Below are 72089 nucleotides of genomic sequence, written 5' to 3' on the forward strand. Positions count from 1 at the left end.
CCATCCCTGGCACCATGGCCACTTTGTTCATGACTCCATTGGGCAATGACAGGGGTGGCTAGGAAAAGAGACTGATTAATATCTATAGGGCAGGTCATCCTATCCACCTGACTTTTAAATCCTCCTCTGCTGATGTCATCCTTTGATGAGCATTCACATGGGGCACATCTTCATTTTTTTGCCCTTCCTGAGAAGTCTCTCATTTTCCCTAAATTTTCTTGTTACCAATTTTCTCATTATGTTCCTTCCAAGTCCCTGACTATCCAGCCAAACCATTGGCCACAGCCCATGAGTCAGTATATAATTGTGCCTCTGGCCATTTCTCCTTCCAAGCAAAAGAAAACAACCGTCTGTGCTGATCAAAGTTCTGCCCACAGAGGGATTTTTCTTCAGCACTTTCCTTTAGGGATGGCCCAGAAAGGGATTATAGGATGCAGCATCCATTTTTGGGTGGTACCTGTATATTGTACAGAACCTGCTATAAACTAGGTCCAAGTCTTAGGTTCCTCTGTAAACTGATCCTAGGGGACTCCTCATGAGGTCATAGCTGTAAGTATGGAGAAAGTGTAGCAAGAGTGCAGACAGTGGGCATTGGGGCCACTTCATGTAACTTGTGCCTTCGGGACCTGCTTGGGTCTGATCACATGTGTACCACTTCTCTTTGATGGAGTCCTGCTGTTCAAGCTCCACTTAATGGCTTGGTGAGTCAGATAAAACCCAGGTTAGGAAGGGAAGCTCCAATCACATGGTCACTTGATGGCCCATGCTCAAGCATTCAGCCTCTACTAAGGCCCAGTAGTAGGCCAAGAGGTATTTCTCAAGTGGAGAGTAGTAATCCACAAAAGATGTCAGGGCTTTACTCCAAAATCCTAAGTCCCTCTACTGCAATTCATCTATAGGTGCCTGCCAAAGGCTCCAATCAGCATGCCTATCTGCCTCTGATACTTCAAGCATCATTGGATCCTATGGCCCAGGTGGCAAGGGAGCTTGTTCAGCAGCCTGAGACTGCTGCAGATTCTATTGCCAGGCCCCAGTCAAAACTAGAAGCTTTGAGCATCACTCAGTAAGTGGGCTGGAGTAACACACCCAAATGAGGAATATGTTGCCTCTTAAACCCCCCAAAGAAGGCCACTAGGCATTGTGGTTTTTTTTTTTTTGGTTTTATAAGAGGCCAGATGCACCAACTTATCCTTCACCTTAGAAGGGATATCTCAACATGCTTCACACCACTGGACCCATAGAAGTTTTTTTTAATTCATTTTATTCAAGTGTAGTTGATTTACAATGTTGTGTTAATTTCTGCTGTACAGCAAAGTGATCCAGGTACATATATATGTGTATATATATACATATATATACATGTATGTATATATATTATTTTTCATGTTCTTTTCCATTATGTTTTATTACAGGATATTGAGTATAGTTCCCTGCGCTATACAGTAGGACCTCCCTGTTTATCCATCTATGTATAATATTGTGCATCACCTAATCCCAGACTCCCACTCAATCCCTCCTCAATTTACCCTCCCTCTTGGCAACCTCAAGTCTGTTCTCTATATCTGTGAGTCTGTTTCTGTTTTGTAGATAAGTTCATTTGTGCCATATTTTAGATACCACATATAAGTGATATCATATGGTATTTATCTTTCTCTTTGTGACTTACCTCAGTATGATAATCTCTAGGTTCACCCATGTTGCTGCAAATGACATTATTTCAGTCTTTTTTATGGCTGAGTAGTATTCCATTATATATATATGTGTATATATATATATCAATGAACATTTAGATTGCTTCCATGTCTTGGCTATTGTGAATAGTGCTGCTATGAACATTGTGGTGCACATGTTTCTTTTTGAATAGAGTACTGTCCAGATAGATGTCCAGGAGTGGGAGTGCTAGATCATATGGCAACTCTACTTTTAGTTTTTTGAGGAACCTCCATACAATTTTCCATAGTGGCTGCACCAATTTATAGTCCCACCAATAGTGTAGGAGGGTTCCCTACTCTCCACACCCTCTCCAGTGTTTGGTATTTGTAGACTTTTTAATGACAGCCATTCTGACTGGTGTGAGGTGGTACCTCACTGCAGTTTTGATTTGCATTTCTCTAGTGATTAGTGATGATGAGCATATTTTCATGTGCTTATTGGCCATGGCTGTGTCTTCTTTGGAGGATGTCTATTTTTTGACTGGGTTGGTATTTTTTTGTTATTGAGTTGTATGATCTGTTTGTATATTTTGGAAATTGAGCCCTCGTTGATTGCATTATTTGCAAATATTTTCTCCCAGTCTGTAGGTTATCTTTTCATTTTGTTTATGGTTTCCTTTGCTTGCAAAAGCTTATAAGTTTGATTAGGTCCCATTTGTTTATTTTTGCTTTTATTTTTATTGCCTTGGGAGACTAACTTAAGAAAATATTGCTATGATTTGTGTCAGAGAATGTTTTCCGTATGTTCTCTTCTAGGAGTTTTATGGTGTCGGGTCTTATATTTAAGTCTTTAAGCCATTTTGAGTTTATATTTGGGTGAGATGATGGAGTGTTCTAACTTGATTGATTTACATGTGGCTGTGCAGCTTTCCCAGCACCACTTATTGAAGAGACTGTCTTTTCCCCATTGTATATTCTTGCCTCCTTTTTTGAAGATTAGTTGACCGTTGGGGTGTGGGTTTATTTCTGGGCTCTCTATACTGTTCCATTGATCCATATGTCTGTTTTGGTGCCATTGCCACACTGTTTTGATTACTCTAGCTTGTAATATTGTCTGAAGTCTGGGAGGGTTATGCCTCCTGCTTTGTTCTTTTTCCTCAGGATTGCTTTGGCAATTCTGGGTCTTTTATGGTTCCATATATATATTTTAAGATTACTAGTTGTAGTTCTGTGAAAAATGTCATGGGTAATTTGATAAGGATCAGATTAAATCTGTAGATTGCTTTGTGGACTCATAGAAGTTTTATTGAAGTAGAAGGCCCTTGAATGTAATACATACTTTATATTTTAGAGCAGTTTTAGGTTCATAGCAAAAATGAGCAGAGGGTACAAACTTCCTATATATTCCCCATCCCCACACATGCATAGTTGCCTTCATCACCAATATCTCCCAAGAGAGCAGTACATTTGTTACAAGTGGACCACATAGATGCAAACTACACCCAAAGTCCATGGTTTACTTCAGGGTTCTCTTGGTGTTGTATGGGTTTGGACAAATATATAATGACATGCATCCACTGTTGGTATCATACAGGATATTTTCACTGCCCTAACATCACTTTGTGCTACCTACTCATCTTTCCCTATGCTAACCCCTGCAACCACTGATCTTTTAATTGTCTCAGTAGTTTGGAGATTACTGTAAAGGGCGGAGATGGATCTGAACCAGTAACTTTCAGACTGTGTATGTGTTGCACAATCTAAGCTTCAGTATCCTCTTTTTGAAAATGGAAGTAATGATAGTAACTCCTCATGGGTTAGTTATAAGGATATAATGAGATAATGAATCTAAAATTCCTGCATACTCACTGGCACATAAAAAAACAATTTGCCTTTTAATAACCATATTTTATCATTCACTGAAAGGCCTATGGGAGGATCAGGCATAAAGAATAACTGCAGAAAGTTCCTTGGGAAAGCCAAAGAATGTCTGCAGTTGTGCCTCACTCATAAATGTACCAGCCTCAGCTTTAGAAAACACTCTCTGTCCTCTGCTTCTCTGTAGAAAATCATATCAACAGAGCCAGCTTTCCTCTGTTCTCCTTGGCTGCCCAGTACCCACCCCTGTAAATCTGAGGCTTTTTAACTAGTGACACCCACCTAATTATAGTCTTGTGATGGTAAAAGTCTAAATACCTCTAAATATTTCCTTGTATAACAAGTAAAAAAATTATAATCATAGACTCAGTTGTGCAAAATGTCATTTACTTCATTCTTTCTCTTTCTGCATTATTTATGCACAATGGGGGTTAGAATAATAATAAAATGAAACTGAGTTGTAGAAGATAGCACTTCCAAGCAAATTCAATCAACTTTGGATTTCTTAGTCAATTCCAATTTATAATTTAGTCTGATACCGGATTAACTCCCCCCCGCCCCCGCTCCCCCCCAACCACCACCACAGGAGTTTTTATATCACCGTCTTCCTTGTGCTAGATTTAAAACTGCAGTAGGGGATGGGTGGGTTCTCACATGATTGCCACCTTGGTACTCATATGGGAGAGGACTGTCTCCTGCTTCCTTGGCTGGCCTCAACTCCAGATACATCTTATGCTGTAATTATGGTATTTCTTCACACCGTGGCCTCTGGTACATGACCTCCTTCTACTAGACTCTCTAATACTGTTGATCCACTGAGATTGCAGTCACAGCCCCATAGTACCCTGGCAGAGACTATCTACTCTATCTTTCCGTTACTCATCCCTTTGTCCCAGCTGCTGAACCCTCTGCAAACTGACCTGACGGATCACTCTTACTCTCTCTCAGCCAACTTATTTATTTTACTCATGCCCCAGGAATGCTTAGGATCCACTTCCACACCACTTGGAGCCTTGGGAGCCTAAGTTTAAGGAGTGGGAGGCATGGTCCCAACTAATGTTCTTCCATCTGCCAGGCACAGAGGATCTTTGTGCCTAACCTAATCTGAAACCAGGAAAATAAACCTATTCTGCCATATCAGATGCGCTTATACATCTTTTGTCATCTTTTTTTTATTTGTCTTTCTCTTTCTGACTTACCTCAGTATGATAATCTCTAGTTGCAACCATGTTGCTGCAAATGGCATTATTTTGTTCTCTTTTTATGGCTGAGTAGTATTGCATTGTGTATATATTGACCTGGGTTTGAAACCTCGATCTACCATTGTGTCTACAAAGACACAATGTTTTCACTGTCATGCTATCACTGTGCTACTACTCCCTCTGTTGGGACATCCTTCATTGAGGTGGACCAATAATGAAGAGAGAGAATTGTTCAACAGACTTGTTTTGTTTAACCAGAGGTCCTGCTGGCTCCTAGAGTTTAGGACAGGTACCTCATAGTAGATCAGGCTCACTTACTCTCATCTGTTTCAAGAAAGTTCAGCTCTGTATAATTCTATTTTGAACCATGAATCAATGAGAAAAATAATACTTCTGTTTCTGTATTATCTCTGGGAAGAACTTCTGCGAAGATTAAATGACCAAAATTTATAAGCGTTAGTTTGTTTTAAGGCTTATAGGCCCAAACCAGGAAATTCCTGGTTCAGATAGCTTTCTTAGCTTGACACACCCTCTGTTGAGTGCCTCCTTATCTTTCAAGGCTCTTTCTGAGCTAACAATATAGTCTTATATAAGAGAGAGATCTTGACTGGTAGGCTTCCCCAGGATGAATCTTCCCAAGCCTCCCTGAATGTCGAGGTTTCTGAATTAAAATTTTTTGTGTAAAAATAAATACTTATCTATAAAAATCAAGCTATGAGATTTTATGACTATATTTAAAAAAAAACAGTAATTCATTTGTACTCAACTATATATGACCTTGAATGAGAGATTTACCTACTAATTTTGGGACTTCAATGGCATCTGTAAAATGAGATTTTAGCAGATCACCCCAAGCTCCTTTTTAAGTTCTAAATTAAAAAGAAATAGTGGGTCTCACCAAGGGAAGAGAGGGGTGGACCCTTTTACATGCCTATGAGGACCAGATATAGAAGCAATATTCCATTAAGGATCTTTCAGCAGGCTCAGCTTCTGAGGATTTTTATCCCTCATTGAATGATTATGGAAACTGCTGTTTCTGATCATGATACAGGATCTAGAAGTTTTCCTTCCATTCTTGTCTTTCATTCTTATATCTTTCTTGTGGGTGATACTGCTGGTAATGGCAGAAACTTGGAACTATAGAATAGTATAGACTGTAGCCAGAGTCAGAAGATGGGAAGAAGCAAGATGTCAGTCATTAAATAGATTGCAGTTAGACTCACAGCTAACTCTTAGGCAAAACTTTGAAGCAGCCATCAGAAAACCAAGCACTTACCAAGCTGGAATAGGGCAGAGAATCAGGGCAGAGTAGGCTTTTAGGAATGGGTGCTGAGAGAGACCATGGATGAAAGGTTCTAACTTTAGCATTCAAGTCTCTTTGATGCTGGTCTCTCACACTTGGTCTCCTGTCACATTGCCCTATAGCTCTGATCCTGTAATTCATGAGTACAAGAATACCACCTGTAACATTAAGGGCTCAATAAATGTTTGGATATATGGATGGATGAATGAAAAAATTTCTCTAAGTTCAGATTGATGAGATGATCAAATTGTGTATGACTCAGGGGTTTTACAAAGTAATGTAATTAAGATGTTACTGTCTTGAGGCTTCAGAAAAAACTTAGAGTCATAGGTGGTTATTGGTTCCACCAATAGCCCAAGCCAAGTGCTGACAGTGGACTTGGCGATCATTATTAAGGATCAAATCGGTACTTATGTTATCTATAAGTTGACACTGCACTATGCACATAATATTAGTTTCTTGATTAGTGCTTAACCTCATGAGGGATTAAGATAGGTAAAACCACTCTAAAGTCCTACAGTGGAAGCCAAGTTGTTTGATCTGCATTTCTATATTGAAGATAGGTCCATCCAAATCCTGCCCATTCTGGAAGTTTCAGATCAAACACCAGGGTCTGCATATGTGCTTTAGAGAATAGATTCTCCAACTTTTTGCAAGTGAACTCCTTAAATGCATGAGGACAAATGCAATTTTTCAAAATCAAGTTTACATCTAGAATCTTTATCATCCCATTAAATAATTCCAAATATATAATTCCTGGGTTATACTTAATATGGTCATTTAAAAATAAAACTGCTACATTAAAATTTTAAATATATTCAATGTTATAAAAAATAATTGATACCTACCATTACCTGTTTAAATTAAGAACAAACTCTTAACAGTCAGAAAATTTATATCATCTTTTTCTTCTTAAAATTGTAGCATTTGTCTTGAAAAAGAAGTGACGTTACAGCCTCAGTGTCACAAAAGTTTCAGAAGTAAGGAGGGAAGCAAAGCTAGGACCAACCAACCATTCTCAGAGGGAGGTCTCAGCATTATAGGAACTCACCTACCAAAAATGAAACTAGACATCTCCCAACCTGAGATCACACCTAAGGAAGACCTTCTCTCAGACTCCTAGGCTCTAGTCGTGTGGTTTACTGAGGGTAGCAGCAAGGGTCACTCTTCAGTCCACTCCTAGTTTTACTCACTGAGCTTCTCAAACACAATTGTGCACGAAACTCCGCTTCTAAGAATGACTATAGAAATACTTAGGATTCAACTCTACTTGGTATCACAACCACTTAAAAAATACACCAAATGCCATCCCTGGGTAAAGGCGGGGGGACTTAACCCTTGGACTAGAGCAGAAATCAGAACATGCTTTCCCAAGAAGAGGTAAGAATAGCTGAAGTAGACTTAAAAAATTCAAGTCAGTATACTGTAGATTTGATCATTCACGTGTTTATGTGTATGTATGTATGTATCAAAGACCGTAGCCAGATTCTGGCATTTCTACCTTCACGGAATACAACAAAAATCAAGAATGACATCAACGTAGAAGTAGTCATTGGAAAATGAGGAAATGTGGAGTTGGTAAAGGATTGAAGAAATCATGAAGTGATAGACTATCCATAAACTGTAGAAGCAGAAATCTGAATTTAAACTATTGAAGGTGTGTGTATGTATATATGTGTATATATGTATACATATATGTATATATACACATTGATTACTGTATTATGTAAACAAACAATATGTACTTTATCCCATGGCATTATATTAGTATTTTATATTATAAAACATACAATAATGTAAATATTAAAAGGCTTAAGAAAATAGGAACAAAAGGAAACTTTAAGATTCTTCCTTTACCTGAGTAGACCATTTTGTGCCCCTGTTTTGCAGACCAACCTTTTTAGACAATTGGGGACTTTGGAATCTATGAGAATATATGCACCACTTTGACATCTTTAGTAGTTTAAATTCAGATTTCTGCTTCTACAGTATATGAACAGTCTATCACTTCATGATTTCTCCAACTCTTTACCCAATTCCACATTTTCTTAGGTTCTGATGACTACTCCTGCTTTGATGTCATTCTTGATTTTTGTTCTATTCATAGAAAGCCAGGATCTGGCCATGGCCTTTGATTCTTTCTATACTATCTGATTAAGTGATCACATACACTTTAAAAAATCTGACTTCCAATTTTATGCATGTGGTACCCCCCAAAATACATCAAACATATACATCCACGGGAGCTAGGGTTCATAGGGCAGAGTACCAGAGAGGAGAGAGCTGCAGAGAGAGAGAGAAGGCATTGGAGATCTTCAGTCTTCATCTGAGTACTGTTCAGTGCTTACATGGGAGGAAAATTACCTGAAACTAGGGAAAGCCCACTCAAAATCAGAGGAAAATATCTCCAATACTCATACAAGGCTGGGAATAGTTTCTGTTCCCACAAGCCAGAGTGGAAAGCCTCATAACTTACAAGTCACCATAGATTTTTCAAAAATGTTTTTATTCGGTAGTGGTAACAAATAAAGCCTGAACTAAAAGCTTCTCTAGTCCTGACTAATAAAACCTAAAAGCAAAACCTGAATGGAATCAAACTGTTTTCAACAACTTAACCATGTCCCAGAACAAAGCTCAAGAATATATATAAGAATACAGGAATAAAGATGCAGACATAGAGAATGGACTTGAGGACACAGGGAGGGGGAAGGGTAAGCTGAGATGAAGTGAGAGAGTGGCATGGACATATATACACTGCCAAATGTAAAATAGATAGCTAGTGGGAAGCAGCTGCACAGCACAAGGAGATCAGCTCAGTGCTTTGTGACCACCTAGAGGGGTGGGATAGGGTGGGAGGGAGGGGATATGGGAATATATGTATATGTAGAGCTGATTCACTTTGTTATACAGCAGCAACTAACACAACAATGTAAAGCAATTATACCTCAATAAAGATGTTTTAAAAAAAGAAAGAATACAGGAGTATCCAGTACCCCAAAATTCAACACATCTGGCATTCAATAAAGAAATTACCAGGAAAATATACATAATAAAAATCAATCAGTCAAAACCAATAAAATAGGTACCTATGATAAAGTTAGCATATAAAGATATTAAACAATTATAAAGATATTTTGTATATTCAAGATGCTAGAGAAAATATTGAGCATGTCAGATACAGGCCTCAGAAGATGTAAAAAATAACCAAATCAAATTTTGAGAGATGAAAACCACAATATCTGAGATGAAAGAAAAACACATTTATCTATGAAAATTACAATATCTGAGATGAAAAATACAATAGAGGGAGGTAACAAGCACAATAGTGATGCAGAAGTATTCCAAGCAAAACACATGAAATGATATTCAAGTACTTTGGTTACTTCTAATGTGTTTGCTAAAATGTAGACTGAAGCTTGACTTCCTTGTTTTGTTAGTCGATATTCTAAGTCTGTCATTTGGTCATTTCCAAGCTATCAATGGGCTGGGGCTGTCATAGCTAACATGGATGTCTGGATCACTCAATGATTCATGTAGAGGCATTGTCTGGGCAACTTACTGACAGTTACTCAGGGTCCAGGAAATCCAGAGCTAGGGTGCATGAATGATTGGAGGTGTTGTAATTAAGTTAGAATTCGTTCAAATGCATTTTCTGTATCCTCTTGTATTTGTGTAATGGTAAACCTTCAAGTCTAAAAATAGCTTGCCTGTACTGTTCTCATGAGGGCTGTGCTCCGTCTAAGCACACAGTGTTGATATAAGATAGGAAATAACTATTTGTGAATAAAGCTAACAGTGCATACTGTTGTTTATTACATGGTAATGGAGTTCATATACTATTAGACTTCTTTGTGGGGCAAAAATCACTCTCTGTGGGAGGGTATGCGTGTCACTTAAAAGGCAAGGTCGTTCCTGTACCAAACATAGGGACAAATCAGATCTTATATCCTGGGAATACTTAATCAATTATATTCAATTTACTAAATAATAATGACAGAAACAGTTATTTTCCAGAATGTACTGTGGAACAAATACCCACAAAAATCTCAGTGGCATACAACATAAAATGTATGTTGTACATACATAAAAATGTATCTCTCATACATCTGGAGATTGGCTGCTGATCTCAACTGGATTTGCTTATGCATCTGAAGGTCAGCAGAGGATCTGATGATCCAAGCTGGACTTGGCTGTGAGGCTCTGCTTCAAGCTGCAAGTTGATCAGGCAGCTCTGCTCCACTTTTCCCTCATCCTCCTTGGACCAGTGTGCTAACCAGGGCACATTCTCATGGTGCAGCAGAGTCAGAAGACAACAAGCCCGACTGTATAAGCAAATTTCAAGCCTCTGCTTGTACCACATCTGCTTATACCCCATTGATCAAAGTGATGCAGATGGCTATCCTCATGGTCAATATGTGGGGAAGTATACTCTGGGAGAGTGAATATTCTTGAACAATTTGTCACATAGAATGCTTCATCTCTACTGAGAAAAACCAAACTAGAGTTTGGGAAGTCTTAGGGGACAGAGTCAGAGGCCTTTGTTTCATACTGCTTCTTTCCTTGCTGTCCAATTACCCCACCTCAACATCTGGATGACTGAGACACTGGGAACTGGCCAGAGACCCATTGAAACCACCAACCTTCATGTGTGCCTAAGAGGCAAGCCGTGACACAACATGGGCCTGGAGGGTCAGGAGATGCTTTTTCAGAGACTGTCAGGTTTCTGTGTTCTTTTCTTAGAATCGAAGAAACTTCTTTTAATTATTACTGAAGAAAGAAAAGGGTCACAAAATGAAAAACAGAACATGGTTGTATAAGCAGGCCTTCATGAAAAGTGTGTATGAGAGATTCTTTTACAAAGAACTGACTAAAGGAGTGTTCAATTATTAGAGTTTGCATAAGAAGACAAAAGCAGAAAGATAAGTGAAATCCAGTATCATTTTTAAGATATACTAGAAGAAGAAATAGTGCATTTTCTTTTCTTTAAATACTTGGTCTTGAACTGTCATGAGTTGGAGTGCAAGAAAGAGCTCACAACTCCAACGATCAGCTTTCCCTGGCTTATTCGATGAAACAACTTCCAAATCTCAGTGGTTTACTACAAAAAAATAAACCCAACAAAATCATCCTTGCTCATGTTATATGAACACTGTGGGTCATCTGTGGCTATATTCCAGGCTGTGAGTCAGATTCACATCTGCTCCATGTATCTTTTCTATCACTGGTCTAGATTGAAGGAAGAACTCTGGGGACATGATCATTGTCGTAAGCAGAGGAGAAAATTGAGCGCTACTGAGCCAAGCTACACAACACATTTTAACATTTCTGATTATTGTGGCACATTTCAAGACCACTCAAATTCCACTGGTCAAAGAAAGTCAATATTTAACATTCCTTGAGTGAGGAAAACCCCCTCCCATGGTAGAGGGACAAGAGAATAAATATCCTAACAGTAATTCAGCCTATCGCAATTATGTATTGTAACTATTTTCTTCTTTAGCTTCAGCAGTCTCAACTTTAAGCTGGAAAGGTATTAATTACTGTTTCTACATTCCATAGCTCAAGGATCGTGTTCAGCTCTTCTATTCATTCATTCAATAAATATTACTAAGTTTTTTTGGAGACAGAAGGCATATACATGTGAAAAGTTAGTTACATGATGATATAAGTTAATATAAATGGATGTCAGGAGACTCTCCTGCTAAGTGTTCAATAAAAGAATTGGTCATTAGTATGAGTCAGAAGTCAGAAAGGAACTGACTTAATGGAAGGAATAAGTCTCATTAGAAGTGGAGCTGTCCAACTGTAGAGCTAATAACATTGAGTGGTAGTAGGCTAAAAAAGAGTGGCAGAGGCTGGAGGCCACTTACCAGAAGGATTTTGTGGCAATTTCAGTACTAGTTGTGGTGTTGGCATTTTAGTCATAAAATTTGTGGTTCAATTCCTCAGTCTGGATGAAGAGTTCACCAAGACCTCAGTTTCTTGTGCCAATCTCAGGCAGTATTTCGACTGTCTTTCACTTAGATGACAATAATGCTTTGAGAGGTTCTTTATGTTTTCCTTTATCATGTGATGAACCTATAAGAATAGGAAGGTCAAACCTCTGCTATCAGACTATAGCGACACACCCAGTTTGATCTGACTGGTAGATCTGTGAGGAGTGGGACCTTGTCATACTGGAGAATTGCCAAACTCTGAAATTTTCTTACTGAGATTTTCCCTCTCCATCTCAATTCAGTATCCACTGGACTGATAGGTCCTGGACTAGTGGTTAAGGAAGAAAGTATGTATCTGTACATTCTTTCTCTGGAATAGACTGAGCACACGATCACAAATCTGCTTGGTCTTGACACCATAGATGGGCTTGACCATGGGTGAGAAAAGAAGATAAAAGATAGCAAGGAATATGTGGACATGAGGGGCATCCCAGCGAGCCACACGGTGTATCACTGAGCAGATGACCACAGGTGTGTAGGTGGACAAGATAGCACCTATGTGGGACACACATGCCCCAAAGGCCTTGTAGTGGGCCTCCTGAGAGGCAAGCTGTAGAACTGCCCGAAGGATGAAGATATAAGACAGGACAAAAAAGAGCAGGTCCAACACCACTATGAACATGGCCACAGCAATGCCATGGATATTGTTGAAGCGAATGTCCCCACAGGCCAGCCTTACCACACCCACGTACCCATAGTAACAGTGGGCAATCACTGGACCTCAGCAGTAATGGAAGCATCTAAGCAGAAAGGGGAGTGGAGTCATTAGTGTCACAGCCTGAGTCACAGCAGCCAAGCCAGTCTTGGTGATAAGTGGCCCAGTAAGCATGGTGATATAGTGCAGTGGCTTGCAGATGGCCACATAGTGGTCAAAGGCCATGGCCAGCAGCACTGCTGACTCCATGATAGAGAAGGAGTGGAGAAAGAACATCTGGACTAGATTGGCATAGAAGTTGATCTCCTGATCTCTGAACCAAAAAATAGCCAGCATTTTGGGAAGTGTTATAGAAGAGAAGACCAGATCAGTGGCTGCCAACACGGCCAAAAAGAGGCACATGGGCTCGTGGAGGGCTGTATCACCTCGAATGACGAAGAGGAGGGTGCAGGTTACCAAGCAGGGCCAGAGTATAGGCGAAGCAGAAGGGAATGGAGATCCAGACATGCAGTTGCTCCAAACCTGGAATTCCTACCAACAGGAAGGCAGCTGGATGGATTGAGGTAATATTAGAGGCTAGCAAGGCTCCTAAAGATTCTCCTTGTCAGTTTTTACAGGGTCCCTTCTCCCATGTATAACTTCTTGGGAGGATTAGCCCTTATTCTCATTGCTGGACCTTAAACAAAATTAGTAGTCCTGATAGACTAGAGAAGACATAGCCATAGACATGGAGAAGCATAACCCATATTTTCTACCCTTAAGGAACTTTGAATCTCATTTAGTAGATAGAACATTAAACATCATTAAAATGGATATCACAAGACAATTTTATAAAGGAACGGAGAAAAGGTAGTGTTTTCTATGTTCATGGTGATGTCAGAAATACCCTGATAAAAAGAAGTAAAAATACATTTAAACCAATTTCCTTAGAATATACATTGGTACCTTTCTAAATGATAATCAAGCTAAACTCACAATCACAAAAGCCAATGATCTGTTCAGAAATCTCAGGCTTGGGTGCCTCGATAAGTCAATTAATAGGGGCATGCAATTTCCAATGCCCATATTAATTACACAATCTGTATATTTTCTCTAACACTACTACATCTGATGTGGTTGCCACTAGCCACACATGGCTATTTAAATTTGTTGAAATTAAATTAAAATTCAATACCTCAGTCACACAAAACACTTTTTAAGTGCTCAGTAACACACGTAACTAGTGGCTACAATATTGGACCATTCAGATACAGAATATTTCCATCACTGCAGAAAGTTCTACTTGAGAGAACTGTTCTAGAATATATCTCCCAAGTCCCTTCCACAACCACAAACCTCTGTAAATACAGCTCTGCCTCCAGCTTGCTGAAAAATGAACCACCTCTTTTGATTCTCCGTCATCTCAATTCAAATTAACTTCCATATTCATGTGGCTCTCCCTCCACCCATCTTCCAGCTCCTTCATTTTCATCACAGGAGACTTCTCATCTTCAGTAAGACTGATATCTGGCTTCCATTTTAAAAAAAGCCCTTTATTCCTAACACTATTTAATCTTTCCCTCTTCTCTTATTTTTCTCTTTTCTTTCGAATCCTTAAACATTGGAGTGGCCCAGTTTTTACACAGCTACTCTTCTCTCTTCTAGGTCCAGGTAATGTGTTTTGTTTATGAGCATTAACAAGATAATGAATTTAAAACATTTACCATAACACTGAATAAAGTAAGTACTGAAAGAACTTGCTCTCTTGTCAATATTAGAAGATTTTTGGAAACTTAAAATCTCTAAAATATCATAGTAGTGTTAGGCAGCTGGTTCTAGCTTTCTCCAATTCCAGTGTCCTAAATAACAAGGCTTTATTGCTTCCATTAAAATGCTTTATATGCAATACAAGTTCAGCATATCCAAATTGAAAACAACCTAATTTCTTTCCATGCGGTACAGAAAAAATTTAGAATCTGAAGGTCTTGTATCAAATCATGACTGCCACTTATACTAGCTGCATGACCTTGCACATATCCCTTATCTCCAAGCCTGTTTCTTTGTAAATGGGGAATTGCAATGCTCTACCTCACTTAGTGAAGGCTGTAGGGAGTGTAAGTGGGATTATGTATAAGATCTTTTCGTATAATTCTTTAGTGTTTGCAGAGCTTTATTTGCCATTTACATCTCTCCTCCTCCATAGAACTACACTTTTCTTTAAAAAATTATATTGATTAATATTCTCCCTCCCTTGTTTTTATGTTCTCCTCCTTCTATTACCTCAAATCTCTGCTGCTTTTCACGGAAAACATCTAGAAATGCTTATATTCAGTCTCAACTGATTCAAATAGCATTTGGTAATAAAACATTTCATTCCCATTACTTCCCTGGAACTGCTCTCATTCACCACCAATGACCCCCATGATGATGGTGCCATTGTAACTTACCTTCTTTCATGCAACTCAGCCTCTCAGCAACTTTTATCTGAATTACAACTCTCTCCTTTTTAAAACCCTCTTTTCTCTTTGGTACGATGATATTACCATTTCCTACCTTCTTAGATTCTCATTTCACTCCTTTTTCTGCCTTACCTCTAAATATTGAATTCCTGAAGGGCTCAGTATTGAGCTGTGGTCAATTTTATATTCACAGAACATTCAGTAAATATATTCAGTAAATTTCTGGAAAAATATTTTTACTGAATAGGTTAGGGATAAATCCAAGAACAAAGCAGACTAATACCTTTAGTAGAACGTTTGTTCTAATAAAAGAACATAATAATTGAATTACATAGTATGATTGAAGGTATTATTATAGTGAAAAAAAACAGGGTGATGAGGATAGTAAATCCTGAAGTTGGAGGAGTGGTAAGGTAGCAATTTTAAATAAAGAGATCAAGAAGGGAACTTACACAAAGATTGAGGTGAGAAAATAAATTAGCTTGGTTTCTGGCTTCTTTAAAAGAACTTGGGGTTCCATGCAGGTGGTTTATATGGAGAAAATAATAGGAAGCAAGAGTGGGATGACATGGTAAAACGGGAAAGCAGAGAAGCATGTCCAAAAGTGCAGTACTGAGCTGGATAATGCTATCAACTGTGTCCAGTCCCCCATGAAGAACCATGTAGAAGGCACCTCAGAATTATCTACTCAAGACACAAAAGAGGGGTATATTTATCCACTGGTTTCCACCCCACCACCAGGTCAAGGGTTAATTTCTTCACACTTCCAGGTTCACATAGGCTCCAGAACAGCTGAGCAGTCTCCTTCAGGTACACCACACCATGGAGCAGAGAAACACAGGGGCAGGAAACAGCTGAGTAAGGTGCAGTCAGGTTCTAACTGCACTCAAGTGGTTGCCACAGCAATGGCTTGAGCAAAAAGGTGGATGAGAGGACATGAGACAGGCATAAAAGATGGAGAATATAGGGAATTACCCTTGTGTGAAGGACTCTAAGCAAAGGGAACAGTCAGAACAAATGCTCTAAGACAGAATACACTGAGGGCTCAAAGATCAGCTAGAGGTCCATGTAGTTAGATGATGTGAATGAGTGGGAGATTTCTAGAGGTCATATATTTAGATCCAGATCACACAGGGCCCTATAGGTCTTCATAGAACTTTGCAAATGCTGCTTATTTCTCTCACTGACACTTTTTTTTGAGAAGAAAAGTGATAGACTTGAAAAATATATTTTTAAAGTTTTTTTGCATCTTCTGTAATGAGAATAGCATGAAATGGTAAGGGCAAAAACAGAAGGAAAAAAAGACTCTAGAGGCTGGCTGTAATCAGGGAAGGAGAATGTTGGCTAAGAACCAAGGTGGCAGCATATGTGGTAAGAAGTGATTCAGATTTGGGATATATTTGAGAAAAGAGCCATGGGATTTTTTGACAGATTAAATACAGGTCATGAGAGAAAAGGGAGTCAAAGATGACACCAAGATATTTGGCTTGAGCAACTGAAAAAAGAAGTTGCTCTCAGTTGAGATGGGGGAGGCTATGAAGGGGAAGATCAACATTTTAATTTTGGATATGTTTTATTTAGGAAGTCAATCAGAAATCCAAGTGAACCTGTTGATATATTTAGATATACAAGTCTGGAGTTCAAGACAGATCTTGGCTGCTGATATAAACTTATGATCACTGGAAATAGATAATATTAATAGCTATGAAGCTGAGATCACCAAGGCACTGAGTGTTCATAAAGAGCAGAGAACCAAGAACTAAATCCCAATATTAAGAACTGGAGTAAAGTAGAAATTGAGGCGAATGGAGGAAGAGTCAGCAAAAGAGACTGAGAATGGGCAACCTATCAGAGACTTTTTAAAGATGATGTACTGTCTTGATAGGCTGTTGAATGTAGTGTATTAAGGAGGAGGGAACTATTAGCATACTAAGTGCTACTGATGAGTCAAATAATTCCAGTACAGAGAATTGGCCTTGTGTTTAGAAATGAGGTAAACTGGATACCGTGGTAAGAAAAATTTTGAATAGAGGGAGGAAAAACCTGGTTTGACTGAGTTAGATAAGAAAAATAGGAAGAATTGAAATTGGTTCACATGGCTCACTCTTTTGAGGAGGTTTGCTGCAAAGACCATCAGTAAAAGGGACACTGGCTGCAAAGGAAAGTGGAGTAAAGGCAAGGTTTTGTGTGTGTGTGTGTGTGTGTGTGTGTGTGTGCGTGCATGGATGTGTGTGTGCGTGGAAGTGTGGGGGTGTTCATTTGTTTTTAAGAAGGAAGAGAAAATGGCATGTTTTTAAGCTGAGGAGAATTATCCAGTAGCAACGGAAAACTTAAAACACAGGAGAGGAAGGAGAATATTGCTTCTGAAAAGTCTTTGAACATTGTTCTCTTTCTAGGTGTTGTACTTGTTTACCATGGATTTTGTTCTCAGACGCTAAAACTTCACAAATAAATTTCCATGTCTTACCTTCCCTCTGAGCCACAGACTAGTATATCCAACTGTCTACTTAATAACCCCATGTAGCAGTCTTGCAGATATCTCAGCCTATAATGCTTAAGGCAGAAATATTGATTTCTGCCCTCTGTGTGAATTTCATACATCAACATGCAATATCCTCTTCAATCAGCTGCTCCACCTAAAATCAAGTCAACCTTTGTTCCACCCTTTACTTTCTGCACCACATCAGCAGGTCCAATTGGGTCCACCTCCACAGTAAGTCACAAAGTTGCCTACTCTGATTTAATTACCTCCACTCTATTCAAACCACCATCATCTGTCAATTACTTAAAGTAGATAGCTAGTGGGAAGCAGCCGCATAGCACAGGGAGATCAGCTTAGTGCTTGTGACCACCTAGAGGGGTGGGATAGGGAGAGTGGGAGGGAGACGCAAGAGGGAGGGTATATGGGGATATATGTATATGTATAGCTGATTCACTGTTATACAGCAGAAACTAACACACCATTGTAAAGCAATTATACTCCAATAAAGATGTTAAAATAAAATAGAGAAAAAAAAAGACTCCTAAAATTTTTTAAACATTTCTGCTTTTGTTCTCCAATTTCTATCCTTCCACAGTTACCTGCCATATTCTGAAGTGAAGGATAGAGCAAAGGGACTGTACCTTAATTCACTTCTATGACCCCCAACCTCTGGCATACATACTGTGTTGAATATTTCACCAAATGAAGCATGAACAACCAGACTAATGGAAAATGTCTCCTCACTTTGTTAGAAGACCTCCCTATCTGATCCAATCCTAGAATAGTTGCTTCTCATCTAATTTTTCATCCATGATAGAAGTTCTAAGGAACCCCCCACTAGCCTTGGTTGCATGTATCAGCATAACATCCTCTTCTCATTGGAAAGTAGTTTTGCATGTCTTACTAATATTCTCTGGAACCAAGGACTTAGCTTTGTAGGAAACAAAATTATGACAGCAGGAACTTCTTTTGTTTTTCACTGGTTTATCTTCAGTGCCCCATACAGTGCCAGGTACATATCAAGCACTCTATAAATGACTGTTAATGATCCCATATACCTGTTGCAACTTTACCTTCAGTAAATATGCATTTCCACAAAACCAAACATATTTAACTTTACCTCTGAGTCTCTACATTTCCCTGGCTTACTCTGTACATTTTCAGAACATAACTGACTACTCTGTGTAGTAGTCAGTACAGAGAGTGAGAGTACAGTCAGTGTGAGAAAGTACTCCTTTCTCACACAAAGAAAAATGTAATCCTGGTAAAGAAATTGGATTGCTCAGATACATTTTTCTAACCTCTTCTCTGAGGGTTGACACTAGGGTTCCCCTATCCCAGGGCTCCACCCCTGGGGTTTTCTGCAGCCCATGTCCTGTCCATATTTAGTGGTGCCAATTCATGCCTCCCAAAGGTCATTTCTTGCTCTCCAGAGGCTGTGAGCACTTCAGGTACAGCCTGCTTGTACCTTGGTCTTTCATGTGCCTCTCCTTATTCCTACCCTACATATACAGTGTCTTCTAAGAAAGAGAGCCCCATTAGAACATGTAAACTGCAACCAAGTCCTATCTGATAGGACCTGTAAGGGCAGGAGTTCTAGCTGAACCAGGCTAAGGCCAAGATCATCTCTTAGGTATTTGTTTTGCATACATGTTACATATTGGCACTGATTTCCAGCTTATAACTTTGGAATGGCACTTTCTCTGGTTTTACTCTGTTTCTTATATCTAAAATGGAGATAATATTCTCAATTTTTCCTAATTCACAGGATGAAGGGAGGATATAAGTATATATTTGAGAAGGTACTATTATTATAATTATCAATAAATAATTACCAACCATCTATAAATAATAAAGGTTGATCTTTCTACCTACAACTGACTTTAATATCTGCTATTTTGCAAAGTCCAGAGTCAGAAGCCAGTTTTTATCAGGGTCCCCCATGAACTTTACCTGCCCTAATTCCCCATGATACTTTAAGAAAAGTAATTTCAGATCTAGGTACCTCAATCACACCCACTCCCTTCCTACAGAGATACCTGGACCTAACTTTATCTTCCCTTATTGTTAGCCTCCAGGGGTAGTTGATTCAGTGAACTCAATCCCCCAGAGCCCACGACCTCCAGCTCCAAAGATAGGCCTGATACCCTGAGATGTTAAGATAAAGTGGAATTCCTGCATAATACCTTTAAAGTTGGAGCCTAAATTAACCAAGCATAGATAGTCCAAAAGTTGGCATCAGGACCAAAGCAAGCAAGATGGAGAAAAAACAGGCTTGCGTTGAGAGGAAGCTAATCATGGAACAGAGGACACACTGTTAAGTTAGAAATAGCACACTCATAGGAAATGGGGATCTAGGCCATGGCCAGGAAGGCTGAGGTGATACAGACTTAATTGAGCAACTATAGCTTTTAGTCGGAATCTCCAGACAAGAGCCAGATAAAGCAGGCAGGGCTTGAGGGGACAAAATACCTTATTTTGCCCCCTGACTCCATTCTGGGGGCCTAAAGCCTGATGTCATGGGGAAAGGATGAAAAAGACATGGAGTGGGGAGTGACCATAGGCTAGATAACTGTGTTGGAGATAGCAGATAGAATACTGGAACATCTCTGCTCAATTCCATGTGTGTTTTCCTGACTTTTGTGCATCAATATTAATTTACATTTATCCACATATTTAACTTTTCTGGTATTCTTCATTCTCTCTGCAATTCTATGTTTCTATTTGATTCACTTTTCTTCTGCCTGAAGAACTTTTAGTTTTGCTTTTAGTGTAGGCCTAGTAGTGATGCTCTCCATCAATAATTGTTTATAAAACTCTTTCAATCATCTTCAATCTCAAAAGATATTTTCACTGGGAATAGAATTCTGGATAAGCTATTCTCTTCTTTTACCCATTTAAAGCTATTATTCAATTTTATTCTGCTTTCTCTTTTTTTATTTTTGGTCCCATGAATTTAATTAATTTTTAATGTGTCTTTCACACCCACTCTGGCACTTTTTTTTTTTTTAGCTTGTTTGTTCCTTTGCTTGTTTGTTTGTCTTTGGCTAGCTGAGTTTTGTGATCACACAGAAACTTAGACCAGGTAAGGACTTAGCAAAGGTTCTTAATTTTTCTCAGGGTAAAAGCCAGAGTTTTGAGCAGAGAATTGGCATGACTTGACATATGTTTTTCAAAGCTTGCTTCTGAATTCTGTGATAAGAACAGAGGAAGGAGGTGAGGGTAGAAGCAGGGAGAGGTCCTACAGTAATCCAGAGAACATGATGTTTCATAACCAAAGTGGTAACAATGCATGAGGTGAGAAGTCATCAGATTTTGTATTATTTCTAAAATGTGCCAATGGGATTTCTTAAAAGATTAGATATAGAATTTAAGAGAAAAGAGATTTAAAGATAACAGCAAGACTTTTGACTCAAGTAACAGAAGGAAGGAGTTGTGTGATCGCTGAGCAGAACTAAGTCCTACCCTCAGGCACTGTTCCTGCTACTTCATAGGTGATATGCAGCTCTGCACCCTCATTTGGGATGTTGGGAAGTCTAGTTATTAGGTGATTAGAAATATCATCACTAGGCCCAAACTAATGCATCAGGCTTCTTTTTCATAATCTCATATTCCTGCGTGACAGTAAAATTTTATGTACCTATAGGCTGCTCCCATTTCTTGTTCATGCTTTGTTTGTATGCCACACTCAGATGAGCAAATACAGAAGGTAATTTCCTTTTACTGTTTGTGACTAATCACGGTTGCTCTGGTGTTAGAGGTATCACCTGACTATGGGAGGCTTGTGATATTGAACTTGTACTGGAAACAAAGCCATTCCTTCTTCATTGGGAATGGATATGACCTACAGGCTGGTGATATTCCTTGCATAAGTCCTCGAGGGGATAAGCAGACCTCTGTTTTGAAAATTGTTTCTTTTAAGGCATGTTACTCTCTATGTGTTGTTAGAATTTACTGTCATTTTTAAGCTTTCCAACTGTCCCCACTATGCTAAAAAAACAAACAAACAAAAAACAAGAAAGAAGTTTTGACCACATAGGAACTAAAGGTAGAATCTTATTTTCTTGGGGATTTACATGTATGTGTGTGTGTGTGTGTGTGTGTGTCAGAGGGAATTATGAGAGTAAAGATAGAAACAGCATAAGTAGGTCTCTGGGTTCTTTCTGTACCCTTCCCTCTTTGACAACTTCCAACCTTTCATATCCCATTTGACACAGGCTTGGAGATTCTCTGTCAAAGATAAAAAATAAAGATAGGAATATGTAGAGATAGATGTACATAATTCATAAACAGTAGTCTCTGAAGAAACAAAGGGATCATTGGATAAAAGTGCAAAAATACATCTGTGAAAGATGTTGTATGATGGTGTACAAGTTTGCTGAGCTCTCGTAATAAAGCACCATACACTGGGTGGCTTAAATAAGAGAAATTTACTTTTTCACAATCTTGGAGGCCAGAAGTCCAAGTTAAGGTGCTGGCAGGGTTGGTTTCTTCTGAGGCTTTTCTCCTTAGCTTGTACCTGGCATTTGTCTCCCGGTACCTTCACAGGGTCTTCCCTCTGTGTGTGTCCATGTCCAAATTTCCTCTTCTTATAAGGACATATATTAGAACTCCTTTATGGTTTTTTTAAATTGTGGCAAAAGACACATCACCAAAAATTTAGCCTCTTAACCATTTTGAAGTGTATAGTTAAGTAGTATTACATACATTCGTACTGTTGTGCAATCATCACCATCCATCTCCAGAACTCTTTTCATCTTGAAAAATTGAAACTCTGTACACACTAAACAGTAAAAGCTTATTCCTCCTTCCCCTCTGTCCTGGGATACCACCATTCTATTTTCTATCTCTATGAATTTGACGATTTAGGAACCTCATATAAGTGGAGTCACGTAGTATATGTCTTTTGTGACCAGCTTATTTCTTTTAGCATAATGTCCTCGAGGTCCATCCATGTGGCAGCATGTGTCAGAATATCCATTCCTTTTAAGGTTAAATAATATTCTATTATTTGTATACATCACATTTTGTTTATCCTTTTATCCATACTTAGACACTTGGGTTGCTTCCACCTTATACATATTATGAATAACATTACTAAAGGAATGGGTGTACAAACATCCCTTTGAAATCCTGCTTTCAGTTCTTTTGGGTATATATACAGATTTGGAATTGCTGGATCATATGGTTTTTGAGAAACTGCCATACTGTTATACCTTTTTATATTCCCATCAACAGTGTATAAGGGGTTCCAATTTCCCCACATCCTCATCAGCAATTTTCTGGGTTTTTTTTTGAAGTATAGTTGATTTACAACATTATATTAGTTTCAGGTGTACAACATAGTGAATGAATATTTTTATAGATTATTTCACATCCCAAATATGAATGAAAACATATAGTATTTATGTCTATCTGATTTCCTTCACTAAGTATAATATCGTCCAAGTCCATCTGTGTTGTTGCAAATGGCAAAATTTCATTCTTACTTATGGCATTCTTATTCGGGCTGATTTATATATATAATATGTATATTATATATATAATATGTATACTATTAAATACCATCACATCTTCTTTATCTATTAACCTGTAGTTGGATACCTAGCTTGTTTCCATATCTTGGCTGCTGTAAATAATGCTGCTATGAACATTAGAGTACATGTTTTTTTGAATTAGTGTTCACATTTTCTTCAGATATATACCCAGAATTGGAATTGCTGGATCATATTGTATTTCTACTTTTAATTTTTTGAGTAATCTCCATACTGTTTTCCATAATGGCTTTCCCAATTTACATTCCCACCAATAGTGACTAGGGTTCCCTTTTCTCACATCCTCACCAACACTTATTTGTTGTCTTTTTGATGACAGTCATTCTAACAGTTGTGAGGTGATATCTCATTGTGGTTTTGATTTGCATTTCCCTGATAATTAGTGATGTTGATCATATTTTCATGTGCTTCTTGGCCATCTGTATGCCTTCTTTGAACAAAAAGTCTTCTGCCCATTTTTAAATTGGATTGTTGCTTTTTTTGATACTGAGTTGTATGAGCTCTTTATAGATTTTGGACATTAATGCCTTATTTGTCATATCACTTGCAAATATCTTCTCCCATTCAGTAGGTTGTCGTTTCGTTGATGGTTTCCTTCACTGTGCAAAAAGCCTTTACATTTAATTAGATCCTATTTGTTTATTTTTACTTTGGTTTTACTTACCTAAGGATACAGATTGAAAAGAATATATTGCTAAGTCTTATGTCAAAAAGTGTACTGCCTATGTTTTCTTCTAGGAGTTTTGGGATTTACAGTCTTACATTTAAATCTTTAATCCCTTTTGAGTTTATTTTTGTATATGGTGTGAAGAATGTTCTAATTTCATTCATCTACATGTAGCTCTCTAGTTTTCTCATAATTGTTTATTAAAGAGACTGTCTCTATTGTATATTTTTGCCACCCTTGTCATAAATTAATTGACCATATGTGCGTGGGTTTATTTGTGGCTCTCTGTTCTGTTGCATTGATCTATGTGTCTATTTTTATACCAGTGCCGTAGTGTTCTGATTATTGTAGCTTTGTAGTATAGTCTGAAGACAGGGAGGGTAATACTTGCACTTTGTTCATTTTTCTCAAGTTTGCTTTGGCAATTTGGGGTCTCTTGTTTCATAAAAATTTTAGGATTATTTAAGTTCTATGAAAAATATGGGTATTTTGAGAGGGATTACTAAATCTGTAGATTGCTTTGAGTAGTATGGACATTTTAACAATATTAATTCTTCCAATCCATGAAAATAAGATATCTTTCCCTTTACATGTATCATCTTCAGTTTCCTTCATCAATGTCATAATTTTTAGAGTATAGGTCTTTCACCTCCTTGAAGTTTATTCCTAGATATTTTGTATTTCTTGATGCAATTGTAAATGAGATTGTTTTCTTGATTTCTATTTCTGATAGTTTATTACTAGTGTATAGAAAAGCAACAGATTTCTGTATGTTAATTCGTATCCTGCAACTTTACTGAATTCATTTATTCTAATAGTTTTTTGGTAGAGACTTAAGCGTTTTTTATATATACTGTCATGTTATCTGCAAATAGTGACAGTTTTACTTCTCTTCCAATTTGGATGCCTTTTACTTCTTGTCTGATTGCTGAAGCTAGGACTTCCAATACTATGTTAAATAGAAATGGTGAGAGTGGCCATCCTTGTCTTCCTGATTTTAGATGAACACTTATCAGTTTTTCACCATTGAGTATGATGTTAGCTGTGCGTTTGCATAAATGGTCTTTATCATGTTGAAATATGGTCTCTCTATACCCACTTTGTTGAGAGTTTTTATCATGAATCGGTGTTGAATTTTGACAGATGCTTTTCTTGCATCTATTGAGATGATCATGTGATTTATATGTGTTTTGTTAATGTGTATTACATTGATTTTTTGTGGATATTGAACCATTCTCGCATCCCTGGAATAAATTCCACTTGATCATGGTGTATGATCCTTTTTATATATTGTTGAATTTGGCTTGCTAATATTTTCTTAAGGATATTTGCATCTATATTCATCAGAGATAGTACCCTACAATTTTCTTTCTCCCCTCCTCTCCCTCCTCCCCCTCCTTCTCCTCCTTCCCCTCCTCCCCCTCCCCCTCCTTCTCCTCTCCCTCCTCCCCCTCCCCTTTATCCTCCTCCTCCTTCTTCTTCTTTTTTGGTAGTGTCTTTGTGTGGTTTGGTATCAGGGTAATGGTGGCCTGATATAATGGATTTGGGAGTGATCCCTCCTCTTCAATTTTTTTGAATAGTTTGAGAATGATAGGTATTAAAAACTCTTCTTTATATGTTTGGCAGAATTCCCCTGTAAAGATGTCTGGTCCTGGACTTTTGTTTTTTTGGGAGGTTTTTGACTACTGATCCAATTTCAATACTAGTAATTGGTCTGTTCACATTACATATTTTTTTCCTAATTCAGTCTTAAAAGATTGTATGTTTGTAGCAATGCATCCATTTCTTCTAAGTTGTCCATTTTGGGGGAATATAACTGTTCATAGTATTCTTATGATTGTATTTCTGTGATATTGGTTGTAATTTCTCCTCTTTCATTTCTTATTTTGTTTATTTGGGTACTCTTTTTTCTTAATGAGGCAGGCTAAAGGCTTATCAATCTTATCTTTTCAAAAAAACAGTTCTTGGTTTCATTGATATTTTCTATTGATTTTTGGTTTCTATTTTACTTATTTCCTCTCTGATCTTATTTCCTTCCTTCTGGCATTCATCTTTGTTCTTCTTTCTATAAATCTTTTAGATAGTAGGTTAGGTTGTTTAAGATGTTTCTTTGGTAGGCCTGTATTATTAGAAAATTCCATCTTAGAACTGCTTTTGCTGCATCCCATGGGAAAAGGGTGTTTTTATTTTCATTGGTCTCAAAGTATTTACTGATTTCCTCCTTGATTTCTTCATTGATGTATTGGTTTTTTAGTAGCATGTTATTAGGCTCCACAAAAGGGTCCTCCACAGGTCTTTGCACATAAATCTACTTCTATCCCTGGTTTCTGCTGAAATGGCTATTTGGATCAACAAGTCACAAACCTAATCTTTTTTAGAAAATGGTTTCCCAAGCATGCCCTAGATGTTTTCTCCTCAATACATTCTAATTTTTTGCATATAAATAGGCTGAGAGTTTTCCAGATATTCAAGTTCTGGTTCCTTTTTGCTTAACAAATCTTTCTTCAGTTTCTCTCTTTCCACTCTCATTTTACTGTAAGAAGCAAGGTAAAATCAGGACATATCTTCAAGACTTTGTTTAGAAATATCAGCTAAATATCCAAGTTCATCACTTACAAGTTCTGTATTGCACAAAATTTAAAAACAAAGTGGCAAAAAACATGGTCAAACTGTAATTAGGATCACCTTTCCTCCAGTTTCCAATAACACATCCCACCTTTCTGTCTGAGACAGTACCAGAAACACTTTATTGTTCATATTCTACCAAAGTTCTGTTCATGATGATGTATAATATCTGTTCTATCTTCTAAGAAGATAGAAATTTTCTCTACAGTTCTTTTTCTGAGCCCTAACCAGAATTGCCTTTATTTAAGTGTCATAATTTATTTTTAAGTTGTTATAACAATAACACAATTGCAGAAGATAAATTTTTTTAAAGAGACTATATGTCAATCCTAATCTCCCAATTCGTCCCACCCTCCATGCATTAAATAGATAGCTGGCAGGAACATGCTATAAAGCACAGGAAGCTCAGCTCGGTGCTCTGTGATGACCTAGATGGGTGGGATGTGGGAGGTGGGAGGGAGGTCCAAGAAGGAGGGGATATAGGTATACATATAGCTGATTAATTTCATTGTAGAGCAGAAACTAACACAACATTGTAAAGCAATTATACGCCAATAAAAATTAAAAAACGAGACTATAGACCTAACAAGGTTATAACTAGAGACCTTAGCAATGATAATAAAAACGCTCCCATTGTATATATATATATACCATATCTTCTTTATCCATTCCTCTGTTAATGGACATTTAGGTTGCTTCCATGTCCTGGCTATTGTAAATAGTGCTGCAATGAATATTGAGGTGCATGTATCTTTTGGAATTATGGTTTTCTCTGGGTATACGCCCAGGAGTGGGATTGCTGGGTCATATGGTAGTTCTATTTTTAGTTTTGTAAGTAACGTCCATACTGTTCTCCATAGTGGCTGTATCAATTTACATTCCCACCAACAGTGTAAGAGGGTTCCATTTTCTCCACACTCTCTCCAGCATTTATTGTTTGTAGATTTTTTGGTGATGACCATTCTGACCAGTGTGAGGTGATACCTCATTGTAGTTTTGATTTGCATTTCTCTAATAATTAGTGACGTTGAGCTTTTTTTCATGTGCCTCTTGGCCATCTGTATGTCTGCTTTGGAGAAATGTCTATTTAGGTCTTCTGCCCATTTTTTGACTGGGCTGTTTGTTTTTTTGATACTGAGCTGCATGAGATGTTATATATTTTGGAGATTAATCCCTTGTCAGTCACTTCATCATATTTTCTCCCATTCTATGTGTTGTGGTTTTGCTTTGTTTATGTTTTCTTTACTGTGCAAAAGCTTTTAAGTTTAATTAGGTCTACTTGTTTATGTTTGGTTTTATTTTCATTACTCTGGGAGATGGATCAAAAAAGATATTGCTGAAATTTATGTCGAACAATGTTCTGTTTATTTTTTTTTAACATCTTCATTGGGGTATAATTGCTTTACAATGGTGTGTTAGTTTCTGCTTTATAACAAAGTGAATCAGTTATACATATGTTCCCATATGGCTTTGCTCTTGCATCTCCCTCCCTCCCACCCTCCATATCCCACCCCTCCAGGCCGTCACAAAGCACCGAGCCGATATCCCTGTGCCATGCGGCTGCTTCCCACTAGCTATCTACCTTACGTTTGTTAGTGTGTGTATCTCCATGACTCTCTCTCGCCCCATCACAGCTCACCCTTCCCCCTCCCCATATCCTCAAGTCCTTTCCCCAGTAGGTCTGCATCTTTATTCCTGTCTTACCCCTAGGTTCTTCATGAGATTTTTTTTTCTTAAATTCCATATATGTTAGGATGTGGTATTTGTCTTTTTCTTTCTGACTTACTTCACTTTCTTTTTATGGCTGAGTAATATTCCATTGTATATATGTGCCACATCTTCTTTATCCATTCATCCGATGATGGGCACTTAGGTTGTTTCCATCTCTGGGCTATTGTAAATAGAGCTGCAATGAATATTTTGGTACATGACTCTTTTTGAATTTTGGTTTTCTCAGGGTATATGCCCAGTGGTGGGATTGCTGGGTTGTATGGTAGTTCTATTTGTAGTTTTTTAAGGAACCTCCATACTGTTCTCCATAGTGGCTGTACCAATTCACATTCCCACCAGCAGTGCAAGAGTGTTCCCTTTTCTCCACACCCTCTCCAGCATTTATTGTTTCTAGATTTTTTGATGATGGCCATTCTGACTGGTGTGAGATGATATCTCATTGTAGTTTTGATTTGCATTTCTCTAATGATTAATGATGTTGAGCATTCTTTCATGTGTTTGTTGGCAATCTGTATATCTTCTTTGGAGAAATGTCTATTTAGGTCTTCTGCCCATTTTTGGATTGGGTTGTTTGTTTTTTTGTTATTGAGCTGCATGGACTCGTAAATTTTGGAGATTAATCCTTTGTCAGTTGCTTCATTTGCAAATATTTTCTCCCATTCTGAGGGTTGTCTTTTGGTCTTGTTTCTGGTTTCCTTTGCTGTGCAAAAGCTTTGAAGTTTCATTAGGTCCCATTTGTTTATTTTTGTTTTCATTTCCATTTCTCTAGGAGGTGGGTCAAAAAGGATCTTGCTGTGATTTATGTCATAGAGTGTTCTGCCTATGTTTTCCTCTAAGTGTTTGATAGTTTCTGGCCTTACATTTAGGTCTTTAATCCATTTTGAGCTTATTTTTGTGTATGGTGTTAGGGAGTGATCTAATCTTATACTTTTAAATGTATCTGTCCAGTTTTCCCAGCACCACTTATTGAAGAGGCTGTCCTTTCTCCACTGTACATTCCTGCCACCTTTATCAAAGATAAGGTGTCCATATGTGCGTGGGTTTATCTCTGGGCTTTCTATCCTGTTCCATTGATCTATCTTTCTGTTTTTGTGCCAGTACCATACTGTCTTGATTACTGTAGCTTTCTAGTATAGTCTGAAGTCAGGGAGCCTGACTCCTGCAACTCCTTTTTTCGTTCTCAAGATTGCTTTGGCTATTCAGGGTCTTTTGTGTTTCCATACAAATTGCGAAATTTTTTGTTCTAGTTCTGTGAAAAATGCCAGTGGTAGTTTGATAGGGATTGCATTGAATCTATAGATTGCTTTGGGTAGTAGAGTCATTTTCACAATGTTGATTCTTCCAATCCAAGAACATGGTATATCTCTCCATCTATTTGTATCATCTTTAATTTTTTTCATCAGTGTCTTATAATTTTCTGCATACAGGTCTTTTGCCTCCTTAGGTAGGTTTATTCCTAGATATTTTATTCTTTTTGTTGCAATGGTAAATGGGAGTGTTTTCTTGATTTCACTTTCAGATATTTCATCATTAGTATATAGGAATGCCAGAGATTTCTGTGTATTAATTTTGTGTTCTGCTACTTTACCAAATTCATTGATTAGCTCTAGTAGTTTTCTGGTAGCATCTTTAGGATTCTCTATGTATAGTATCATGTCATCTGCAAACAGTGACAGCTTTACTTCTTCTTTTCCGATTTGGATTCCTTTTATTTCCTTTTCTTCTCTAATTGTTGTGGCTAAAACTTCCAAAACTATGTTGAATAAGAGTGGTGAGAGGGGGCAACCTTGTCTTGCTCCTGATCTTAGCAGAAATGCTTTCAGTTTTTCACCATTGAGGATGATGTTGGCTGTGGGCTTGTCATATATGGCCTTTATTATGTTGAGGAAAGTTCCCTCTATGCCTACTTTCTGCAGGGTTTTTATCATAAATGGGTGTTGAATTTTGTCAAAAGCTTTCTCTGCATCTAGTGAGATGATCATATGGTTTTTCTCCTTCAATTTGTTAATATGGTTTATCACATTGATAGATTTGCATATATTGAAGAATCCTTGATTCCCGGAATAAACCCCACTTGATCATGGTGTATGATCCTTTTAATGTGCTGTTGGATTCTGATTGCTAGTATTTTATTGAGGATTTTTGCATCTATGTTCATCTCTGATGTTGGCCTGTAGTTTTCTTTCTTTGTGACATACTTGTCTGGTTTTGGTATCAAGGTGATGGTGGCCTCGTAAAAGGAATTTGGGAGTGTTCCTCCCTCTGCTATATTTTGGAAGAGTTTGAGAAGCTCTTCTCTAAATGTTAGCTCTTCTCTAAATGTTTGATAGAATTCGCCTGTGAAGACTTCTGGTCCTGGGCTTTTGTTTGTTGGAAGATTTTTAATCAGTTTCAATTTCAGTGCTTGTGATTGGTCTGTTCATATTTTCTATTTCTTCCTGATTCAGTCTTGGCAGGTTGTGCATTTCTAAGAATTTGTCCATTTCTTCCAGGTTGTACATTTTATTGGCATAGAGTTGCTTGTAGTAATCTCTCATGATCTTTTGTATTTCTGCAGTGTCAGTTGTTACTTCTCCTTTTTCATTTCTAATTCTATTGATTTGAGTCTTCTCCCTTTTTTTCTTGATGAGTCTGGCTAGTGGTTTATCTATTTTGTTTATCTTCTCAAAGAACCAGCTTTTAGTTTTATTGATCTTTGCTATTGTTTCCTTCATTTCTTTTTCATTTATTTCTGATCTGATTTTTATGAGTTTTTTCCTTCTGCTAGCTTTGGAGTTTTTTTGTTCTTCTTTCTCTAATTGCTTTAGGTGCAAGGTTAGGTTGTTTATTCGAGGTGTTTCCTGCTTCTTAAGGTGGGCTTGTATTGCTATAAACTTCCCCCTTAGAACTGCTTTTGCTGTATCCCATAGGTTTTGGGTCATTGTGTCTCCATTTTCATTCGTCTAGGTATTTTTTTATTTCCTCTTTGATTTCTTCACTGATCACTTCATTATTAAGTAGTGTATTGTTTAGCCTCCATGTGTTTGTATTTTTTACAGATCTTTTCCTGTAATTGATATCTAGTCTCATGGCGTTGTGGTTGGAAAAGATACTTGATACAATTTTAATTTTCTTAAATTTACCAAGGCTTGATTTGTGACCCAAGATATGATCTATCCTGGAGAATGTTCCATGAGCACTTGAGAAAAATGTGTATTCTAATGTTTTTGGATGGAGTGTCCTACAGATATCAATTAAGTCCATCTTGTTTTATGTATCATTTAAAGCTTGTGTTTCCTTATTTATTTTCATTTTGGATGATCTGTCCATGGGTGAAAGTGGGGTGTTAAAGTCCCCTACTATGAATGTGTTACTGTCGATTTCCCCTTTTATGGCTGTTAGTATTTGCCTTATGTATTGAGGTGCTCCTATGTTGGGTCCATAAATATTTACAATTGTTATATCTTCTTCTTGGATCGATCCCTTGATCATTATGTAGTGTCCTTCTTTGTCTCTTCTAATAGTCCTTATTTTAAAGTCCATTTTGTCTGATATGAGAATTGCTACTCCAGCTTTCTTTTGGTTTCCATTTGCATGGAATATCTTTTTCCATCCCCTTACTTTCAGTCTGTATGTGTCTCTAGGTCTGAAGTGGGTCTCTTGTAGACAGCATATATAAGGGTCTTGTTTTTGTATCCATTCAGCCAATCTGTGTCTTTTGGTGTGAGCATTTACTCCATTTACATTTAAGGTAATTATTGATATGTATGTTCCTATTCCCATTGTCTAAATTGTTTTGGGTTCGTTATTATAGGTCTTTTCCTTCTCTTGTGTTTCTTGTCTAGAGAAGTTCCTTTAGCATTCGTTGTAAAGCTGGTTTGGTGGTGCTGAACTCTCTCAGCTTTTGCTTGTCTGTAAAGGTTTTAATTTCTCCATCAAATCTGAATGAGATCTTTGCGGGGTAGAGTAATCTTGGTTGCAGGTTTTTCTCCTTCATCACTTTCAGTATGTCCTGCCACTCCCTTCTGGCTTGTAGGGTTTCTGCTGAGAGATCAGCTGTTAACCTTATGGGGATTCCCTTGTGTGTTATTTGTTGTTTTTCCCTTGCTGCTTTTAATATGCTTTCTTTGTATTTAATTTTTGACAGTTTGATTAATATGTATCTTGGCGTATTTCTCCTTGGATTTATCCTGTATGGGACTCTCTGTGCTTCCTGGACTTGATTAACTATTTCCTTTCCCATATTAGGGAAGTTTTCAACTATAATCTCTTCAAATATTTTCTCAGTCCCTTTCTTTTTCTCTTCTTCTTCTGGAACCCCTATAATTTGAATGTTGGTGCATTTAATGTTGTCCCAGAGGTCTCTGAGACTGTCCTCAGTTCTTTTCATTCTTTTTTCTTTATTCTGCTCTGCAGTAGTTATTTCCACTATTTTATCTTCCAGGTCACTTATCCGTTCTTCTGCCTCAGTTAGTCTGCTATTGATCCCATCTAGAGTACTTTTAATTTCATTTATTGTGTTGTTCATCGTTGCTTGTTTTATCTTTATTTCTTCTAGGTCCTTGTTAACTGTTTCTTGCATTTTGTCCATTCTATTTCCAAGATTTCGCATCATCCTTACTATCATTATTCTGAATTCTTTTTCAGGTAGACTGCCTATTTCCTCTTCATTTGTTAGGTCTGGTGCATTTTTATCTTGCTCCTTTATCTGCTGTGTGTTTTTCTGTCTTCTCATTTTGCTTATCTTACTGTGTTTGGGGTCTCCTTTTTGCAGGCTGCAGGTTTGTAGTTCCTGCTGTTTTTGATGTCTGTCTCCAGTGGCTAAGGTTGGTTCAGTGGGTTGTGTAAGCTTCCTGGTGGAGGGGACTAGTGCCTGTGTTGTGGTGGATGAGGCTGGATCTTGTCTCTCTAGTGGGCTGGTTCATGTCTGGTGGTGTGTTTTGGGGTGTCTGTGGACTTATTATGATTTTAGGCAGCCTCTCTGCTAATGGGTGGAGTTGTGTTCCTGTTTTGCTAGTTGTTTGGCATAGGTTGTCCAGCACTGTAGCTTGCTGGTCGTTGAGTGAAGCTGGGTGCTGGTGTTAAGATGGAGGTCTCTGGGAGATTTTCGCCGTTTGATATTATGTGGAGCTGGGAGGTCTCTTGTTGACCAGTGTCCTGAAGTTGGCTCTCCCACCTCAGAGGCAGAGCCCTGACTCCTGGCTGGAGCACCAAGAGCCTTTCATCCACATGGCTCAGAATAAAAGGGAGAAAAAGTAGAGAGAATTAGTAGAAGTATGAAGAAAGAAAGAAAGAAAGAAAGGAGGGAAGGAAGGAAGAAAGAAAGAAAGAAGCAAAGAAGGAAAGAAGGCAAGAAGGAAAGAAAGGAGGGAGGGAGGGAGGAAGGAAGGAGGGAAGGAAGGAAAAAAGGCAGAAAGAGAGAAGATACAGTAAAATAAAATAAAGTATAATAAAGTTATTGAATTAAAAAATATTTAGAAAAAAAAGGGACGGATAGAACCTTAGGACAAATGTTGGAAGCAAAGCTATACAGACAAAATCTTACACAGAAACATACACATACACTCTCACAAAAAGAGGTAAAGGGGAAAAAAATCATAAATCTTGCTCTCAGAGACCACCTCCTCAATTTGGGATGATTCGTTGTCTAAAGGAGGGAAGGAAGGAAAGAAAGAAAGAAAGAAAGAAAGAAAGAAAGAAAGAAAGAAGGTAAAGTATAATAAAGTTATTAAAATTAAAATTAATTAAGAAAAAAATTTAAAAAAAAACCATGGACGGATAGAAACCTAGGACAAATGGTGGAAGCAAAACTATACAGACAAGATCTCACACAGAAGCATAAACATACACACTCACAAAAAGAGGAAAAGGGGAAAAAATCATAGATCTTGCTCTCGAAGCGCACCTCCTCAATTTGGGATGACTCGTTATCTATTCATGTATTCCACAGATGCAGGGTACATCAAGTTGATTGTGGAGCTTTAATCCGCTGTTTCTGAGGCTGCTGGTAGAGATTTCCCTTTCTCTTCTTTTTTCTCACAGCTCACAGGGGCTCAGCTTTGGATTTGGCCCTGCCTCTGCGTGTAGGTCGCTGGAGGGCGTCTGTTTTTTGCTCAGACAGGACGGGGTTAAAGGAGCCGCTGATTCGGGGGCTCTGGCACACTCACGCCGGGGGGGAGGGAGGGGCACGAAGCACGGGGCGGGCCTGCGGCGGCAGAGGCCAGCGTGATGGTGCACCAGCCTGAGGCCTGCTGTGTGTTCTCCCGGGGAAGTTGTCCCTGGATTCCGGGAACCTGGCAGTGGCGGGCTGCACAGGCTCCGTGGAAGAGGGGTGTGGATAGTGACCTGTGCTCGCACGCAGGCCCCTTGGTGGTGGCAGCAGCAGCCTTAGTGTCTCCCGCCCGTCCCTGGGGTCCGTGCTTTTAGCCGTGGCTCGCGCCCGTCTCTGGAGATCCTTTAAGCAGCACTCTAAACCCCTCTCCTTGCGCACCAGGAAACAAAGAGGGAAGAAAAGTCTCTTGCCTCTTCGGCAGGTGCAGACTTTTACCCGGACTCCCTCCCGGCTAGCCGTGGTCCACCAACCCCTTCAGGCTATGTTCAAGCCGTCAACCCCAGTCCTCTCCCTGCGCCCCGACTGAAACCTGCTTATGTTTTTGTCTGAGTTTTACAGTATCTGGGTCTTACATTTAGATCTTTAATCCATTTTGAGTTTATTTTTGTGTATGGTATTTGAGAATGTTCTAATTTCATTCCTTTACATGTAGCTGTCCAGTTTCCCCAGCAACGCTTATTGAAGAGACTGTCTTTTCTCCACTGTATAGTCTTGCTTCCTTTGTCATAGATTAATTGACCACAAGTGCATGGGTTTATTTCTGGGCTTTGTATCCTGTTCCATTGATCTATATTTCTGTTTTTGTGCCAGTACCATACTGTTTTGATTACTGAAGCTTTGTAGTATAGTCTGAAGTCAGGGAGCCTGATTCCTCCAGCTCTGTTTTTCATTCTCAAGAGTGCTTTGGCTATTTGGGGTCTTTTGTGTTTCCATACAAATTGTAAAATTTTTTGTTCTAATTCTGTGAAAAATGTCATTGGTAATTTGATAGGGATTGCATTGAACCTGTAGATTGCTTTGGGTAGTATAGTCATTTTCACAATATTGATCCTTCCAATCCAAGGACATGGTATCTCTCTCCACCTGTTTGTGTCATTTTTGATTCCTTTCATCAGTATCTTATAGTTTTCTTTTGCCTCCTTAGGTAAGTTTTTCCCTAGGTATTTTATTCTTTTTGTTGTAATGGTAAATGTGATTATTTCCTTAATTTCTCTTTCTGATTTTGTGTTGTTAGTTTACAGGAATGCAAGAGATTTCTGTGAATTAATTTTGTATCCTGCAACTTTACCAAATTCATTGATTAGCTCTAGTAGCTTTCTGGTTGCATCTTTAGGATTTTCTATGTATAGTATCATACCATCTGCAAACAGTGACAGTTTTGCTGCTTTTCACATTTGGATTCCTTTTATTTCTTTTTCTTCTCTGATTGCCATGACTAGGACTTCCAAAATTATGTTGAAAGTGGCAAGAGTGGACACCCTTGTCTTGTTCCTGGTCTTTCATTTTTTCACCATTGAGAATGAAGTTTGCTGTGCGTTTGTTGTATATGGCCTTTATTATGTTGAGGTAGTTTCCTTCTATTCCCATTTTCTGGAGAGTTTTTATCATAAACGGGTATTGAATTTTGTTAAAAGTTTTTCTGTGTCTATTGAGATTATCATATGGTTTTTATTCAGTTTGTTAATATGGTGTATCACATTGATTGATTTGTGTATATTGAAGAATCCTTGCATCCCTTGAATAAATCCCACTTGATCACAGATTGTGATCTTTTTAATCTGTTTTTGGATTCTGTTTGCTAGTATTTTGTTGACGATTTTTGCCTCTATGTTCATTAGTGATATTGGTCTGTAATTTTCTTTTTTAGTGATATCTTTGGTTTTGGTATCAGGGTGATGGTGGCCTCATAGAATAATCTTGGGTGTACTCCTCCCTTTGCAATTTTTTGGAAGAGTTTGACAAGGATTGGTGTTAGCTCTTCTCTAAATGTTTGATAGAATTCTCCTGTGACGCCATCTGGTTCTGGACTTTTGTTTGGAAGTTTTTAAATCAAAGTTTCAATTTAATTACTTGTGATTGGTCTGTTCATATTTTTTATTTTTTCCTGGTTCAGTCTTGGAAGGTTGTACCTTTCTAAGAATTTGTCCATTTCTTCCAGGTTGTCCATTTTATTGGCATATAGTTGCTTGTAGTAGAGCACAGAATTTGAGAGAGTATCCTAGATTATCCTGGTGGGCCAATCTAAATCCTGAAAAGCAAAGAACCTTTCCTGGTTGGGTCAGAGAAATGAGACATTGCTGAAGTTGAACATGGAAGAAGAGGACTACAAGCCAAGGAAAGCAGGTGGCCTCTAGAAACTGCAAAAAGCAAGGAAATGAATTCTCCACCAGAGCCTCCAGAAGGAAAGCAGCCCTACCCATGCCTTGATTTTTACCTCAGTGAAACTCATGTTGGATTTCTAACCTAACTGAAGAACTGTAAGGAAATTAATTAGTGCTGCCTTAAGCCACTCCCTAAGTTTGTGCTAACTTGTTATAGCAGTAATAGAAAAATAATGCAGCGTGTTACAGGAAAAGACTTCTGAGTTCACAGCATTGTTAGCAGTAATCATAGGGAGAAAAATCTTCATATTTTTTGTTTATCTTTAAAGAAGGTAAAATTTTACCACGTGAGAATGTGTGTTAGGTGCATCCATTTATACCTCTGCAATTACTGCTCCTTAATTCAGTTGTGGAGAAGAATCAATTTCATACTGTAGAGTTTTTGCTTACCTTGCATGGAAGAAAATTGTCCAGCTATTATTACCTTTTAAATTTGTCAAGGTTTGGACATATAAAAACCAGAATTGCCTTTTTTTTTTTTTAACATCTTTATTGGGGTATAATTGCTTTACAATGGTGTGTTAGTTTCTGCTTTATAACAAAGTGAATCAGTTATACATATACATATGTTCCCATATCTCTTCCCTCTTGTGTCTCCCTCCCTCCCACCCTCCCTATCCCACCCCTCCAGGCTGTCACAAAGCACCGAGCCAATATCCCTGTGCCATGCGGCTGCTTCCCACTAGCTATCTACCTTACTACGTTTGTTAGTGTGTATATGTCCATGACTCTCTCTCGCCGCGTCACAGCTCACCCCTCCCCCTCCCCATAACCTCAAGTCCGTTCTCTAGGAGGTCTGCGTCTTTCTTCCTGCCTTACCCCTAGGTTCTTCATGACATTTTTTTTTCTTAAATTCCATATATATGTGTTAGCATACGGTATTTGTCTTTTTCTTTCTGACTTACTTCACTCTGTATGACAGACTCTAGGTCCACCCACCTCACTACAAATAACTCAATTTTGTTTTTTATGGCTGAGTAATATTCCATTGTATATATTGCCACATCTTCTTTATCCATTCATCTGTCAGTGGACACTTACGTTGCTTCCATGTCCTGGCTATTGTAAATAGTGCTGCGATGAACATTGTAGTACATGACTCTTTTTAAACTATGGTTTTCTCTGGGTATATGCCCAGTAGTGGGATTGCTATGTCATACGGTAGTTCCATTTTTAGTTTTTTAAGGAACCTCCATACTGTTCTCCATAGTGACTGTATCAATTTACATTCCCACCAACAGTGCAAGAGGGTTCCCTTTTCTCTACACCTTGTCCAGCATTTACTGTTTGTAGATTTTCTGATGCTGCCCATTCTGACCGGTGTGAGGTGATAGCTCATTGTAGTTTTGATTTGCATTTCTCTAATTATTAGTGATGTTGAGTGTCATTACATGTGTTTGTTGGCAATCTGTATATCTTCTTTGGAGAAATGTCTATTTAGCTCTTCTGCCCATTTTTGGATTGGGTTGTTTGGTTTTTAATATTGAGTTGCATGAGCTGCTTGTATATTTTGGAGATAAATCCTTTGTCAGTTGTTTCATATGCAAATATTTTCTCCCATTCTGAGGGTTGTCTTTTTGTCTTGTTTACAGTTTCCTTTGCTGTGTAAAAGCTTTTAAATTTCATTAGGTCCCATTTGTATACTTTTGTTTTTATTTCCATTTCTCTATGAGGTGGGTCAAAAAGGATCTTGCTGTGATTTATGTCATGGAGTGTTCTGCCTATGTTTTCCTCTAAGAGTTTGATAGTGTCTGGCCTTACATTTAGGTGTTTAATGCATTTTGAGTTTATTTTTGTGTATGGTGTTAGGAAGCGTTCTAATTTCATCCTTTTAAATGTAGCTGTCCAGTTTTCCCAGCACCACTTATTGAAGAGGCTGTCTTTTCTCCATTGTATATTCTTGCCTCATTTATCAAAGATAAGGTGACCATATGTGCACAGGTTTATCTCTGGGCTTTCTATCCTGTTCCATTGATCTGTTTTTCTGTTTTTGTGCCAGTACCATACTATCCTGATTACTGTTGCTTTGTAGTATAGTCTGAAGTCAGGGAGCCTGATTTCTCCAGCTCCATTTTTCTTTTTTTAACATCTTTATTGGAGTATAATTGCTTTACAATGGTGTGTTCGTTCTTGCATTATAACAAAGTGAATCAGTTATACATATACATATGTTCCCATATCTCTTCCCTCTTGCATCTCACTCCCACCCACCCTCCCTATCCCACCCCTCTAGGTGGTCACAGAGCACCAAACTGATCTCGCTGTGCTATGCGGCTGCTTCCCACTAGCTATCTATTTTACGTTTGGTAGTGTATATATGTCTATGCCACTCTCTCACTTTGGCACAGCTTACCCTTCCCCCTCCCCATATCCTCAAGTCCATTCTCTAGTAAGTCTGTGTCTTTATTCCCGTCTTACCCCTAGGTTCTTCATGATATATTTTTTTCTTAGATTCCATATATATGTGATAGCGTACGGAATTTGTCTTTCTCTTTCTGACTTACTTCACTCTGTAAGACAGACTCTAGGTCCATCCACCTCACTACAAATAACTCAATTTCGTTTCTTTTTATGGCTGAGTAATATTCCATTGTATATATGTGCCACATCTTCTTTATGCATTGATCCGATAGTGGACACTTAGGTTGCTTCCATCTTCTGGCTATTGTAAATAGAGCTGCAATGAACATTTTGGTACATGACTCTTTTTGAATTATGGTTTTCTCAGGGTATATGCCCAGTAGTGGGATTGCTGGGTCATATGGTAGTTCTATTTGTAGGTTTTTAAGGAACCTCCATACTGTTCTCCATAGTGGCTGTACCAATTCACATTCCCACCAGCAGTGCAAGAGTGTTCCCTTTTCTCACCCTCTCCAGCATTTATTGTTTCTAGATTTTTTGATGACGGCCATTCTGACTGGTATGAGATGATATCTCATTGTAGTTTTGATTTGCATTTCTCTAATGATTAATGATGTTGAGCATTCTTTCATGTTTTTGTTGGCAATCTGCATAGCTTCTTTGGAGAAATGTCTATTTAGGTCTTCTGCCCATTTTTGGATTAGGTTGTTCGTTTTTTGTTATTGAGCTGCATGAGCTGCTTGTATGTTTTGGAGATTAATCCTTTGTCAGTTGCTTCATTTGCAAATATTTTCTCCCATTCTGAGGGTTGTCTTTTGGCCTTGTTTCTGGTTTCCTTTGCTGTGCAAAAGCTTTGAAGTTTCATTAGGTCCCATTTGTTTATTTTTGTTTTCATTTCCATTTCTCTAGGAGGTGGGTCAAAAAGGATCTTGCTGTGATTTATGTCATAGAGTGTTCTGCCTATGTTTTCCTCTAAGTGTTTGATAGTTTCTGGTGTTACATTTAGGTCCTTAATCCATTTTGAGCTTATTTTTGTGTATGGTGTTAGGGAGTGTTCTAATCTCATACTTTTACATGTAGCTGTCCAGTTTTCCCAGCACCACTTATTGAAGAGGCTGTCTTTTCTCCATTGTATATTCTTGCCTCATTTATCAAAGATAAGGTGACCATATGAGCATGGGTTTATCTCTGGGCTTTCTATCCTGTTCCATTGATCTATATTTCTGTTTTTGTTCCAATACTGTCTTGATTACTGTAGCTTTGTAGTATGTCTGAAGTCAGGGAGCCTGATTCCTCCAGCTCCATATTTCTTTCTCAAGATTGCTTTGGCTATTCGGGGTCTTTTGTGTTTCCATATGAATTATGAATTTTTTTGTTCTAGTTCTGTGAAAAACGCCATTGGTAGTTTGGTAGGGATTGCATTGAATCTGTAGATTGCTTTGGGTAGTAGAAGCATTTTCACAATGTTGATTCTTTCAATCCAAGGACATGGTACAGCTCTCCATCTGTTTGTATCATTTTTAATTTCTTTCATCAGTGTCTTCTAGTTTTCTGCATAGAGGTATTTTGTCTACTTAGGTAAGTTTATTTCTAGGTATTTTATTCTTTTTGTTGCAATGGTAAATGGGAGTGTTTCCCTAATTTCTTTTTCAGATTTTTCATCATTAGTGTATAGGAATGCAAGAGATTTCTGTGCATTAATTTTGTATCCTGCTACTTTACCAAATTCATTGATTAGCTCTAGTAGTTTTCTGGTAGATTCTCTCTATATAGTATCATGTCATCTGCAAACAGTGACAGCTTTACTTCTTCTTTTCTGATTTGGATTCCTTTTATTTCCTTTTCTTCTGTGATTGCTGTGGCTAAAACTTCCAAAACTATGTTGAATAGTAATGGTGAGAGTGGGCAACCTTGTCTTGTTCCTGATCTAAGTGGAAATGGTTTCAATTCTTCACCTTTGAGAACGATGCTGGCTGTGGTTTTGTCATATATATCCTTTATTATGCTGAGATAAGTTCCCTCTATGCCTACTTTCTGGAGAGTTTTTATCATAAATGGGTGTTGAATTTTGTAGAAAACTTTTTCTGCATCTATTGAGATGATCATATGGTTTTTATCCTTCAGTTTGTTAATATGGTGTATCACATTGATTTATTTGTATATACTGAAGAATCCTTGCATTCATGGGATAAACCCCACTTGATCATGGTGTATGATCCTTTTAATGTGCTGTTGGATTCTGTTTGCTAGTATTTTGTTGAGGACTTTTGCACTTATGTTCAGTGATTTTGGCCTGTAGTTTTCTTTCTTTCTGACATCTTTTTCTGGTTTTGACATCAGTGTGATGGTGACCTCATAGAATGAGTTTGGGAGTGTTTCCGCCTCTGCTATATTTTGGGTTTGAGTTTGAGAAGGATAGGTGTTAGCTCTTCTCTAAATGTTTGATAGAATTCGCCTCTGAAGCCCTCTGGTCCAAGTCTTTTGATTGTTGGAAGATTCACAGTTTCAATTTCAGTGCTTGTGATTGGTCTGTTTATATTTTCTATTTCTTCCTGGTTCATCTCATAATGTTGTGCTTTTCTAAGAATTTATCCATTTCTTCCAGGATGTCAATTTTATTGGCATATAGTTGCTTGTAGTAATCTCTCATGATCTTTTTTATTTCTGCAGTGGCAGTTGTTACTTCTCCTTTATTTTTAATTCTATTGATTTGAGTCTTCTCTCTTTTTTTCTTGATGAGTCTGGCTAATGGCTTATCAATTTTGTTTATCCTCTCAAAGAACCAGCTTTTAGTTTTATTGATCTTTGCTATCATTTCCTTTATTTCTTTTTCAGTTATTTCTGATCTGATTGTTTTGATTTCTTTCCTTCTGCTAACTTTGGGGGTTTTTTTGTTCTTCTTTCTCTAGTTGCTTTAGGTGTAAGGTGGGTTGTTTATTTGAGATGTTTCTTGTTTCTTGCGGTAGGATTATATTGCTATAAAATTCCCTCTTAGAACTGCTATTGCTGCATCCCATAGGTTTTGGATCATTGTGTTTTCATTGTCTTTTGTCTCTAGGTGTTTTTTGTGTGTGTGGTACTCGGGCCCCTCAGTGCCGCGGCCCCCGCCCCCCCCCCCACCACGGAGCACAGGCTCCGGATGCACAGGCCCAGTGGTCACGGCCCACGGGCCCAGCCGCTCTGTGGCATGTGGGATCCTCCCAGACCGGGGCATGAACCTGCGTCCCCCGAACCAGCAGGCAGACCCCCAACCACTGCGCCATCAGGGAAGCCCTCTCGGTATTTGATTTCTTCAGTGATCTCTTGGTTATTTAGTAGTGTATTGTTTAGCCTCCATGTGTTTGTATTTTTTACAGATTATTTCCTGTAATTGATAGCTAGTCTCATAACGTTGTGATTGGAAAAGTTACTTGATACAATTTCAATTTTTGAAAATTTGCCAAGGCTTGATTTGTGACCCAAGATACGATCTGTCCTGGAGCATCTTCCATGAGCACTTGAGAAGAAAGTGTATCCTGTTGTTTTTATATGGATTGTCCTATAAATATCAATTAAATCCATCTTGTTTAATGTATCATTTAAAGCTCGTGTTTCCTTATTTATTTTAATTTTGGATGATCTGTCCATTGGTGAAAGTGGGCTTTTAAAGTCCCTTACTATGACTGTGTTACTGTTGATTTCCCCTTTTATGGCTGTTAGCATTTGCCTTATGTATTGAGGTGCTCCTATGTTGGGTGCATAAATATTTACAAATGTCATATCTTCTTCTTGGATTGACCCCTTCATAATTATGTAGTGTCCTTCTTTGTCTCTTGTAATAGTGTTTATTTTAAAGTCTGTTTTGTTTGATAGGAGAATTGCTATGCCAGCTTTCTTTTGATTTCCATTTGCATGGAATATCTTTTTCCATCCCCTCACTTTCAGTCTGTATGTGTCCCTAGGTCTGAAATGGGTCTCTTGTAGACAGCATATGTATGGTTCTTGTATTTGTATCCATTCAGGCAGTCTATGTGTTTTAGTTGGAGCATTTAATCCATTTACTTTTAAGGAAGTTATTGATATGTATGTTCCTATTACCATTTTCTTAATTGTTTTGCGTTTGTGATTGTAGGCCTTTTCGTTCTCTTGTGCTTCCTGCTTAGAGAAGTTCCTTTAGCATTCATTGTAAACCTGGTTTGGTGGTGCTGAAGTCTCTTAGCTTTTGCTTGTCTGTAAAGGTTTTAAATTCTCTCAAATCTGAATGAGATCCTTGCCGGGTAGGGTAATCTTGGTTGTAGGTTTTTCCCTTTCATCATTTTAAATATGTGTTGCCACACCCTTCTGGCTTGCAGAGTTTCTGCTGACAGATCAGCTGTTGACATTATGGGGATTCCCTTGTATGTTATTTGTTGCTTTTCCCTTGCTGCCTTTAATATTTTTCCTTTGTATTTAATTTTTGATAGTTTGATTAATATGTGTCTCGGCATGTTTCTCCTTGGATTTATCATGTATGAGACTCTCTGTGTTTCCTGGACTTGTTTGACTATTTCCTTTCCCATATTAGGGAAGCTTTCAACTATAATCTCTTCAAATATTTTCTCAGTCTCTTTCTCCTTGTGGGACTCCTATAATTCGAATGTTGGTGTGTTTATTGCTGTCCCAGAGGTCTCTGAGACTGTCCTCAATTCTTTTCATTCTTTTTTCTTTATTCTGCTCTGTGGTAGTTATTTCCACTATTTTATCTTCCAGGTCACTTATCCGTTTTTCTGCCTCAATTATTCTGCTATTGATTATTTCTGGAGAATTTTAAATTTCATTTACTGTGTTGTTCATCATGGTTTATTTGCTTTTTAGTTCTTCTAGGTCCTTGTTAAACGTTTCTTGTATTTTCTCCACTCTGTTTCCAAGATTTTGGATCATCTTTACTATCATTATTCTGAATTCTTTTTTAGGTAGACTGCCTATTTCCTCTTCATTTGTTAGGTCTGGTGCATTTTTATCTTGCTCCTTCATCTGCTGCATATTTCTCTACTAATTTTGCTTAACTTACTCTGTTTGGGGTCTGCTTTTCGCTGGCTGCAGGTTTGTAGTTCCTGTTGTTTTGGGCGTTTGTCCCCAGGGTTAAAGTTGGTTCAGTGGGTTGTGTAGGCTTCCTGGTGGAGGGGACTGGTGCCTGTGTTCTGGTTGATGAGGCTGGATCTTGTCTTTCTGGTGGGCAGGACCATAGCCAGTGGTGTGTTTTGTGGTGTCTGTGACCTTATGATTTCAGGCAGCCTCTCTGCTAATGGGTGGGGTTGTGTTCCTGTCTTGCTAGTTGTTTGGCGTAGGGTGTCCAGCACTGTGGCTTGCTGGTCATTGAGTGAAGCTGGGTGCTGGTGTTGAGATGGAGATCTCTGGGAGATTTTCGCCATTTGATATTATGTGGAGCTGGGAGGTCTCTTGTGGACCAGTGTCCTGAAGTTGGCTCTCCCACCTCAGAGGCACAGCACTGACTCCTGGCAGCAATACCAAGAGCCTTTCATCCACACGGCTCAGAATAAAAGGGAGAAAAAGTAAAAACAAAGAATTAGTAGAAGTAGAAAGAAAGAAAGAAAGGAGGGAGGGAGGGAGGAAGGAAAAAAGAAAAGAAAGAAGGTAAAGTAAAATAAAGTAAGATAAGATATAAAGTTATTAAAATAAAAATAATTATTAAGAAAAAAATTTTAAAAAAAAGGATGGATAGAACCCTAGGACAAATGGTGGAAGCAAAGCTATACAGACAGGATCTCACACAGAAGCATACACATACACACTCACAAAAAAGAGGAAAAGAGGAGAAAATCATAAGTCTTGCTCTCAAAGTCCACTTCCTCAATTTGGGATGATTCGTTGTCTATTCATGTATTCCACAGGTGCAGGGTACATCAAGTTGATGGTGGAGATTTAATCTGCTGCTCCTGAGGCTGCTGGGAGAGATTTCCCTTTCTCTTCTTTGTTCTCACAGCTCCCAGGGTCTCAGCTTTGGATTTGACCCCGCCTCTGCGTGTAGTTTGCTGGAGGGCGTCTGTTCTTCGCTCAGACAGGACGGGGTTAAAGGAGCAGCTGATTCGGTGGCTCTGGCTCACTCAGGCCAGGGGGAGGGAGGGGCACGATGCGGGGCGAGCCTGCGGAGGCAGAGGCCAGCGTGAGGTTACACCAGCATGAGGAGCACCGTGTGTTCTCCCGGGGGAGTTGTCCCTGGATCCCGGGACCCTGGCAGTGGCGGGCTTCACAGGCTCCCCGGAAGGGAGGTGTGGAGAGTGACCTGTGCTTGCACACAGGCTTCTTGGTGGCGGCAGCAGCAGCCTTAGCGTCTCATGCCCGTCTCTGGGGTCCATGCTTTTAGCTGCGGCTCGCGCCCGTTTCTGGAGCTCATTTAAGCAGCGCTCTTAATCCCCTCTCCTCCTGCACCAGGAAACAAAGAGGGAAGAAAAAGTCTCTTGCCTCTTTGGCAGCTCCAGACTTTTCCCCGGCCTCCCTCCCGGCTAGCCGTGGTGCACTAACTCCCTGCAGGCTGTGTTCACGCTGTCAACCCCAGTCCTCTCCCTGCTCCGACCGAAGCCCGAGCCTCAGCTCCCAACCCCGCCCGCCCCGGCGGGTGAGCAGACAAGCCTCTCTGGCTGGTGAGTGCCCGTCGGCACCGATCCTCTGTGTGGGAATCTCTCCGCTTTGCCCTCCGCACCCCTGTTACTGCAGTCTCCTCCGCGGCTCCGAAGCTTTCCCCCTCTGCCACCTGCAGTCTCCGCCCACAAAGGGGCTTCCTAGTGTGTGGAAACCTTTCCTCCTTCACAGCTCCTTCCCACTGGTGCAGGCCCCGTCCCTATCCTTTTGTCTCTGTTTATTCTTTTTTTCTTTTGCCCTACCCAGGTACATGGGGAGTTTCTTGTCTTTTGGGAGGTCTGAGGTCTTCTGCCAGCGTTCAGTAGGTGTTCTGTAGGAGCTGTTCCACGTGTAGATGTATTTCTGGTGTATCTGTGGGGAGGAAGATGATCTCCGCGTCTTACTCTTCCGCCATCTTCCCCTCGTCCCCCCCGTTTTATTCTTTTTAATGCAATTGTCAACAGGATTGTTTTCTTAATTTCTCTTTTTAAAATTAAAGTATAGTTATTACATATTTCTTCAGATTCTTTCCCCATTATAGTTTATTACAAGATATTGAATATAGTTCCCTGTTGTATGCAGTAGGTCATTGTTTATTTTATATATAGTAGTTTGTATCTGCTACTCCTAAACTTCTAATTTATCCCTTCCCTGCCTCTTGCTCCTTTGGTACCCATAAGTTTGTTTTCTATGTCTGTGAGTCTGTTTCTGTTTTGTAAATAAGTTCATTTGTATCATTTTTTTAAGATTCCACATATGAGTGATATCATATGATATTTGTCTTTGTCTGGCTGACTTCACTTAGCATAATCTCTAGGTTTATCCATGTTGCTGCAAATGGCATTATTTTATTCTCTTTTGTGGCTGAGTAATACTGCATTGTTTATATATATACCACATCTTCTTTATTCATCTGCAAGTGGACACCTATGTTGCTTCCATGTCTTGGCTATTGTAAATAGTGCTGCAGTGAACAGCGGGGTGCATGTATCTTTTCGAATTATGGTTTTCTCCAGATATATGCCCAGAAATGGGATTGCTGGATTATATGGTAATTGTATATTTAGCTTTTAAAGGAACCTTCATTCTGTTCTCCATAGTGGCTGCACCGATTTACATTCCAGCCAACAGTATAGGAGGGTTCCCTTTTCTCCACACCCTCTCCAGCATTTATTATTTGTAAACTCTTTGATGATAGCCATTCTGACTGGTGTGAGTTGATACCTCATTGTAGTTTTGATTTGCATTTCGTTAATAATTAGTGTAGTTGAGCATCTTTTCATATGCCTACTGGCCATGTGTATGTCTTTGGAGAAATGTCTATTTACGTCTTCTGTCCATTTTTTGATTGGATTGTTTTTATGTTGTTGAGTTGTGTGAGCTGTTTGTATAATGTGGAAATTAATCCCTTATCAGTTGCATCATTTGCAAACATTTTCTCCCAGGCAGTACATTGCTTTTTGTTTTGTTTACAATTTCCTTTGCTGTGGAAAAGCTTATAAATTTGATTTGGCCCCATTAGTTTATTTTTGCTTGTATTTCTATTGCCTTGGGAGACTGACCTAAGAAAACTCTGGTACAGTAAGTCCCCTACATATGAACAAGTTCATCCTGAGAGCACATTCATAAGTCCAATTTGTTTGTAAGTCCAACTAAGTTAGCCTAGGTACCCAACTAACACAACTGGCTATACAGTACTGTACTGTAATAGGTTTATAATACTTTCCACATAAATAATACATAAAGTACAGTAGTACCAGCTGCATTACCACTGCTTTTACGCTTGCTTCCAGACATCCTGGGCTTTAAATAAAGATACTGTACTACTGTACTCTATACAGTACTGTAAAGTACATAAAAACACAACCACTTGTACAGGATGCATGCACATGACAATGTACGCCAGACAAGTGAACTTATGTGATTGGACATTTGAACGCATGTTCACTTCTTTGAAAGTTTGGCACTTGAAGGTTTGTATGTAGGGGACTTACCGTACAATTTATGTCAGAGAATGTTTTGCCTATGTTCTCTTCTAGGAGTTTTATGATGTCATGTCTTATATCTAAGTCTTTAAGCCATTTTGAATTTTTTTTGTGTATGGTGTGAATTAATATGGTAAGTTCATTGATCTGTATGCGGCTGTCCAGGTTTCCCAGCACTATTTGCTGAAGAGACTGTCTGTTCTCCACTGTATATTCTTGCTTCCTTCATTGAAGATTAATTGACTCTAGGTGTGTGGGTTTATTTCTGGGCTCTCTATTCTATTTTATTGATCCATATGCCTGTTTTTGTGCTAATACCACAATGTTTTGATTACTGTTGCTTTGTAGTATTGTCTGAAGCCTGGGAGTGGTATGCCTCAACTTTGTTGTTTTTCCTCAGGATTGCTTTGGCAATTCTGGGTCTTTTGTGGTTCCATATAAATCTTTTCACAAAACTTGAATAAATAATGATAAGTGTCATGGGTAATTTGATAGGGATCACATTGAATCTGTGGGTTGCTTTGGGTAGTATGACCATTTTAACAATGTTAATTCTTCTAATCCAAGAGCATGGGATATCTTTCCATTTCTTTTTAATTCTTCAGTGTTTTATGGTTCTCAGCATATAAGTCTTTCATCTCCTTGGTCAGGTTTATTTCTATGTATTTTATTTTTATTTTTTTGATGCAATTTTAAAATGTATTGTTTTTCACTTTCTTTTTCTGATATTTCAGTGTTAGTGTAAAGAAATGCAACAGATTTCTGTATGTTAATCTTGTATCTTGCTACCTTGCTGACCATATATGGTACCATGTCATCTGCATATAATGACAATGTTACCTCTTCCCTTCCAATTTGGATACCTTTTACTTTACTGATTTCTGTGGCTTGGACCAATACTATGTTGAAAAGAAGTGGTGAGAGTGAGCATGCATATCTTATTTCAGATTTTAGTGGGAAGGCTTTCAGCATTTCACTGAGTATTATGTTGGCTGTGGGTTTGTCATAAATAGCTTTTATTATATTGAGATATGTTCCCTCTATGCCCACTTTGGTAAGTGTTCTTATCATGAATGGATGTTGAGTTTTATCAGATGCTTTTTATGCATCTATTGAGATGATCAGGTGGTTTTTATCTTGTTGATGTGATGTACCACACTGATGGGCATATGTTTTTATTTTTTTAATTTAATTTTTATTTTATATTGCAGTATAGTTAATTTAAAACATTGTGTTAGTTTCAGGTGTACAGAAAAGTGATTCAGTTGTACTTATACATATATCATTCTTTTTAAAATTATTTTTCCCATATAGATTATTACAGAATATTGAGTATAGTTCCCTGTGCTATACAGTGCGTCCTCATTATGTTTTTTATATATACTAGTGTGTATATGTTAATCCTAAACTCCTAATTTATCCCTCCCTCCCAACTTTTCCTTTTGGTAACCATAAATTTGTTTTCTAAGTCTGTGAGTCTGTTTTTGTTTTGTAAATAAGTTCATTTGTATAATTTTTTTCGATTCCACATATAAGTGATATCATATGATGTTTGCTTCCTTTGTCATAGATTGACCATAGGTGCATGGGTTTATTTCTGGGCTTTCTATCCTTTTCTACTGATCTATATTTCTGTTTTTGTGCAGGTACCATAGTGTTTTGATGACTGTAGTTTTGTAGTATAGTCTGGTCAGGGAGCCTGATTCCTGCAGCTCCATTCTTCTTTCTCAAGATAGTTTTGGCTATTCAGGGTCTTCTGTGTTTCCATACAAATTTTAAAATTATTTGTTCTAGTTCTGTGAAAAAAAATGCCATTGGTAATTTGTTAGGGATTGCATTTAATCTGTAGATTACCTTGGGTAGTATGGTCATTTTGACAATATTGATTCTTCCAGTACAAGAACTTGGTATAACTTTCCCTGTTTGTGTCGTCTTCTATTTCTTTAATCAGCATCTTATAGTTTTCAGAGTACATACAAGTTTTTTCCTCCTTAGGTAGGTTTAATCCTAGATATTTTATTCTTTTTGATGCAATGCTAAATCAGATTGTTTCCTTAATTTCTTTGTGGTGTTTCATTGTTAGTGTATAGAAATGCAAGTGATTTCTATGTATTAATTTTTTATACTGCAACCAAATTCATTGATGAGCTCTAGTAGTTTTCTGGTAGCATCTTTAGGATTTTTCTATGTACAGTATCATGCCATCTGCAAATAGTGACAATTTCACTTCTTATTTTACAATTTGTATTCTTTTAATTTCTTTTTCTTCTTTGATTGCCATGGCTGGGACTTCTAAAACTATGTTGAATAAAAGTGGTGAGAGTGGACATCCTTGTCTTGTTCCTGATCTTAGAGGAAATTCTTTCAGTTTTTTCACCATTGAGTATGATGTTAGCTGTAGGTTTGTCGTATATGGCCTTTATTATGTTGAGGTAGGTTCCATCTATGCCCAATTTCTGGAGAGTTATTATTATTATAAATGGGTGTTCAATTTTGTCAAATGCTTTTTCTGCATCTCATGAGATGATCATATGGTTTTTATTCAGTTTGTTAATGTGGTATATCACACTGGTTGATTTGTGGATTTGAAGAACGCTTACATCCCTGGGATAAATCCCACTTGATCATGGTGTATGATCCCTTTAATGTATTATTGGATTCTGTTTGCTCGTATTTTGTTGAGGATTTTAGCATGTATGTTCATTAGTGATACTGGCCTGTAATTTTCTTTTTTTGTGGTATCTTTGTCTGGTTTTGGTATCAGGGTGATGATAGCTTTGTAGAATGAGTTTGGGAGTGTTCCTTCCTCTGCAATTGTTTGAAATACCTTTAGAAGGATACCTTTAGCTCTTCTCTAAATGTTTGATAGAATTCACCTGTGAAGCCATCTGGTCTTGGACTTTCGTTTGTTGGGAGTTTTTAAATCAGTTTCAGTTTCAATACTTGTGCCCGGTCTGTTCATATTTTATATTTAATTCCTGGTTCAGTCTTGGAAGGTTGTACATTTCTAAGAATTTGTCCATTTCTTCCAGGTTGTCCATTTTATTGGCATACAGTTGCATATAGTAGTCTCTTATGATCCTTTGGATTTCTGTGCTGTCTGTTGTAACTTCTTTTTTGTTTTTAATCTTATTGATTTTAACCCTCTCCCTTTTTTTCTTCATGAGTCTGGCTAAAGGTTTATCAATGCTGTTTATCTTTTCAAAGAACCTGGTTTTAGTGTCATTGATCTTTTCTATTGTTTTCTTCATCTCTATTTCTGCTCTGATCTTTATGATTTCTTTCCTTCTACTCACTTTGGGTTTTCTTTGTTCTTGTTTCTCTAGTTGCTTTAGGTGTAAGGTTAGGTTGTTTGAGATTTTTCTTGTTTCCTGAGGTAAAATTGTATTGCTATGAAATTGTCTTAGAACTGCTTTTGCTGCATCCCATAGGCTTTGGATTGTTGTGTTGTTTTCCTTTCTCTGTATTTTCTGATTTCCTCTTTGATTTCTTCAGTGATCCATTGGTTGTTTAGCAACACTGTTTAACCTCCAAGTATTTGCATTTTCTTGCAGCTTTTTCTTGTAGTTGATTTCTAATCTCATAGTGTTGTCAGAAAAGTTGCTTGATATGATTTCAATTTTCTTAAATTTACTGAGGCTTGCTTTGTGGCTCAACATGTGATCTATCCTGGAGAATGTTCCATGTACACTTGAGAAGATTGCGTATTCTGCTGCTTTCAGATGGAATGCCCTATAAATATCAATTAAGACCATCTTGTCTAATGTGTCCTTTAAGGCCTGTGTTTCCTTATTGATTTTTCTGTCTTGATGATCTGTCCATTGGTGAAAGTGGTGTGTTAAAGTCCCCACTATTATTGTGTTACTGTCAATTTCTCCTTTATGGCTGTTAGTATTTGCCTTATATATTGAGGTGCTTCTATGTTAGGTGCATATATATTTATAGTAGTTATATCTTCTTCTTGGATTTATTCCATGATCATTATGCAGTGTCCTTGTCTCTTGTAACATTATTTTAAAGTTTATTTTGTCTGATATGAGTATTGCTACTCCACCTTTCTTTTGATTTCCATTTGCATGGAATATCTTTTCCATTCCCTCACTTTCAGTCTGTATGTGTCCCTAGATCTGAAGTGGGTCCCCTGTAGACAGTATATATATGGGTCTTGTTTTGTATCCTTTCAGCCAGCCTATGTCTTTTGGTCGGAGAATTTAATGTTTACATTTAAGGTAATTATCAATATGTATGTTGCCATGTTAGTTGTTTTGGGTAGGTCTTTGGGTTTTGTTTTTATAGGTCTTTTTCTTCTCTTCCTCTTTTTTTCTCTTCTCTTGTGATTTGATACCTAACTTTAGTGTTGTGTTGGGTTTGCTTTCTCTTTTGTGTTTCTATTGTAGATTTTAAGTTTGTGGTTACCATGAGGCTCTGATATAGCAGTCTATATATAAACAAGATTGTTTTAACTTTCTGGTCTTTTAATTCCAAATGCATTTCCAATATCATGCATTTGTACTCTCCTCACAATTGCTGGTTTTGATATCATATTTGTGTGTGGATTGTTTCCTACCTTTCCTGTATGTTTGCCTTTACTGGTGAACTTTACCACTCTTAATTTCCTTGTTTCTAGCTGTGGCCTTTTCTTTTCTACCTAGAGAAGTTCCTTCAGTATTTTTGTAAAGCTGGTATGGTGGTGCTGAATCCTCTTTATGATTTCTCCACTGAGTTTGAACAAGAGCTATGCTGGGTAGAGTATTCTTGGTTGTAGGTTTTTCCCTTTCATCATTTTAAATATATCTTGCCATTCCCTTCTGGCCTGCAGGGTTTCTGCTGAAAAATCAGATGATAACCTTATGGGGATTCCTTTGCATGTTATTTGTTGCTTTTCCCTTTTTGCTTTCAATATTTTGTCTTTAATTTTTGTCAGTTTGATTAATATGTGTGTTGGTGTGTTCCTCCTTGGGTTTATCCTGTATGGGACTCTCTGTGCTTCCTGGACTTGAGTTAATGTTTCCCATGTTAGGGAAGTTTTCAGCTATTATCTCTTCAAATATTTTCTCAGGCCCTCTTTCACTTTTCTCCTTCTGGGATCCCTATAATGTGAACGTTGGTGCATTTAATGTTGTCTCAGAGGTCTCTGAGACTGTCCTCATTCCTTTTTTTTTGTGGTATGCGGGCCTCTCACTGTTGTGGCCTCTCCCATTGTGGAGCACAGGCTCAATGGCCATGGCTCATGGGCCCAGCCACTCCGTGGCATGTGGGATCCTCCTGGACTGGGGCACGAACCTGGCAGGCAGACTCTCAACCACTGAACCACCAGGGAAGCCCATCCTCATTCCTTTTTATTCTTTTTTCCTTATTCTGTTCTGTGGCAGTAATTTCCACCACTCTGTCTTCCACCTCACTTATTCATTCTTCTGTCTCAGTTACTGACCTGCCCCCATTTCTTTTTAAAAGTTTGTGTAGAAATGCAACAGATTTTAAAAAATTAGTTGATTTATAATGTTAGGTGTACAGCATAGTGATTCAGTATTTTTGCAGATAATACTCCATTATAGGTTATTACAAGACAATGGCTATAATTCTCTGTGCTATACAGTATATCCTTGTTGCTTATCTATTTTATACATAGTAGTTTGTATCTATTAATCTCATACCCAGATTTGTCCCTCCACTTTCCCTTTCCCCTTTGGTTACCACAAATTTGTGTTCTATATCTATGGGTCTGTTTGTTTTGCATATATATTCATTGTATTAATTTTAGGTTCCATATAGAAGTGATATTATACAGTATTTGTCATTCTCAGCCTGACTTATTTCACTGAGCATAATATTCTCTAGGTCCATCCACATTGCTGCAAATGGCAGTATTTTATTTAGGGCTGAGTAATACTCATATATATACATACACAACATATATATGTATATGTGTATATATATATATAAAGTCTCACATCTATATAATGCAGTCACCGGTTTGATGGGCACTTGGGTTGTGTCTATGTCTTGGTTGTTGTAAATAATGCTGCTATAAACATTGGGGTGCGTATATCTTTTTGAATTAGAGGTGTTTTTTTTTCAGATATATGCCAAGCAGTTCAATTGCTGGATCATATGGTAGTTCTATTTCTAGTTTTTTGAGCAAACTCCATATTTTCCATAGTGGCTGCATCAACTTACATTCCCACTAACACTGTACAAGGGTTCCTTTTTCTCCACATCCTTGCCAACATTTGTTATTTGTAGACTTTTTATGATAGAAATAGCCATTTCATTTCTGCCTTCCAGTATCACAGAAATATGTCTTCTGGCCAGCCCCAACCAGAAACCACACCGGGAAAGGAATTCTAGGAAACATAGTTCCAGCTTGGCCAAGATGATACAGTACAATACCCTTACAACACTGGATGCATCTGAGAAATCTTGGCTAAACCAAATTAAGAATAACATTAGTTCCTGAGTGATCATCTACTGGTTTGTCTACTTATCTATATCATATATCTGTCCAACTAATCTGCCTATAGAACATAGTGAGATGCTTGTATCCTTTAACTATGTCTCACCTCAATTACTCATACCCATCCAACTTTAACAGATAAGGATTGAACCAAAAAATATTCCTTGAAAGGGAGGAGTCCTGGCCAAGATTCTCATCCAGCTCTCAATTCTGAATACCATAATCAATTTTATATTTTGTTGGTGTTTGTTCCATTTGAATCAAGTGAGTCAATTTTCCTTGTTGAAGACAGAAGTAAACAGTCAACCATACTATTCCCTAAAAAGATTTGCACTGGTCAGGCAATATTTCTAGAACTATAGATCCTTCAGATCTTAGGCTTTTCTTTTTAGATCTTCTGCAGAGTCATTTCTCAAACTCAATTCTAGAATTCTCATTTCTAGAATCCAGTCATAGAAGGATACCAGTGCCTCCAGGACCTCGCATGTTGCCCCTTTAGCAGGACATAGAATTCTTGGCTTTTAAATTTAAAAGCTTTGAACCAAAAAGATGACAAAAATGTATAAGGGTATCTGACCTGGCAGAACAGATTTCTGTTCCTGGTTTCAGATTAGGTTAGGCACAAAGACTGTCTGTGCCTGGTGGGAGGAAGAACACTAGTTGGGACCATACTTTCTCCTTCTTAAGCTGAGGCTCCCAAGACTCCAAGTGGTGTGAAATCGGATCTGGGGGCACAGATGAAATAAGTTGGCTCAGAGAAAGAATAAGAGTGGTCACTTTGGCCAGCTTGCAGAGGGTGCCGCAGCTGGGACAAAGGGATGAGTATGAGAAAGATAGAGTGGACAGTCTCTGCCAGGGTCCTGTGGAGGTGTGACTGCAATCTCAGTGGATCAACTGTATCAGAGACTCTAGTAGGAGGAGGTCACGTACCACAGGCCACAGTGTGAAAAAATACCATAATTATAGCACAAGATGTATATGGGGTCGAGGCCAGCCAAGAAAAGGAAGCAGGAACTAGTTGTCTCCCATATAACTGCCATGGTGGCAGTCTTGTAAGAACCCACCCGCCCCCCCCATGCAGTTTTAAATCTAACACAAAGAAGAGGGTGATGTAAAAACTCCTGGGGGAGTTTTAAAAACTGTATTAGCCTAAATTAAGGATTTCTTAATCAATTGCAATTTATAAAGTTGATTGGATTTGGTTGGAAATCCTATCTTGTATAACTTAATTTTATTTTTACTCTAAGCCCCATTGTGGATGGATGATGCCGGTGAAAAAAAGAAGGAAATGACATTTTGCACAACTGAGTTTGTGAGTATTAATTTTTTACTTGTTATACCAGGAAATATTTAGAGGTATTTAGCCTTTTACTGTCACAAGACTAATTAGGTGGGTGTCAATAGTTAAAAAGCCTCAGATGTACATGAGTGGGTACCAGGCAGCCAAAGAGAACAGAGGAAAGCTGAATCTGTTTATATAACTAATTTTCTGTAGAGAAGCAAAGACAGAGAGTGTTTTCTAGAGCAGAGACTAGTACACTTACGAGTGAGGCACAATTGCAGACATTCTTTGGCTTTTCCAGGAACTTGTTCCAGTTACTCTTCCTGACTTATTACCCTTCCCATGGGCCTGTCAGTGCATGATAAAATACTATTTTTAAAAGACAAGTTGTGTTTCGTGTGCCAGGGATTATGCAGGCATTTTAGATTCATTATCTCATTATATCCTTATAATTAACCCATGAGGAGCTACTATTGTTGCTTTCATTTTTAAGAGGAGGAGACTGGAGGAAACTTACTTACAAAAGCCTCTTAGATAGCCTCATCCACCAGAGGGCAGACAGCAGAAGCAAGAAGAATTACAATCCTGCATCCTGTGGAACAAAAACCACATTCACAGGAAGATAGACAAGATGAAAAGGCAGAGGGCTATGTACCAGATCAAGGAACAAGATAAAACCCCAGAAAAACAACTAAATGGAGTGGAGATAGGCAACCTTCCAGAAAAAGAATTCAGAATAATGATAGTGAAGATGATCCAGGACCTCGGAAAAACAATGGAGGCAAAGATCGAGAAGATGCAAGAAATGTTTAACAAAGACCTAGAAGAATTAACAAACAGACATGAACAATATAAATAATACAATAACTGAAATGAAAACTGCACTAGAAGGAATCAATAGCAGAATAACTGAGGCAGAAGAATGGATAAGTGACCTGGAAGACAGAATGGTGGAATTCACTGCTGCAGAACAGAATAAAGAATGAAAAGAAATGAAGACAGCCTAACAGACCTCTGAGACAACACTAAACACAACAACGTTCGCATTAAAGGGGTCCCAGAAGGAGAAGAGAGAGAAAGAACCTGAGAAAATATTTGAAGAGATTATAGTCGAAAACTTCCCTACCATGGGAAAGGAAATAGCCACCCAAGTCCAGGAAGTGCAGAGAATCCCATACAGGATAAACCCAAGGAGAAACATGCCGAGACAAATAGTAATCAAATTGGCAAAAATTAAAGACAAAGAAAAATTATTGAAAGCAGCAAGGGAAAAATGACAAATAACATACAAGGGAACTCCCATAAGGTTAACAGCTGATTTCGCAGCAGAAACTCTACAGTCCAGATGGGAGTGGCATGATATACTTAAAGTGATGAAAGGGAAGAACCTACAACCAAGATTACTCTACCCGTCAAGGATTTCATTCAGATTCCATGGAGAAAAAAGCTTTACAGACAAGCAGAAGCTAAGAGAATTCAGCACCACCAAACCAGCCCTACAACAAATGCTAAAGGAACTTCTCTAGGCAGGAGACACAAGAGAAGGAAAAGACCTACAAAAACACACCTAAAACAATTAAGAAAATGGTCATAGGAACATACATATCAATAATTACCTTCAACGTGAATGGATTAAGTGCTCCAACCAAAAGACACAGGCTTGCTGAATGGATACACAAACAAGACCCATATATATGCTGTCTACAAGAGACCCACTTCAGACCTAGGGACACATACAGAGTGAAAGTGAGGGGATGGAAAAAGATATTCCATGCAAATGGAAATCAAAAGAAAGCTGGAGTAGCAATACTCATATCAGATAAAATAGGCTTTAAAAGAAAGAATGTTACAAGAGTCAAGGAAGGACACTACATAATGAAGGGATCAATCCAAGAAGAAGATATAACAATTATAAATATATATGCACCCAATATAGGAGCACCTCAGTACATAAGGCAACTGCTAACAGCTATAAAAGAGGAAGTTGACAGTAACACAATAATAGTGGGGGACTTTAACACCTCACTTACACCAATGGACAGATCATCCAAAATGAAAATAAATAAGGAAACAGAAGCTTTAAATGACACAATAGACCAGATAGATTTAATTGATATTTATAGGACATTCCATCCAAAAACAGCAGATTACACTTTCTTCTCAAGTGTGCACAGAACATTCTCCAGGATAGATCACATCTCGGGACACAAATCAAGCCTCAGTAAATTTAAGAAAATTGAAATCATATCAAGTATCTTTTCTGACCACAACGTTATGAGATTAGAAATGAATTACAGGGAAAGAAACGTAAAGAACACAAACACATGGAGGCTAAACAATACGTTACTAAATAACCAAGAGATCACTGAAGAAATCAAAGTGGAAATGAAAAAATACCTAGAGCCAAATGACAATGAAAACACGATGATCCAAAACCTATGGGATGCAGCAAAAGCAATTCTAAGAGGTAAGTTTACAGCTATACAAGCCTACCTCAAGAAACATCTCAAATCAACAATCTCACTTTACACTTAAAGGAACTAGAGAAAGAAGAACAAACAAAACCCAAAGTAAGCAGAAGGAAAGAAATCATAAAGATCAGAGCAGAAATAAATGAAATAGAAAGAAAACAATAGCAAAGATCAATAAAACTAAAAGCTGGTTCTTTGAGAAGATAAACAATATTGAAAAACCTTTAGCCAGACTCACCAAGAAGAAGAGGGAGAGGACTCAAATCAATAAAATTAGAAATGAAAGAGGAGAAGTTACAACAGACACCACAGAAATACAAAGCATCCTAAGAGACTACTACAAGCAACTCTATGCCAATAAAATGGACAACCTGGAAGAAATGGACAAATTCTTAGAAAGGTATAACCTTCCAAGACTGAACCAGGAAGAAACAGAAAATATGAACAGACCAATCACAAGTAATGAAATTGAAACTGATTAAAAATCTTCCAACAAACAAAAGTCCAGGACCAGATGGCTTCACAGGTGAATTCTATCAAACATTTAGAGAAGAGCTAACACCCATCCTTCTCAAACTCTTGCAAAAAACTGCAGAGGAAGGAACACTCCCAAACTCATTCTATGAGGCCACCGTCACCCTGATACCCAAACCAGACAAAGATAGTACAAAAAAAGAAAATTACAGACCAATATCACTGATGAATATAGATGCAAAAATCCTCAACAAAATACTAGCAAACAGAATCCAACAACACATTAAAAGGATCATACACCATGATCAAGTGGGATTTATCTCAGGGATGCAAGGATTCTTCAATATACGCAAATCAATGTGACACACCATATTAACAAATTGAAGAATAAAAACCATAAAAGAAAAATAAGAGGAGACTGAAGCTTAGATTGTGCAACACGTCCAAAGTCTGAAAATTACTGGTTCAGATCCATCTCTGCCCTTTATTCTAAGTCCAAAGCCCAAGTTAACTACCTGTGCCACAAGACCCTTTAATAGCTATAATGATTCCTCCTCCCTTAACTGTTCCCTAGTCTTCATTTTTTTCCATGAAGACTTGCAGAGTCACAAGACGATGATGAGGACTTCCCTGATGGTTCAGAATCTGCCTACCAGTGCAGGGGACACGGGTTCTAGCCCTGGCCCAGGAAGATCCCACATGCCTCAGAGCAACTAAGCCCACACACCACAACTATTGAGGCTGTGCGCCACAACTATTGAGACCACACACCTAGAGCTAGAGCTCGTGGTCTGCAGCAAGAGAAGCCACTGCAATGAGAAGGCCGTGCACCACAATGAAGAGTAGCCTTCACTCGTCGCAACTAGAGAAAGCCCGTGCACAGCGACGAAGACCCAATGCAGCCAAAAATAAATACATTTATTAAAAACAAAACAAAAAAAAGGCGATGATGAAAGTGTCTTTTACTTCCAGCCTGAGTATCAGTAACAGAAAGTAACAGAAGAGAAAAAGGTATTTGTGTGAAGGAGAAACACGGTGTTGGCTTTGAATAAGATGGATATTCAGTTGTTGGACCTATTTGTCACATCCTCATATTGCATTCACCAGGGTATCTTACCTCTTATCCTGTTCACCATGAAAGGGCTCAGCCATGACTATAGTTGACAATGGGATTAAATGCTCTACTATATGATCTATAATTTACCTCATATCCTGAGTCTGATAGGCCTGGGTGTTGTCATGGTTGGTTGTCCCTGGATGGAGCAGGAGCACACATACAGGTAGTATTTTTCTTCTTTTTCCTCATACAGTATTGATTGACTGACTGGAGATAAAGAAACTGGAGATTATTGGTATTTGTTCTTGATCTAAAGAAGAACTAACAGGTCATCTATAGAGGAACCCCTTACTGTGGCATTTCGGAGGATATTCGGCTAGAAAGTACTTAGTACTAATCCTCTTGAATTCAATTAAGTCCACATTAAGAGCCATGGATCTCCATACACACACTCTGCTTTACATAGTATAAATGGATTTTTCAGCTAATGCCAAAGAGCTATCCCATGACAAAGGTTCCTTGTCATTTCTCTCACAGCACTGGTGCCACTGACAGACATGAACATCATCTTCATTTTCTCCAAAGCACAAGTTATGGTCAGGAGATAACTCTGTAAAATAAGCTTCTAACTCTGGTAAGTTTATGGTATCTTTTCATCAACTCCTAATAAAATCTAGCAGACACATTACATTTGGCATTTAAATTATGTTCATAGAACACAATGTTTCCCCAATAAATGACTTAGGTTTGGTACTGAACTCCAGGACCCTAGGTAAGGAGATGGGGAAATAAGTACCCTTCACCCCAAAACAATGGGAAAAAATTAATAAATGTTATCCATTCAACCTTAGGCTTAGGCATAGGATTCTGAGGAAATAGAAATTTAGACCTGGCTTAGGGACATTAAGCCAAACTTTAGAAAAAATTTCTGATATTCTAAGTCCTTCATTTTTTTGTTGATGACATATGAGGTTTAAATTTTAGCTCTGGTTTAATCATTGGCTTCTTTAGATTATACGTTCAAATGTGAAGATGATTCCTTTTAAGCCTAAGGTAAGTCACCTTAGCTTTTAAATTTTTGTAATGGTTTGTAAATTGAGGAGGCTAAATGAGCATTTTCAATTTAAAGTCTGAAACATTTTACAACTAAAATGGACATACTATAATTGAGTGTGATTGCTTCATTCCATTTTTTTCATGCATTATCACGAAATTTCTATAGGTTTCTAGCCTGAAGTAGTCATCTCATTATGGAACTTCTATGATCAATAAATAATAAAAGTTCATACATTTATTTTGATAATTTGTCTCTAAGAATTCTCCGAAGAAATCTAAAGTTATATAAAGGTTTGCATCTACCACTGGGAATATATTTATTCTCATCACCTCTACTCAGTTCTCTACCCAACCTCTTTCATGTCAATAATCCCACTCTTACCTTCTTGCTTCTGTCGTTTTACTTCAGTTTGGCTGCTGTCCTTCATGTAGGCTATTTCAGGGTTTCCAAAATGGAATCTCCTAATGTCTCCTCCTCCCCACTCGTAGTTAATTTTATTATGAGGAGATGTGGGATACTCATCTCCTGAGAAATGTGGAGGTAAATGGAAATGCCCACATTTCCAGTTATCTATTTAAATGAGAGAATGACCTGTCTTGAGGACTTTAACTCCTGTGAGCAGTAGAGTCCCATTCCAAGTCTCATTATATTATATTAAGGTTTCTCACATTCATATCGCCTCCATTCTCAACAAAAGACCTTTTATGGGGCAAGTGAAAAGAATTGGAAAATCTTGCCAACACGATTTTTCCAGACCTTTACAAACAGAATTTGTAAACTGTCTTCAAGAAGGTGTTAAATTATAATTTTACCTTCTCGAAATTGTGCAAAACGCTCTCTCCAAAGAGAAACCAGAAATCCTTCACCAAAAAAGTCAAAGATATAAATGATCCTACTTTTGTGGTCTGTATGCTTGTGTCTATTGTGCTTAATTTTATGAAGTCAAATAGTAAAAGGAATATTGTACAAAAACTCAGGCCCTGATTTCCTCTTTCAAATATTTCAGATATTCCCCTTTCAGGAAATCCATGGTCAAGCAGAATATATTCTAGCATTCCTCTTAGACCCTTTTCTCCATAACTCAGGTAAGACTTGGTTGCATGGGTCTTATTTCATTGGTTTCCCTGGTCAGAGCCTCTTCCTGCCATCACTAAATATCTGTCTCATAGATTCAGAACAGTCACTTGGGTTGAGCCCCTGACTTAAGAATGTGGAGAAGTCTCTCTCGAATTTGTTTAGTGTGAACAGCATAGACAATTGGGTTGAGGACGGGTGGAATGAGGAGGTAAAAGTTGGCCAAAAGGATATGGATATGGGGAGGGACATGATGGCCAAAGCGGTGAGTGAGAGAGGAAACAGCAATGGGGATATAGAAGACAAGGATAGCACAAATACGAGAACTGCATATTCCTAGGGTTTGAAGCCTAGCCTCAGGGGTGGTCAACCCTATGACAGCCCTAAAAATCACCACATAGGAGGCAGTGATGGCTAATGAATCCAGGATCAATACCAGGAAGCCAATTCCCATCCCATATAAGTTGTTGTGTCACTACATGCCAAGGTGACCATGGCCATGTACTCAGAGTAGGAGTGGGCAGTGATTTGGGTCCGGTAAAGGGGCAGCCTCAGGCAAATCAGCAGCGGCAGAGGTCCAATGTAGAGTACTCCATGAAGGAGGGCAGCCGGGCCCAAACGTCCTACCACTGCATGGGTGAGCATTGAGGTGTGGCATAGTGGGTCACAGATGGCCACATAGTGATCAAAAGCCATGGCAAGGAAGATGCCTGACTCTACCATGATGAAGCAGTGGATAAAGAACATTTGGGTCAAGCAAGTATCTAGGTCAATGTGACAGGCACAAAAACAGAAGATGGTTAGCAGTTTGGGCATGGTAGAGGTTGACAGGACCAAGTCAATGACAGCCAACATGCACAGGAAGAAGTACATGGGCTGGTGCAGGCTGTGCTCCAACTTTACCATGGCCAGGATGGTCACATTCCCCACCACAGCCACCAGGTACATAGAGCTAAAGGGGATGGAGAGCCAGATGTGCAGGGACTCCAGCCCTGGGATGCCAGTAAGCCAGAAAGAAGTAGGCACCAAGCAGGAATTATTAGCAAGCAGACATGAACATGTTTGAGGGCTTAGAGTAGCTAGGGGACAGGAGCTCTTAGTTTTAGATTTTTACTGCTATAACAGATATTGCCTCTGGAAACTGTAGACTACTGGAATCTTATTTCCATCCTGGCAGAACCTATAATAAAGAAGAATTCTGAATGCCTACTTGAAAATTGACATGTATTTTGTAAAAGAGACTGCATGAAAACACCCACTGGTAAATGTAGAAACAGGTATGCTTAACATTTCTACTGCTAAATTGCTCTCTTCCATTTCCTTTAGGAAATATTTCCCAAAGCAAAATTACTGGATCAAAGGGGCTGAACAAGTTAGGGGACTTATACACTGGAAAACACAAAGTTCTACGTGCAATGATTAAATGTAAGTCCATGTAATGTGTTTAGCCTAGTGCCTGCATATGCTTCTCTTTGTTGTATAAAGAGTAACATCAATAACAATGATTAGCTATTTGCAATTCATGATTTTATAGTGAAAATTTAGAATCAATGCGTTCAAAAGTAAAGCATTATTCAATGAATTAGATTTACTATAATATTTTTAAAGTTATGTATTACCTGGTAAAACGTTTATGTCATATTACAGTAAGTGAGGGAATGGCAGAAAGCAGATTAAAGTATTGATACGATATGATTTCATTAAAATATGTGTTTCTTATAGGAATATACCTTGGATGTAAAAACACATTCTTTTAATTTTCTTTCGTGTATGGGTATATTCAGGTTTTGAAGAATAGTGAAAAGCTTTAAAAGTCTTACTTTTTAAAAGTCAAAAACATAACGGGACAATTTACTAAGGAAAATATATTAGTGGGGTACAATTCCCTTTTCTTTAATGGCTTAATAATGGTTTGGTCAGACTGATGAATCTAATTGATTTCTTTAAAAGATACCTGGCATAGGACCTAATTTTTCAAAAAGATACCTGGCATAGGACCTAATTTTTCAAAGGAAAATATCTCATTTAAGGCTGCCCAGATTTCATGGTTAGAAAGATAGGGTCAACAGCTAGAGTCAACTGTCCTAAGGAACATTAAAGACAGAGTCTATTAAACTTTCTGAGAATCTGGGCATCATCTATAATTTGAGATAGGTAAAAGATGCATCTTTTTATGAGCAAATCTCACTGGACATTTGCCCATTATCTGATCACAGTGATGAAAGAAAACAGTCAACAGGACCCTTCTTACTGGCCACATACTTCTTGGTCTCTATTCTTTGAAGAGATAGGGAGATCAGCGCTAAATCACTGTCCATTACTTGTAAAAGCCTGGTCCACTTCTTGTTCTTTTGCCCTTCAGGTGCCTCTAAGAATCTAGCAATGGCTCCTACTGCTACACATACTCAGGGTTCAGAAGCTGAGGGCACAGGGTATAATTTGGGTCTTGTCCTGTATTGGGCTTGCCCTCCTCATGTTTCCCATTAGAGTCTCAGATTCAACAAGTCAGGCTCCCCATACTCATGTCATGGTAACATGGTGACTTTCTTCACATGGCTACATTTTTGCTGAGAGATCTCACCACCTTCTTGGTTTTTTTACCCAGGCATCAAGGCCCATTCCAGACCATCTCTCCTCTACAAAGCCGCCTTTGATATCTCTATACCAGAGTGGATGGGTACACAGTCACTGAATTCCCCCCAACTAAATTCCATGCACATTTCGAATTATTCATGTCTAAAATATAAATAGAAGTTACATTTTCATAGCAAATAAGCATAAGAAATGCCCCTACGTAACCTCATGGATTTGTGATTCAGGCTCCAACACACAATGTTAGGATTTTTGAGTTTACTTACTTCTGGGTCAGGTATTGACTAGGTATTGAAAAAAAAGATTAAAGTTCTGTGAACTTTAAAATCATTCACAGATGTTCTTTTATATTAACTCTGACTTTAGCAATTCTGTGAGTTGAGTATTTGAATATGCCAATGAGTGATACCATGTGTGAAACTACTTCCTCAGGGATCAAATGTAAAGATGCTGTGAATCTTTTGGATAAGAAAAGGAAAGGATGGGAGATAGCACCACAGTAGCAGCTTAGGGTATCAGCTTTACCATCTAACAAAACCAGATTTCCCATCCAGACCATCTTACCCTATGTTTGGGTAAATTGCTTAAACTCTTGAAGTCTCAGTCTTTTTCTTATTAAAAATGGGGAGACTATCAACTGCAAAGGGTAAGGATAAAGAACAAATGAAATAAGTGTGAAGCTCTTGGCATAGGGCATCAGCTTCCTTTCCCCAAATTCTTACTGTTCACTATGGGGTGGGGAGTAGAGCAGAAATTTACATCCTGCAAATTGGAATAGTTTCCTTTGTTTCACTGTCATGTGGGACATCTTTGAAGATTCCTCAAAAGTCCAGGAATTGTAGAGATAAGACAGGGATTTATTGGGAACACTGGTCAATACACAATTTTATCTCATAAAAGGGAGAATATCTGAATTGTTCTCTGAAGATACTGTGATAGGTCCCTTTATGGTTTAGGATGGTGGCCTAATTACTCAAAATCAGGGAAGGTCAAAGTATCTCATCATAAAAGAATCAATGTTCATGCGATGGACTTAAAACCAGATTTCTAACTTTGATTTGTGCCAGACCCAGTTTAGTCAATGAAATTGTAACTGAGTTTTAGGCTGGGACAAAGAATATGAGCATATGAATAAAAATCCACCAAGTTGATAATTGGCATCTTAAGTGGTGGTTTGAACTAGGTGTGACACCTAAACTGTGTCACCTGACCTAGAACATTCTAGAGAAACATTTTCTGTATCAGTCCACATAAGGGCATCCTTACCTGAACACGGGAGACATGCCTGCAAGTCCTGGAAGAGACATCCTGATGGTGGGTCTGAAGCTCCTGAGACAGATGTTTTGCTGTGGTGAAATAAACATGGATTAGAAGCAAGACAAACTTAGTGCAAATACGAACTTTACTGTTTCTGGCTCTGTGACTTAGAAAACAAAGGCAGAGAGATTACATTGCCTGTTTGCCAGTCTGTGAAAGGAAGGGAGTAACAGCTGCCTTAGAGTTGCATCATGTATTAAAATGAACTGTTCATAAATGTGTGTGTTCGCACACACAGAAGGTGAAATATTAGAATGCCTGGCCTCTGGAACAGGCACTGTATTCCCTCCTTACCTACTCCTCTCCTCTGTTCTTTTCCCCCTTCCAGAGAACACAGACACAGTGCTATTTTCATATGACCTTGGTAACTCCATATCCTTCTTTCCCAACTGTATGAATAGCCTTTTAAACATGGATAAAAATAATTAAAGATACCTGTTGATGGTGTAAAGATGCAGTTGGGAGAGAAGTTTGACTGACTGTGGAGCAGAAGACAAGAGGTCCAATCAGGATGGAATAGTTCAATCTTTTCTCTCATGTTCTGATGGGGAGTACTAGGCAACAAAGCTTTCTACATTGGGGTTTCGCCTCTTCCTTGATACATAACCCAGCCCAATTTGTACTCAACTTATTTCCTCTACTTTTTAATTTTAAAATTTTTAAAAAAAATTTCCTCTAGTTTTGACTAGAACTGTAAAGAAGATAAGCCCTGGATGGACCAAAGACAAATGGAGTCTGATTCCAATAACTTTGTCTCCATCTCTGGAATGTACTTACCCATTTGGGCAAATGTCCACAGAGCTCCTTACAGTAGTCATCTCTTGTCTGGATGCTTTGATGAATTTAGTTCATAGTCAAAGGGAGGCCATGGCTCTGACCTCTTCAATATTTTCTCCTGTGTCCCCTCTTTATCCAGGTACTGAAAACAGCCAGTTGCTTCCCAAGGGTTGCAACAGAGACACCTGCATTCTTCCCTTTGTATCCTGAGTTACCTACCATGGGAGTAATCTTCATACCTTACTCCACTCTACCTCCCAGGACTAGATTATAAGACTTATTCTTACTCTCCTCCTGGGGCCTGTTCACTAGCCCCAGGTCTCTGACTATTCTCCCCCAAGGCCTGAAGTATTCAAGGACTCTAAGAGTGACATTGGGAGAGAGTTCACAGAAGGGTGGGGGAAAAAATAAACATCAGATACTGGTATAACCAATATGGACACTTTTTTTTGGTTAATCTTTGCTTATATTATTTAAAAAACTTAATATAGGGTCTAGGCTATACAAAAGTGATGCTTAAATATAAATTTATTAACATTTTAATTTTCCAGTCTGCTACATTTTTTCAATTTGTGTTTGCTTAAATATTTATAATAAGTTACAGTAGTTGTGTCCTTGTCTGTGGTTATTTTAACCTATTTTTTTTCTGGAATAGAAGGCTAGCTTCAGTTTTTTCCACTAAGTGGCACAGACATATTTGTCAATGTCCTTTTTTCTGCTTATCCTTAGGATAAAATACCAGAAGGAAAATTATTGACCATTGTGCAGACCTCATAAATCCTGTTGTCAAATTGTTTTCCAAAAGTGGTTGTCAAATTTGTGTTTAACCCAGCATCAAGTGAGTTCATTCGCTAAATTGCCCTAGTCATTTAAAAAATATAGTAAGTCCCATACATATAAACAAGTTCCATTCCGAGAGCACGTTTGTTAAGTCCAGTTTGTTCGTAAGTCCTACAAAGTTAGCTTAGGTACTGAACTAACACAATCAGCTATATAGTACTGTACTGTAATAGGTTTATAATACTTTTTACACAAATAATACATAAAAAACAAAAAATGAAAACATTTTAAAACAGTACAGTACCTTGAAAAGTACAGTAGTACAGCACAACAGCTGGCATACAGGGGCTGGCATCAAGTGAAGAGGCAAGAAGAGTTACTGACTGGAGGAGAGAGAAGAGGTGGGAGATGGTAGAGCTGAAGGATCGTCAGCAATAGAAGATGGAGGGCAAGCTGCAATTTCACTCATGTCCAATGTTGATGACACAGGTTCTGGTTCCTTGCTGGATTCAATTCTGTTTACCCTATTGAAGAAAAGATCCAGTGATGCCTGGGTAGTGGCTCTTATTTCCTCGTCATAGATGACATGGTAGCACTGGATTGCATTCTGAATGGCTGCTGCAACCTTCATGTACCATTCTATGTTTGGGTCCTGTGCCTCAAAAACTAACAGTTCCTCCTCAAATAAAGAAAATTCCGTTGCCATTTCCTGTGTTGTGAATCTCTTTGGTTCTTCAGCAGTACCAGCTACATCACCACTGCTTTTACGCTTTCTTCCAGACATCCTGGGCTTGAAATAAAGATACTGTACTACTCTACTTTATACAGTACTATACAGTGAAGCACACAAAAGCACAATCACTTGTAGATGATGCATGCACGTGACAATGTACACCAGACATGTGAACTAACTTACGTGATTGGACATGTGAACACACGTTCGCATCTTTGAAAGTTTGCAACTTGAAGGTTCGTATGTAGGGGACTTACTGTATTTTTATATAGATGAGAACACAAATGCAATAGTTTCATTTCTTTGATTTCTGGGTGAACACGTTAATGTTTGAAAAATTTGTGGCCAGCGTATTTTTTTTAACAATTTCTCCCCTATTTTTTCTACCATATACTTAATATGCTTAAAGTGGGGAGAGTGGTTTAATAAAATCTGTGAAAATGTTTCCTATAGGAAGTTCTGACATACATACAAAAGAGCTGCTTTTACAATCACCATTAGCGATTCATGATATTCCATCTTGAATAGAGAACCCTCCTTGAGATTTCCCAATTATTCCTACAGTGGTCTCTCTCTTCTGTATCCTTATAGCTAGGCGCTGAACTCTTATTTCAACCTCCTCACTGGCATGGTTGGCTCCTGTCTTACTTTTCTGTCTTCCTCCTCTCTACCACTCAGGTGCCATTTTGAAAGTGCAAAATTGATTATTTGTTCTAAATGTTTAAAAAAATGATTGTGATTGCTTTTTTCATAAAGCTCTAGACTATCTTCCAAACATCTCTGGGAAATATCTGCTTTACCACACGTTAAGATCCTCTGTTCTAGAAGATTATTGCTCTCTACCTGATACAGACGCAAGTTAAAGGAATTGTTAAAATCTTAGGCAAAATTGGAAGGATATAGAGATGTAGGATACAGGAGTTAGGTTTAATTTTAAAGTTCCTTTTCTCCCCCCATCAGATTTCTTGAGCTATAATTGGCACAACATTAAGTTTAAGGTCTACAATGTGATGATATGATACACATGTATCAATATTATTAAATGATTAACACAGTAAGGTTAACACATCCATTACTTCATACAATTATAATACGTTTTTGTGGTGAGAACACTTAAGTCTACTCTCTTAACAACTATCAAGTACACTTGACTTTTGGGAGAATGGCAGCCTGGAAAGGGTAGGGAAGCTCCAAGCCCTTTTCCTATACCTTCCTCTCTGCATGTCTTCCATCTGACTGTTCCTGAATTTTATCTGTCATAATGAGCCAATGATCTAAGTTATTTGAGGCTTTGGGTGGAGACAAGATGGCAGAGGAGCAGGAACTATCAAGTACACTTGACTTTTGGGAGAATGGCAGCCTGGAAAGGGTAGGGAAGCTCCAAGCCCTTTTCCTATACCTTCCTCTCTGCATGTCTTCCATCTGACTGTTCCTGAATTTTATCTGTCATAATGAGCCAATGATCTAAGTTATTTGAGGCTTTGGGTGGAGACAAGATGGCAGAGGAGCAGGACATGGGCTCACTCTTCTTATGAAAATGTCAAAATCACAACTAACTGCTGAACAACCATCGACAAAAAAAAAAAAAAATGCTGGAAAGTACCAAAAAAGATATCCTACAATCAAAGATAAAGAAGAAGCCACAATGAGATGGTAGGAGGGTGCAGTTGCAATAAAATCAAATCCCATACCCACCAGGTAGGTTACCCCAAAACTAGAAAAATATTATATCACAGAGGTTCTCCCACAGGAGTTAAAGTTCTGCACCCCATGTCAGGCATCCCAGCCTGGGGGTCTTGCAATGTGAGGAACAGTCACCAGAGCATCTGGCTTTGAAAGCAAGTGGGGTTTGATTGAAGGAATTCTACAGGACTGGGGGAAACAAACTCCACTCTTGGAGGGTGAACACAAGGTCTCATGTGCATCAGGACCCAGGGGAAAAAGCAGTGACCTCATAAAAGACTGGGTCAGACCTACCTGCTAGTATTGGATGGTATCCTGTGGAGGTAGAGGGGTTGGTTGTAGCTCATTGTGGGGATAAAGACTGGTGGCGGTAATTCTGGGGATTACTCATTGGCATGAGCCCTACTGGAGGCTGCCATTTTCTCACCAAGACCTGGTCCCACCCAAAAGCCTGTAGCCTCCAGTGCTGGAATGCCTCAGGCTAAACACCAGCAGGACAGGAACACAGTCACACCCATCAGCAGACAGTCTTTCGGAGCCCATAGCTTCCCGATAAACACACCCCTTGACATGGCCCTGTGCACCAGAGGGACAAGACCCAGCTCCACCCACCAGTGGGCAGGAACCAGTCCCTCCCACCAGGAAGCCTGCACAAGCCTCTTAGACTAGCCTCATCCACCAGGGGGCAGACAGCAGAAGCAAGAAAAACTACAATCCTGCAGACCACAAAATGGAGACCACAAGCACAGACAGACAACCTGAGATGGCAGAAGAATATGTTCCAGACGAAGGAACAAGATAAAACCCCAGAAAAACAACTAAGTGAAGTAGAGATAGGAAATCTACCCAAAAAAGAATTCAGAGTAATGATAGTAAAGATGATCCAAGATCTTGGAAAAAGCATGGAGGCAGAGATTGAGAATATATAAGAAATGTTTAACAAAGACCTTGAATGGATCACTGAAGAAATCAAAGAGGAAATCAAAAACACCTAGAGAGAAACAAAAATGAAAGCACAACAATCCAAAACCTATGGGATGCAGCAAAAGCAGTTCTAAGTGGGAAGTTTATAGCAATACAAACTTACCTCAGGAAACAAGAAAAATCTCAAACAAACTAACCTTACACCTAAAGCAAGTAGAGAAAGAACAAAGAAAACCCAAAGTGAGTAGAAGGAAAGAAATAAAGATCAGAGCAGAAATAAATGAAACAGAGATGAAGAGAAAAGATTAAATTAAAAGCTGGTTCTTTGAAAAGATAAACAAAATTGATAAACCTTTAGCCAGATTCATCAAGAAAAAGGGAGAGGACTCAAATCAATAAAATTAGAAAATGAAAAAGGAGAAGTTACAAAGGGCACAGCAGAAATACACAGGATCATAAGAGACTACTACAAGCAACTATATGGCAATAAATTGGACAACCTGCAAGAAAAGAACAAATTCTTTGAAAGGGACGATCTCCCAAGACTGAACCAGGAAGAAATAGAAAATATGAACAGACCAATCATAAGTACTGAAATTGAAACTGTGATTTACAAACTCCCAACAAACAAAAGTCCAAGACCAGATAGCTTTACAGCTGAATTTTATCAAACATTTAGAGGAAAGTTATCACCTACCCTTCTGAAACTCTTCCAAAAATTGCAGAGGAACGAACACTCCTAAACTGATTCTATGAGGCCACCATCATCATGATACCAAAACCAGACCCCCCAAAAAAAAAATTACAAGCCAATTATCACTGATTGAATATAAACACTACAATCCTCAACAAAATATCAATACTAGCAAATCAAATCCAACAATACATTAAAAGGATCATACACCACAATCAAGTGAGATTTGTCTCAGGGATATAAGTATTCTTCAACATATGTAAAATCATTGTGACACACGACATTAACAAACTGAAGAATAAAAACCACATGATCTCAATAGATGCAGAAAAAGCTTTTGATAAAATTCGACACCCATTTATGATAAAAATTCTCCAGAAAGTGGGCATAGAGGGAACATACCTCACCATAATAAAGGTTGTCTATGACAAACCTACAGCTAACATCATACTCAATTGTGAAAATCTGAAAGCATTTCCTCTAAGATCAGGAACAAGACAAGGATGTCCACTGTCACCACTTTTATTCAACATAGTTTTGGAAGTACTAGCCATGGCAATCAGAAGAAAAAGAAATAAAAGTAATACAAATTGGAAAAGAAAAAGTAAAACAGTCACTGTTTGCAGATGACGTGATACTATACATAGAAAATCCTAAAGATGCTACCAGAAAACTACTAGAGCTCATCAATGAATTCAGTAAAATTGCATTGTACAAAATGAATACAAACTATTGCATTTCTATACCATGAGAGATCAGAGAGAAATTAAAGAAACAATCCTGTTTACCATCGCATCAAAAAAATAAAATACCTAGGAATAAACCTACCTAAGGAGGCAAAAGACCTATACTCTGAAAACTATATGATGTTGATGAAAGAAATCAAAGATGACACAAAGATGTCATATCTTTCCAAAGATGGAAATATATACTGTGTTCTTGGAATGGGAGAATATTGTCGAAATGAGTATACTACCCAAGGCAATCTACAGATTCAGTGCAATCCCTATCAAATTATCAATGGCATTTTTCACAGGACTAGAACAAAAAATTTTACGTTTTGTATGGAAACACAAAAGACCCCAAATAGCCAAAGCAATCTTGAGAAACACAGAGCTGGA

The 72089-nt window shown here is 38.3% G+C and overlaps 2 protein-coding genes across 2 annotated transcripts; both read right to left on the reverse strand.

The window, feature by feature from the left end:
- Positions 1 to 12299: 12299 nt before the first annotated feature.
- On the reverse strand, positions 12300 to 15122 carry LOC132430259 (olfactory receptor 52K1-like). The gene is given in 3 exon segments (XM_060019668.1): positions 12300 to 13136; positions 13138 to 13286; positions 15113 to 15122. Coding segments are annotated over 3 exon segments (996 nt in total).
- Positions 15123 to 58197: 43075 nt separating this feature from the next.
- Positions 58198 to 63786, reverse strand: LOC132430260 (olfactory receptor 52M1-like; the record flags this gene model as incomplete). The annotated part of the gene is given in 4 exon segments (XM_060019669.1): positions 58198 to 58213; positions 61597 to 61939; positions 61942 to 62547; positions 63720 to 63786. Coding segments are annotated over 4 exon segments (1032 nt in total), but the record flags the coding sequence as incomplete, so codon positions are not given.
- Positions 63787 to 72089: the final 8303 nt, after the last annotated feature.

Source organism: Delphinus delphis, chromosome 8, assembly GCF_949987515.2.
Source record: "Delphinus delphis chromosome 8, mDelDel1.2, whole genome shotgun sequence".
NCBI classification, from domain to species: Eukaryota; Metazoa; Chordata; class Mammalia; order Artiodactyla; family Delphinidae; genus Delphinus; species Delphinus delphis.